The 72,089-nt window shown below is 37.9% G+C and overlaps 1 protein-coding gene and 1 long non-coding RNA gene across 3 annotated transcripts; both read right to left on the bottom strand.

Annotated features, from left to right (window-relative positions):
• Positions 1-19,767: 19,767 nt before the first annotated feature.
• Positions 19,768-20,340, bottom strand: LOC127128868 (uncharacterized). The gene is made up of 2 exons (XM_051058243.1): positions 20,050-20,340; positions 19,768-19,860 (listed from the first exon to the last, which is right to left on the bottom strand). Exons 1-2 carry the CDS (start codon positions 20,337-20,339, stop codon positions 19,842-19,844), a joined length of 309 nt encoding a protein of 102 aa, XP_050914200.1. The 5' UTR covers position 20,340; the 3' UTR covers positions 19,768-19,841.
• Positions 20,341-36,348: 16,008 nt separating this feature from the next.
• LOC127132139 (uncharacterized) lies at positions 36,349-68,379 on the bottom strand. 2 transcript variants are annotated; one of them, XR_007806623.1, is made up of 3 exons: positions 68,165-68,379; positions 36,656-37,620; positions 36,349-36,541 (listed from the first exon to the last, which is right to left on the bottom strand). It is a non-coding gene; the product is annotated as an uncharacterized LOC127132139 (long non-coding RNA). The 2 variants fall into 2 exon arrangements; XR_007806624.1 differs by having other exon boundaries at positions 36,350-36,910; positions 37,028-37,620.
• Between the last annotated feature and the right edge of the window lie 3,710 nt (positions 68,380-72,089).

Here is a 72,089-nt window from a genome sequence, read left to right as displayed (position 1 = left end):
CAATCGGGAAGTAACAAGAGTCCTGAATCTCACACTCAAGAGGAGGAACATCCATAGCAAACCCCATTTGCCTCCTAAGAAGCACCGGGTTGTAATTAATACAACCTTGAACTCTTATAAGAGGCACATTGTGAAAACTCCCGCAACTGTAAATAAGGTCTCGTCCAGCCTCATCAATGTGAGTCCAAGCTATGTCCTTGGCTCGCAAACCCATCAACTTGGTTGCCCAACTGACAGTATGGTCAAGAAGAACAAAGGCACCTCTGGAAGGCAAGTATCCCATGAACCACTTGTGTAACAGCTGAGCACAACACCTAATCAATCCCCCACGCCGCTTCTCGTTCCGATTATGGACCGAGTAATAGACATCCCCAACCAAAGTAGGAACGGGATTCCTCTGCACAAACACCCGGATGGCATTAATGTCTACAAAGTTCTTCTGATTAGGGAACAAGATGATTCCATAGACGCTCACAACAAGCAGAGCACAGACAGCCTTCCAATTACCCAAAACAGCATACTCCTTGGACTTAGCTTCCAAGAAACTTAGATGAAAACCGGGCAACTTTCCCTTCTCCTTCAAACCTCCCTTAGTCACTTCGGGGCTCAAATAAAGAGCATGAGAGATCTCCCCAACATCAGGTTCTTCCTTAGTGGCAAAGAAAGGAGCCTGGTTTCTGATCTGAATACCCAGGATGTTGGCATAGTCCTCCATTAAAGGTCCCAACAAGTAATCTGGGAAGATAAAGCACCTCAAACTAGGATCATAAAACTGAAGAAGAGTATGGATGGCGTCCCTATCCCCATCTGTAAGCCTGAAAACCATCCTCAGAATACCACCATAAGCCTCACAGAACATCCCCACATGGTCAGGCGTAATCAATGCTATCATATCTTTCAACCCACGAATCTCTGGATCAAAGAAATTGTATACAACATCAGCTTTCAAGTCGGTCCTCATATCTGGAACAAAGAAGTCTCTCAACTAGGATCTCAATCAAGAATGTCCCCTGCATATGAATAAACATGAGTTAGATGCGGATAAATGCAAAGTGTGAATGATGCGGATGCATGAATGCAATGCACTGTGCCATCCTCCAAGTCATCTGATCATCAACATGCACTGGATTCCGGTCTCTGAACTGATCACAACCATCTGAGGTACTGAGCAGCCATAAATCCAACTCGGGGATTCCGAAATAAACGGAACGGAAGGATATACCACCATCATCACTGGAAAACCACTGATCTGATAACAACATGATCATCTGTACCAACCCAGGGAATCCTGAAATAAACGGATCCCCACTGATAAATACCACGGACAGAACTCCGGCGTGTCGGAAATAAATATCCATAAATCCGACTGAACCAAAGTCACCAACAGAGAGTCACCAACAAAATCTGCATCTGTAGGAATAAAACCCTCCCCTCACAGATGAATTCTAATAAGGTCATCCTAAGGCGGATAATGGTCTCGACAATCGGACAAGATACTCAACGGGTTTGCCCTTTCGGGTGTGCCGTCGCAGCTCTCATAAAATCATCTAAACCAAAGATCCGGGAAAGAACGGTCACCGAAGTCAACAGCTCAGAAGAGAAAAACCCAACCATAGTGGAAACTCCACAAGGAAGAGCTTTTCTCAAAAGAACCTCGTCCGACTGTGGTATGTCACGTCGCAACAATCATGTTAACCCAACATGTGAGGAAATGTGAGACCACGCTAATCCTAGGTGTATACTCGGGCCTGGGTTTTAGCCCCACTCAGAACACCCACCCCAAATCATAGGAACCAACCTGTACAGAATCCAGCATAATGATAATATGATGCATGCAAACATATATGCAAACATATATGCAAATATATACACAGCATAATAATCATAAATGCAATAAATAAAGCAGCACAAGCAACCACAACTATCCTAGAGAGCGCTAGGATTGACTCGCTTAGGGAAGATGGACCAGCAAAAGGTCAACTTCATAAGTCCCCAGCAGAGTCGCCAGCTGTCGCAACGCGAAAAATAACCGGCGGAAAAAAACACAGAGCCGCCACCGTGCGTTATTTATCCCAAAGGAGGGAAAGGAAATGCTCGAAGTAAACCTGAAAAAGGGGAAAGGAACGGTCTTACGACCAGAGATGCAGGGCACGGGAGTCGGTTACGCAAGGGGAAGGTATTAGCACCCCTCACGTCCGCCGTACTCGACGGGATCCACGCTCAAAAGAATAGGAAAAGGTTGTTGAATAACTGCTCAAAGAATGCACACACTGGAATAATAAAACAGGCGGAAGAAGATGGAGGAAACGGACTCGGCAGGATGTCGCATCCTGGGCCTACGTAGTTTGTCAGAAACAAACATCAGAGTCGACGTAGTTCGGGGAAATGGGAAACGGGCTCGCTAGGATATCGCATCCTATGCCTACGTATCTCATCTGGAATGAGAATCAGAGCTACCGTAGTTCGGCTAACGCACGCCGAAACAAAACACAACACAAAGACGCTGAGAAGTCGAAAGAAACACAACAAGGAAACGGAATGCCAATAGCTGGACTTATATCCGACTCCACAAAACAAACAAGGAAACCGAATGACAATAGCTGGGCTTACATCTGACTCCAAACAAACAAGCAATCGCTAACCAGCGAACACCAAAGGTAGAAAGCAGATTGACAAACTAAAAGGGAGTCTGGAACTCGAGCCTAAAAGTTGTCAAGCAAAACACACGCAAAAAAAGAAAAGGGTGCCCGGAGAGATCTCGCACAATCTCCTGCCTACGTACCTCATCTGGTATGAGGATCAGGGCGACGTAGTTCCCCTTAACAAGGGAGAAACTCTCTCCTAACCAGAGTCCGGGGAATAACAAACTAAAAGGGAGACTGACTCAAGCCTAATAGTTGTCATGCAATCCACAATAGCCCTAGGTTGAGGTATCTAAACAGAACCTAACTCGCACAGGAAGCAAGTCAAAACGAACAGCAAAATAATCATCAATGAAAAGCAATCACACAATCAATCATCACACTCTATATGCAAACAAGAGGCTCAGACAAACGGTTAGGCTTTAGTCAAGGGGTCATATCAACCTCGACAAACAAGCCAAAACTGTAGGGGTGTGCTGAAGCTCTTAACCACTGACATTGACCGTCAGGGTGAGCAGATGAAAGGTAATGAGGGTCAGACCTCATAGCTCTTAACCCTGGCCTGGGTGAGCTCAAATCAAAGAAGGTGTGGGGGTCCAGAAAGAGGGACCCTATTCCACTTGACTGACTCTATTCAGAGGATCTTGGGTTAGGTTCAAGAGCATCAGCACATAGTGCGAGCATAATGAACGACTCAACGACTAACAGGGGACTGGCTACTAGTCCCTTCTATCTGTCAATTGCCTTTTCACTTAGGAGGACTTAACAAGTAACATGCCTCGACAAGGAGGTCTTAGGCACAAATATAAACAAACACAGTCATTGCCTCTTAAGGAGGACTTCAGCCAAACGCCTGCCAAAAAAGCGACAGGGCTTCCAGACTACATGGAGTTAGAAGGCTAAGCTACCTCAGTGGTGTACCAACCACACTCCAAAGCAAAGCAAAGCTAGCTAGCAAGAGCTAAAAGCGACTAATGTACCTGTACAAAAGTCAAACAAGTCAATATTGTATTCAGACAAACCAAAACAGACAATCAACAGTGGTATTTCAATATGTACATAATACAAGTCCTAAATGCAATCACTCAAGTGAGTTCACCACATCAAAGGGCCTACAACACAACAAAGGTTAGTGGACAAAGTAATTTACATCTCATGAAGTGAGACCAACATCAACCATTAGTATTAGATGCTTGAACCTGAAATCCAAAGCTCAATTTGTGAGTACAAACCACTAGTACCAAGACTAGGGTCAAAGGCAAAGAAAATAGTCAAAACAGCAGCCAATATTCCATATGAAGAACATTCAAACAAACAAGATCATGTCATAAAAAGGATCAAAGCCAAATCATAAGGCAAAGCCATCAAATGATCAAGATGAAGCAAAGGAAAACAATGGTGATCACAATTGACAATCCAAATGAGAAAATCCACATTAAAATAGAAAAGCATCCAATGATCATGAAATTTTTTATGTGATATCAACATGTTAAACACAAGCATCATGCAAAACATTAGGTCCAGAAGATAATAAATGACATATGATTGAAAATGAACAAATGCATCATCCAAATGTGTGACACAAATTGTCACACCATACATTCATGTGCCTAAAACAGTGATGAAATGTGGTAAAATTGCCAAACAAAAGCCAAAAGATCATGTTACATGTTATGAATGAGCATGTCAAATTTCAAAGCAATTGGATCAAATATGAGCATTTCACAAATCAATTAGCACCACATGTCACATTTACACCATGTTCAATCACACAAACACATTTAAAAATCCAGCCACAATAAAATCAGGCAAATGACATCAAAAAATAATAGACATCACAACAATCATGTGGAAAAAAGTTGCATTCAATTCGGACAAGTTTTCTATTTTTAATGAATTTTGGAAATTGATGAAATAATATGGATCATCCATGAACATGGAGGGAAATATTGAATTCAAAAAAAAGAAATAGCAAAATGCCTCAACCAGTATCGAACACAGGCCATGAAGGTTAAAAAAAACGCTTCAAAATAAACTTCACAAAACACCATAGCAGGAATCGAACACAAGACCAAGGGATTCAAGGCGCTCAAGGAAAACATGAACTGGAATTAAACAAATGCTCCCAGCCAGGATCGAACAGATGACCCAGGGGTTCAAGGCGCGCTTGGGATAAAACGCAGCTGTTTAACCTGTAAAACCCTAGCCTTCTACAGGCGGTGGCGGACGGCTGAAACAGCCGTCTTCTCCGGCCAGCCAGGCGGAGCGCCACCGTCCAATTTTGCAGAATCCAACAAAATTTACATCAATGGAAAGATCTTTCCACACACAATCCAAATATCCTATTAGCTAAACCTAATTCGCCATGAATCAAACGGATCAAAGGCGAGAAGTTTCAACACTCAAACTTTAAATTGACATAACTCATTCAATTCTCATCCAAATTCAACAATATTTATATCATAATCACCAGCAATGAAAGATCTACAATATCATGTACCTGGAAAGGCAAAATAAGACGATCGAAATTTCACCAACCTGTTATGCAGTGATCAAAAACAGTGGATTCAAGCTTCCTCCAGCTCCAGATCTCCTCTATCAACCTTGTGGTGAAGCTTTATGCACGAAATATCACTTGAAAAGGCTTGGATCTTGCTTAATTTGAACCTTCCATTGACATGTTCATGTGCTTGAATGGCTTCAAACCTTGCTCAATTTCCACGAATTATGACTGGATCTTACTCAAAACTCTTCCATGATCATGATTCTATGAAGAAAATGTGTGTTTGTGTGGAGAATTTTTGAAATCCAAGGAGAGAGAGTTTTGGAGGGAAAATGGATTCTAGATCTAGAAATTGTGATTATGAGTCAATTCTGTTATGATTTAGCTTTTATATCATGTACTAATCACCCTGAAATCACAATTAGGCTTGTGCTAATCATAATTAAGGAGATTAGAGGTGTTTTGCAAAAAATGAAAAATGAAGGTGCATGGCTTAATTCACACGTGAACAGTAGCATGCAATCATCCAATTTCACTCAAAATCATCTAATAAACACAATGGGATTGGAATTAGGCTTGTAGCTTGCACCAAATTTGAATTCCCCGTTTTCCCTCCAAAATGCATATGAATGAACACATGATCACATGAGCATTTTCCATGCAATGCAATGGATGATTTGGAAAGTATTGGTCAATACAAGAATTTTGCAAAAAGAGTGGACCAATTTGGAGTTTTGGATCAAAAGTTATGCCATGTTGAACTTCCATGCATACTTCGTGATCATTTGGCCATAACTTCTCAACCATTCATCATAAATTCAAGAAATAGGACTTTTTGGAAAGAGGAGAGAAAGATCTTCAACTTTAATGTTCAACAAAAATCCATTTGAAGCTTCTTTGATGATATAAAATCAAGTTGAATGTGGACCAAAAACTTGCCATTTTTGGAAACTTTCAATTACAGGTCACTTTCCATTTTTAGAAACTTTTGTCCTGACTTCAAAATCTTTAAGGTATGTGTTTGAAATGAAAAATGAACCTCTTTTGAACATGAATGAGGTGTCTCAACTCATCTCCCCACCTCATAGCCCTCAGCTCTTGCACAATTGACTGTATAGGTCCTCAGATGACCTTGACATGCTCTGATCAGCTTGAACCTCCACCACTTGAGGAATTTGCTCAGAAATGAACCCCTAGCTCCAATAAGCTCTTCAATATAACCATGTGATCTTCATCTCAATAGAATACCTCATCTCCTTGAGAAATCCTGACTGAAAGAATGCAATTGATTAAGGTTGACCAGAGGTCAAAACCCTAATCCAGAGGAACTTGAGCATGAGTGATGAAACCCCTGGTGATGAAATAACCATGATGATGGTGACATATCCTTGAAAACAAGATAATGCTCAAGACCATTGAAGGATCAGGAAACCCTAACTGAAGTGCACATCCTCAGATGGTTGATCACCAATTTATAGAGACCCTCAGGCTTGAAGCATGCAGCTTCTCCATCTTCTGAAAAGACTTTGGAGGAGGATCTTCATTAGTTCCACATGATATGCAATATGCAAATGCCTAATGTCCTAAAACATGAAATGCAATATGCTAAACTAGTCCCAAGAAGAGGAGGGCAAATTTTGAGGTGTTACAGGCATTACACATTGCAATGGAGTGTAAAGGGGCAGTGCTTTCGCACGTTTTGGTGGATACCGGCTCGTCGCTCAATGTGTTGCCTAAGAAGGCCCTGGCAAAGCTGGATTGCGAAGGAGTGGTGTTGAGGCCCACTGACCTGGTGGTTAGAGCATTTGATGGCTCTAAGAGGGTTGTGTTTGGGGAAGTGGAGCTCCCTGTGAAGATCGGGCCCGAGGTGTTTAAGTTTGTGTTTTATGTCATGGATATTCAGCCGTCATACAGTTGCTTGTTGGGTCGACCATGGATACACGTTGTTGGGGCAGTGACTTCGACTTTGCACCAGAAATTGAAGTATATCTGGGACGGGCAGGTCGTAACAGTTTGCGGAGAGGAGGACATTTTTGTCAGCCACCTGTCATCGTTCAAGTACGTAGAAATGGACGGTGAAATATGGGAAACACCGAGTCAGGCATTTGAAACCGTTAAGGTGGAGAATGCCATTTTTGCTGAGAAAGAGAAGAATCCGTCCATTTCTTCGTACAAACAGGCCGCTGAGGTGGTGAAGAATGGAGAAGCCCCGGGTTGGGGAAGGATGATTGACATTGCGGCGAAAGAAGACAGATTTGGGGTTGGTTATCAGCCGGGCCGAGACTCGTTTGGACAGAATAGAGGACGTCGTCAGCCATTCACGTTCACCAGTTCTGGAATGCCAGATCCAGATCACGTCTGTATGGTGGGTGAAGAGATCGACAGTGACTGCGAGCTCGACTCGTGGATAAAACCGTGCGTACCAGGGATGGAGATCCAGAACTGGAAGGCCGAAAAGATCATCACTGTCACTCTACGTGAAGAGTAATATTTCTGTTTTTCAATTCTGTCTGCATGAAAACCATACGTTTTGCCCGAAACGTAATGGTTCATTGTAAGGGCCACCTCATGTGTTTCATTTTGCAAAATTTGCATCATCAATAAATGGATATTTTTCACATTAAAAGTGGTGTTCCCTGTTTTTCACTTATTTTTGCAGTTTAAAACAAAAATAAAAATGGCAATGTTTGTTTTCATTTTCCTTTTAATTTGCTTCGCTTTGGTTCTAAAGCAATGCATGAATCAACATTTATGCAGATGCGATCATTCTCCGGATCTCATTGATAACAATCCTGTTACACCCTCATATGACTTCGACAATCCGATCTATCATGCCGAAGAAGAAGGCGAAGAAGATTGTGAACTGCCGGAGGAATTAGCCAGGTTGTTGAAACAAGAGGAGAAGGTGATTCAACCGCACGAGGAGCAAGTCGAGATTGTGAATCTGGGTATCGAGGAGGTCAGGAAAGAAGTGAAAGTTGGGGCTGCTTTGGAGGTAAATGTCAAGAGCAGAATGGTAGCACTGTTGAAAGAGTATGTTGATATCTTCGCCTGGTCTTATCAAGATATGCCAGGGTTGGATACCGATATTGTTGTGCACAGGTTACCATTGAGAGCAGATTGTCCTCCAGTGAAGCAGAAGTTGCGCAGAACTCGACCTGAGATGGCCATGAAAATCAAAGAGGAAGTGCAGAAGCAGTTGGATGCTTGTTTCCTAGCTGTCACTAATTATCCGCCTTGGGTCGTGAACATTGTGCCGGTGCCGAAGAAGGATGGAAAGGTGAGGATGTGTGTGGATTACCGGGATCTGAATAGAGCTAGCCTGAAGGATGATTTCCCATTACCTCACATCGATGTGTTGGTAGATAATACAGCTCAGTTCTTGGTGTTTTCCTTCATGGATGGCTTTTCTGGCTATAATCAAATCAAAATGTCACTAGATGATATGGAGAAAACAACGTTCATCACACCGTGGGGCACTTTTTGTTATAAGGTGATGCCATTCGGTCTCAAGAACGTCGGTGCCACGTATCAGAGGGCTATGGTGACTTTGTTTCATGATATGATTCATCATGAAATCGAATGCTATGTTGATGACATGATAGCAAAGTCCCAAACAGAAGAGGGGCATCTGGTAGATCTGGCCAAGCTGTTTGACCGGTTGAGACAATTCTGACTGAGGTTGAATCCGAATAAGTGCACTTTCGGAGTACGGTCCGGTAAGATGCTGGGGTTTATTGTGAGTGAAAGAGGAATCGAGGTTGATCCTGCTAAAGTAAAAGCAATACAAGAAATGCCTGAACCGAGAACAAAAAAAAGGTTTGTGGTTTCTTAGGTAGATTGAACTACATTTCACGGTTCATATCTCATCTAACAGCCACGTGTGAACCCATATTCAAGTTGTTGAGAAAAGATCAAATGGTCAGGTGGAATAATGATTGCCAAGCGGCATTTGAAAAGATAAAAGAATATTTGCAGGAGCCTCCGATTCTGATGCCTCTTGTGGAGGGACGACCGATAATTCTGTACTTGACGGTCCTCGAGGGGTCTATGGGGTGTGTACTGGGGCAGCATGACGAGTCTGGTCGAAAAGAGCATGCCATCTACTACCTTAGCAAAAAGTTTACCGACTGTGAAACAAGATATTCACTGCTCGAGAAAACTTACTGTGCTTTGGTATGGGCTGCTCGCCGACTAAGACAGTATATGCTGGTTCATACCACCTTGTTGATTTCCAAGATGGATCCGATCAAGTATATCTTTGAGAAGCCAGCATTGACCGGACGGGTTGCGAGATGGAAAATGATTTTGACTGAGTATGATATCCAGTATACCTCTCAAAAAGCAATAAAGGGGAGTGTATTGTCTTATTACCTCGCCCAGCAACCCATTGAGGATTATCAACCGATGAAGTTTGAATTCCCTGATGAGGACATCATGTTTCTCAAATCGAAAGATTGTGAGGAACCGATCCCGGAGGAGGGGCCAGACCCTGAATCCGAATGGATTCTGATGTTTGATGGGGCCGTTAACGTGAATGGTAGTGGAGTTGGTGCTGTTTTGGTTACGCCGAAAGGATCCCACATTCCTTTTGCTGCCCGGCTAACATTTGAGTGCACCAATAATGTGGCTGAATACGAAGCTTGTATCTTGGGGATTAAAGAGGCGATTGATTTGCGGATCAAGAACCTTGTTATATATGGAGATTCAGCTTTGGTTGTGAATCAGGTTAACGGGAAATGGTATACGCATCAATCTCATTTAATTCCATACCGGGATTATACGAGGAGGTTGTTGACGTTTTTCACCAAGGTGGAATTACACCATGTGCCAAGAGAAGAAAATCCTTTGGCGGATGCTTGGGCTACTCTGGCTGCCTTGATTAAGGTGCAGTGGTGGAATCAGTTCCCTAGTGTTGAGGTGGGACGTCTGGATAGACCGGCTTATGTGTTTGCTGTCGACACAGCGCCTGATGATTTAAAGCCATGGTATTTCGATATCAAACGGTATCTGGAGACCTAGGAGTATCCTGAGGGAACGTCTAAGAAGGACCGAAAGACTCTGAGGAGGTTGGCCATGGTGTTCTATCTGAATAAGGATGGGGTCTTGTACAAGAGAAATTTCGATTGGGTGTTGCTTAGATGTATCGATGACAAAGAGGCAAGCCAATTGATGAAAGAAGTGCACGAGGGGTCGTTCGGTACCCATGCCAGTGGGAATGCGATGGTGAAAAAGTTGTTACGGGCTGGGTATTACTGGATGACAATGGAGGCTCAGTGTTTCAACTTCATGCGGAAATGTCATAAATGCCAGATTTATGCTGACAAGGTGCACGTGCCTCCAAATCCGTTGAGTTTGATGTCGTCCCCGTGGCCGTTTGCTATGTGGGGCATTAATATGATCGGAAAGGTTGAGCCTACGGCTTCGAATGGGCACCGGTTCATATTAGTGGCTATTGATTACTTCACCAAGTGGGTGGAAGCAGCCTCTTATGCGAACGTGACGAAACAGGTCGTTGCCAGGTTCCTAAAAAGAGACATCATTTGCAGATATGGGGTTCCCGAAAGAATCATTACTGATAATGGTTCTAATCTGAATAACAAGATGATGGCAGAACTGTGCCGGGAGTTCAAGATCGAGCATCACAATTCTTCTCCTTATTGTCCGAAGATGAATGGGGCGGTCGAGGCGACCAATAAGAATATAAAGAAGATTGTGCAGAAGATGGTCGTGACCTATAAAGATTGGCACGAGATGTTGCCGTTTGCGTTACATGGGTATCGAACTTCGGTGCGTACATCTACTGGGGCAACGCCTTTCTCGCTCGTGTATGGGATGGAAGCCGTGCTACCAGTTGAGGTTCAGATTCCGTCATTGAGAGTCCTGATGGACGTGAAATTGGAAGAGGCTGAATGGGTAAGGACTCGGTACGAAGAGTTGAGCCTGATTGAGGAAAAGAGGTTGGCAGCCATTTGTCATGGGCAGCTGTACCAGCAGCGGATGAAGCGTGCTTTTGACCGAAAGGTACGACCTCGTGTGTACCAGGTGGGAGATTTGGTGCTGAAAAGGATCCTTCCTCCTCAGAACGATCGTCGGGGCAAGTGGACACCCAATTATGAAGGTCCATTCGTGGTCAAGAAGGTTTTCTCTGGCGGAGCCTTGTTGTTGACGACCATGGATGGCGAGGATTTTCCATCCCCTGTGAATGCGGACGCAGTTAAAAAATACTTCGTATAAGAGACCCGCTGGACGAAAAGAATGAAATAGTCCAGGCAAAAAGGGGCATCCCGGCGAACCGAAAAAAAAATGAAAAGGTTCGGGCAAAAATTAGGGATAAAAAAGAAAAAACTGTACACCCGGCAAGTCGAAAACCCCACAAGGGCGGCTTGGGCAAAAAAGGGTATCCCGGTGGACTGAAAACCCGAAAGGGCGGTCCAGGCAAAAGAGGGATTGAAACGAATAACTGCGTCTAGCATGATCGTTTGTGCTTTGGTTAAGACACTATGGATAATCTCCGGCAGAGATCAGTCGGAAGCGTCTTGTTCAAAAGGCAGAAAGTGCGGAGAGTCTTGAGGACATATGGGGTGTAACCGAGTTGGAACTCGATGAGATCACGGGTTCACATTGCCATTAGGATAGATTTTCCTTTTGTGCGTAATTACCTCTTTTCAGGAATTGCTTCCTGTGTATTGCTCCGTTACGAGCCACTTTTTTCAATCAATAAAATGCATATTCAGTCAAATAATTTTGTTTTTATTTTCATTACCGCTTTGATTGCAAAAACATCCGTTTATTTTGATAAGAATCTTTGCATTCTGAAGACATAGAGGTCCCTTCCAATGCATGCTTATAAGATTGAGAACTTGAAATCTTATTCGGAAGGTTGAGTGACCTAGGTGTTTTTGGCACGCCTGGGGCACGTTTTTATCTAACGATCTCTTTTGCAGGTGCTGTTGGTTATTTTCACTCACGTGCAGGGTGTGATGTGAAGCTTTTGACAAAAGATCCCCGTGGAGTCCAATCAGGGATAAGGGATTGAAGAATGGTGAAAAGACAGCGAAAGACGTGCGACGATCCTGGAGGGTTGATCAAGAAGACTCTTCAAAGTCTGAAAAGTGGAAAGTTGACACCATGGTTAGATGGTGAATACCAATGTTCGACGAGTCGACAGGTGTTCTGTGTCAGATACTTCCGTATCTCCCCAGCAAGTTCGAGGTTGGTATTTCCTCGGCAGCCAAGTCTGAAGTGTGTTGTTTCCCCTAGTAGGGTTGAGATTGTTATATCCCCAGCAGCCAGGCCTGAAGGTTGCTGTTTCCCCAGCGGAGGTGTACGTTGGTGGATTCTTCCCCAGCGAAGTCCCCAAGCGGATCAGGTTCAGTGGAGGTCATCCCTGGTGAGGGTTGTCCTTTCCCCAGCTGTAGTGTTATTCCCCAACAGGGTGGAGATTGGAGCGATAGCAAGTTCCTCAGCAGAGTTCCTCGAGCTCCCCAGTAGAGTCCCTTGAGGGGGATACTTTTTATGCATTCATCATTTAGGAAAGCATAGCATATTGCATACCTAATTGCGTAGCATTTCCATGGTTATGGAGCATTACGCTTAAAAACAACTCATGCATCAGCATTGCAAGCATAAGCTAGTCTCAAGCCGTGGTTACCGTTTGAGAATTGATTTAGCTGGTTGGTGAAGATGTTACTCAAGCCATGGTTACCGTTTGAGAATTGGTTTAGCCAGGAGGAAGATTTCTGTCGTGCGAGATGGAAGTTGGAAGATGTTACTCTGAGGAGTTTAGCATCATGACGTTGGAGCAACAATATTCCCCAGTAGTGCGATATTGGAGGAAAATTTTCTGTCGGGCAGAGATGGAAATGAAGATCAGAGAACGTTACGCGATCAGCGCGAAAAACGAGGTTCAAATGGAGAAAAGGGAGTGTTGGGCATTTTCTGGAGAGTGGGGTTCAACTGGAGATTGGAGTTGAAGATTGTATCCGGGATGAGGTCCTCAGGATGGTCTTCTGATCATGTGTCACCTTAGACTTTGGCGAGGCCAGGAGAAGTCGTTATGGGTGTCTTCGGAGGAAGAAATGCACATGTTACCTTCCTTTCGTGAAGGTGTACCCTCTGATATGTCGCCATCAGAGTGGTGTTTGGTGTTATTTACGACGTTGCCAGCGGAATTATCACAAGAGAATGGAGAACGGGGTTCAAATGGAGAAAAGGAGACACAGGGTGTTTTCTGGAGAATGGGGTTCACAGCGACGCTCGCGAGTTGTCGTCAGGCGACTGAGGTTCAAATGGAGAACGGGGTTCATTGTTTGGCAGCAAGAGTGATATGAAGTTGTCGGGGTTCAAATGCGGTGATCAGGGATTATTCGCGCGAAAGAAAATATTTGTTCGGGGTCCAAGAAAAGCAAAAAAAATCAATCAAAGAGTTTCGGGGTTCAAGAAAAACAAAAAAAGAAGTCAGAAAGTTGTGGGGTTCAAGAAAAGCAAAATAATAATAATAATCCCCAGCGAAGCGCAAATTCTTCGTCTGTTCTTGGTATTCAACCACTCTTCACTCTGATCATCTGAAAGCCGAGGTTGTTCATATCGACAGGTTCACAGTGGATTGAATATGGGCAGTTGTAACACCTCAAAATTTGCCCTCCTCTTCTTGGGACTAGTTTAGCTCATTGCATTTCATATTTTAGGACATTAGGCATTTTCATATTGCATATCATATGAGAATAAAGAAGTCATCCTCCAAAGTCTTTTCAGAAGAGGGAGATGTCACATGATTCAAGCCTGAGGGTCTATGTGAATTGATGATCAGCCATCTGAGGATTGGCACTTCAAGTAGGGTTTCCTGATCCTTCAAAGGTTGAGTATTATCTTGGTTGCAAGGATATATTACCATCATCATGGTTCTATCATCCTCAAGGGTTTCAAAGTTCATCCTCAAGTTCCTTTGGATTAGGGTTTTGACCTCTGGTCAACCCTAATCAATACTAGTCTTCCAGCCAGGGTTCCTCAAGGAGATGAAGCATTCTATTGAGATGAGGATCATATGATCATTATGTTGAGCTTACCTGAGCTAGGGGTTCATTTCTGAGCCATTTCCCCAAGTGGTTGAGGTTCAAGCTGATCAGGGCATGTCAAGGTCATCTGAGGACCAAACAAGTCAACTGTAAAGTCAACTGAGGGCTAGGAGGTGGGAAAATGAGTTTCAACACCTCATTTAGGTTCAAAAGAGGTTCATTTGTCATTTCAAACATCTATCTTGAAGAGTTTGAAGTCAGGGCAAAAGTTTCCAAAAATGGAAAGTGACCTGTAATTGAAAGTTTCCAAAAATGGCAAGTTTTTGGTTCACATTCACCTTGACTTTCCAACATCAAAGAAGCTTCAAATGAATTTTTGGTGAACATGAAAGTTGAATATCTTTCTCTCCTCTTTTCAAAAAGTCCAAGATCATGATCATTTGATGAATGGTTGAGAAGTTATGGCTAAATGATCACAAAGCATGCATGGAAGTTCAAAGTGGCATAACTTTTGATTCAAAACTCCAAATTGAGCCACTCTTTTTGCAAAATGCTTGTTTTGACCAATACTTTCCAAATCAACCATTGCCTTGCATGGAAAATGCTCATGTGATCATGTGTTCATTCATATGCATTTTGGAGGGAAAATTGACAATTTAAATTTGGTGAATCACATGTGCAAAATACCACTTCCATTGTGTTTATTAGATGATTTTGAGTGAAATTGGACCATTGCATGGCACTGTTCACGTAGGAATTGTACATGCTACCTCATTATTCATTTTTTGCAAAACACTTCATAATTCATTAATCAAGATTAGCCAAGCCTAATTGTGATTAGCATTGTGATTAGTGAACCATATAAAAGCTAAATCCTAACAGAATTTGCTCATAATCACAATTCTAGATCTAGAATTCATCTTTCCCTCCAAAATTCTCTCTCCTTGGATTTCAAAAATTCTTCACACAACCACAATATTTCTTCATAGATCCTTCATCCTCATGGAATTTGGAGCAGGAATCATTCATTATTCGTGGAAATTGAGCTGGTTTTGAAGCTATTCAAGTGCATGGACATGGTGATGGAACTTGAAGATTGAGCAAGATCCAAGTGCTTTCAACCATCAATTCTTGTTTAAAGCTTCATTAGAGACCAAAGGAGGAAGATTTGGACGTTTTGGAGGCTTGATCACGTGGATTCCATCACTGCCATTCCAAGTAAGTGGAAATTCGACCAGCTTATTTCTCCAATTTCTTGACATAATCTTGTAGATCTTACTTCCCTGGTGATTCTGATGTGTTAAGAATTAAAAATGGTTAAGTATTGATCAAGTTATGGTGATTTAAAATTTAGATCTAGAATAAGTTTCTCTTCGATTTGAGCAATTCATGGAGAGTTAAATTAAACCAAGGCCATATTTGAACTTCTGGTAGAAATCCGGTTCGATTGACATAGATTTTGTGCATTTTTGCACTTTTGCACGGCGGCGCCGCCGCCTGGTTGGTCGGAGAAGACGACCGGCGCCGTCGTCTGGTTCTTAGGGTTTCAGTCCAGCGTGGTTGCCATGTTTGCGCTTGTATGTATGTTTGGTTGGTCCTGAGGCGTTTGACTGTGCCACGCGAATGGTTGACCAGCTGACTGAGTGCGCCATGTCATTTAAGTGAAACACAGCGTTTCACTTGGAGCGCTTTTACCCATTAGAGCACGTGTTCGACATCGGCCTCGTGTGTTTTGAATTATTCTTTTGAGCGCTCTTTTTTACCTAGGGTGCAAGGGCTCGATTCCTGGCCATGGCAATTTTAAATTTATTTTTGAAGCGCTTCATTTACCTTACAGACCTGAGTTCGAATCTGGCTGAGAGCATATTGCCAATTTCATTTCAAATTCCATTTTCAACATGATTTTCATTATTTCATTTTATTTCCTTAACTTCAAAAATCCATAAAAAAAATAGCAAAATAATCCAAATTGAGTGCAACTTTTTTCACATGTTTGTTTAGATGTCTAGTATTTTTTGATACTAATTGCATGATTTTTGCCTTTCTGGATTTTTATTTGTTGATTTTTTATTGCACATTATGTTATATTGACATGTTGCATTCATTTGATTGTAATATGCTCATGATTTGTCCAATTGGCTTGAAATTTGACATGCTTGTTCCTAACATGTGACTTGATTTTCTGGCTTTGGTTTGTCATTTTTGTCATGTTCTATCACTGTTTTGGACACATGAACATGTTGGGTGACAATTTGCGTCACAATTTGTATGTTGCATTTGTACATTTTCATTCATATGCCATTTGATCTCTTCTGGAGTTGAATTTTTGTATGATGCTTGCTCATAACATGTTAAACTCTCATAAAAAAATTCATGATCATTGGATGCTTTTCTGTTTTAATGTGGATTTTCTCATTTGGATGTCCAATTGTGTGCACTTTGCTTGCCTTTGATTTATCTTGATTATTTGATGGCTTGGCCTTATGAATTAGCTTTGGTCCTTTTTAGGACATGTTCTTGTTTGATTGAATGTGCTTCATGTGAAGTATTGACTTCTGTTTTGACTATTTGGCTTGCCTTTGACCCTAGTCTTTGCACTAGTGGTTTGTACTCACCAATTGTGTTTGTGTTTCAGGTATCTAGCACTAATGGTTGGTTTGCTCATTATTTGAGATGCAAGTTGCTTTGTTTACTAACTATTGTTGTGTTGTAGGTCCATTGATGTGATGAATTCACTTGAGTGCTTGCATTTGAGACTTGCATTATGTATAATTGTTGGATGATTCCACTGTGTTGTCTGTTGGTTTTCTGAATACAATATTAACTGGTTAGCTTTTGTACAGGTACATTAGCCGCTTGCTAGCTAGCTTTTGCTTTGCTTTGGAGTGTGGTTGATACACCACTGAGATAGCTTAGCCTTATAACTCCATGTAGTCTGGAAGCCCTGTCGCTTTTTTGGCAGGCGTTTGGCTGAAGTCCTCCTTAAGAGGCAATGACTGTGTTTGTTTATGTTTGTGCCAAAGACCTCCTTGTCGAGGCATGTTACTTGTTAAGTCCTCCTAAGTGAAGAGGCAATTGACAGATAGAAGGGACTAGTAGTCAGTCCCCTGTTAGTCGTTGAGTCGTTCATTATGCTCGCACTACGTGCTGATGCTCTTGAACCTAACCCAAGATCCCTGTATAGAGTCAGTCAAGTGGAATATGGTCCCTCTTTCTGGACCCCCACACTTTCTTTGATTTAAGCTCACCCAGGCCAGGGTTAAGAGCTATGAGGTCTAACCCTCATTACCTTTCATCTGCTCACCCTGATGGTCAATGTCAGTGGTTAAGAGCTTCAGACACCCCTACAGTTTTGGCTTGTTTGTCGAGGCTGATATGACCCCTTGACTAAAGCCCAACCAGTTTGTCTGAGCCTCTTGCTTGCATATAGAGTGTGATGATTGCTTTTGATATGTTTATCTGCTTTCCACTTCTCATCTCCTTTTCTGTAGGAGTCGTACGTTTAACTTTCGAGGAAGTTAAACGTATGTAGAGATAGACTTGAGTTGACTCGCTTCCTGTGTGAGTCAAACTCTTGTTAGAGACCTTAACCTAGGGTTGGTTTGTATGACAACTATTAGGCTCGAGTCAGTCTCCCTTTTAGTTTGTTATTCCCTGGTCTCTGGTTTAAGGAGAGAGTTTCTCCCCTGTTAAGGGGAACTACGTCGCCCTGATTCTCATACCAGATGAGATACGTAGGCAGGAGATCGTGCGAGATCTCTCCGGGCACCCTTTTGTTTTTTTGCGTGTGTGTTTGACAGCTATTAGGCTCGAGTTCCAGACTCCCTATTAGTTTGCTTGTTCAACCTTTTCTTTTTTGTGTGTGTTTTGCTTGACAGCTATTAGGCTCGAGTTCCCGACTCCCTTTTAGTCTGTGTGTTCAACCTTGTTGTTTCTTTTTGACGTCTCAGCGTCTCTTCTTGTTTGTGTGACAACTATTAGGTCCGAGTTCCAGACTCCCTATTAGTCTGTCAACCTTTTTCTTCGGTGTTCGCTGGTTAGCGTGTGCTTTTGCTTGGAGTCGGATGTAAGTCCATCTATTGGCATTCGGTTTCCTTGTTTGTTTTGTTTTGTGAGGAGTCGGATATAAGTCCAGCTATTGGCATTCCGTTTCCTGTTTGTGTCGAGGAGTTAGATATAAGTCCAGCTATTGGCTTTTTGTTTCCTTGTTGTGTTTCTTTTGACGTCTCAGCGTCTCTTTTCGGTGTTTTGTTTCGGCGTGCGTTAGCCGAACTACGAGTGTTCTGATTCTTTCTCTGGATAGAGAAGATACGTAGGCATAGGATGCGATATCCTATCGAGCACGTTTCCCATTTCCCCGAACTACGTCGACTCTGATGTTTGTTTCTGACAAACTACGTAGGCCCAGGATGCGATATCCTGCCGAGTCCCCTTCTTCTATCTTCTTCCGCCTGTTTTATTATTCCAGTGTGTGCATTCTTTGAGCAGTATTTAGCAACCTTTTCCTATTCTTTTGAGCGTGGATCCCGTCGAGTACGGCGGACGTGAGGGGTGCTAATACCTTCCCCTTGCGTAACCGACTCCCGTGCCCTGCATCTCTGGTCGTAAGACCGTTTCTTTCCCCTTTTTCAGGTTTACTTCGAGTGTTTCCTTTCCCTCCTTTGGGATAAATAACGCACGGTGGCGGCTCTGTGTGTTTTTTTCCGCCGGTTGTTTTTCGTGTTGCGACACTAGGGAGTATTGAACATTGTGGGACTTCTTTTAGAGCAACACCTTTGTGAGAGACACACTAAATATTCATCCAAAACCTTAAGGTGATAGATGGGTGGGTTCTCTCACTTATAAATGCTCAAGTGTCCATATTTCCAACCAATATAGAATTATTACCCACACTACTCACACTTGCTACATTCTCCACACACATGCTCAAAACACCATATCAAGTAGACAATGACCATCAATTATGATAGCCATAAATCATTTTCAAGATTGAATCTAAATATACTGAGTGAAACTTAACACCTCATCAATTAGGTCTGGAAATATTCTACCATATTAAAATATACAAATGTACCAAATTATCGAATTTCAAATTAAATTAAGACTTTTTCCTCCTTTTTTATTCACCCTTAAAGAATTAAAAGATATAATAAATAATAAAGTGTGTAAAGCATGTGGCATAACCATCACCATACATCTCCAATAAAATAAAATGAAAGATAATTCACATAACTTAAAAGATTATTATGGTTTTTAGCTAATATAATGCATAATATAACTAGTAACATTTGAAAAAGAGTGTTTGAACAATAATTTTGAATGTAAAATAACACTGAAAATAAAAAAATAATACAAGTTGTAATATAAAATTATAATTATTTCACGAAACAAAATTGATTACACAAAATAATATTCAACATATTAAAATCAATTTTAACGCCTCTAAAAATAAAAATAAAAATATACACTACACCTACTTTAATGGTCGAAAGCTTATAAAGATTAAAATACTTTTTATCATTGCCAAAGACTAAAATAATATCCATATATCTTTATACCGATAAAACAATGGTCATCACAAATTTAACTATGGAACAAATATTGGAGATCCACATTAAGACAAAACAATTTTCATATATTTTAATATGTTGGATTCTTCACCGTGGATCAATTTTGTTTTTACATTTTTCTTCCATGCCTGAAACAAGAATAAAGAATGTTTAATATTTAATGTCCATGTATTTATAGTTGTTATATTATGAAATAAGTTAGTATGTTCCTATTTCAAAAATCATACAATTATAAAAACTATAGGAAAGTAAACTTGATTACGATACAATTGTTTTCTTTCAATAATTGGAATTTTATGAGGAATTTTTAGACTTACCTAGAATCTTTTATGGTGGTTTGAAATCTTGATGAAAATGCTTTCTTTCCAATCAACTTAGGTTCATGTTTCTCTTTTTTCTTGGCTTCTAATTTTGATATATATGTTTTATTTACATCAACATGATCTTTTATGATATGATCATTCTCCTCATGTGAATTATCATTAGATGAAGAGTTAGCCGAAGAAAGAATTACAAGTAACATGTTTAGTTCAACAAGAGATGTGTCTGGAATTTGTGAATGACACGATGCTATATTTTCTTCTTCCCCTTCATGTTTTTCTATCATATTTATCTCATTGTCTATTTCTTTCTCAGTTTCTGCCATATATGTACAAAAAAATGTCACATAAGATCAAAGTTTCATTTTGATTAAAATCTTTGTATTTATATATTAATATACACATTATTGAAATTATTTTCTTCGAGTTTATTAATAGATTAGACATGCAAATAAAGAAAAAGAAATGAAAGGGGGCAAAAAAAATTACCTAGATTAAAGATGCTCAATAAAGCTATTAGTCTAATTTGAGCTTGAATATAAATATATGCTTTCCCTTAACTCATTGTTTCTAAAAAAAAATATTCTAAAATGTGAGGTTATTAATGATGAATCTTGATAATTCTTTATCATTGGTTAACTCACAATATTATAAAAATAATAAAGGTTATAAATATATAATAAAATATAAATAATGGCTAATTTATTGTGAAGACAAATGTAATATGACCTATTTGTGTTGTTTTGTTAAATTCATCATTTCTTTCAATATGTATATATAGATTTGGACACTCTTATATTTTTAAATTTCAGATAATGAATGATGGGATAATTTAGTTATTTTTAATATAAATATCATCCATAATTATTTTATATTGAATTTGAACACACAAAAGGATTAAGATTCATATATGTGTGATTATTTTTGAAGTAATATTTCATAATATCAAGAAGAAAATCACCTAAAATATAATTGGCTTAAATCGTCTTTTTATACCTATAAGTTGATGTGTTTTTATTTTTCGTCCCTGTATCTTTTTTTTCTGAATAAAGTCTTTAAATGTTTCCTGCGAATTTTTCTTTGGATTTTCCTGTGAATTTTAACTTTAGGGAAATCAAAAGAATTTTAACATTCAGGAGTTATTTTTAGAAAAAAAAAAGATACATGGACGAAGATAAAAAATACGTAGGGATCAAAAGATTATTTAAACTAATATAATTTGTTTCATTTCCTGACAAAGTTATAGATGGTGATTAAAAAAATTATATTTAAAAGTATATAATAGTTATAAAAATATTAATCTAATTTGAAGTATGTTTAAATATTAATTTATTAATTTTTACAATCATATGTGTAAACCTTATTTTTACATTTATTTTGTATATTTATAATATAAAAAAATTAGATGTTATAGAAAAGACATTAATACTCTAAGCTATGTTGGTGCCACAACATCAAATTTAGGGCCAATGTAGTTCAATTAATACTCATTACAACTAATGACATCACTTGGTTGAATTCTAACTAATACCTTTTTGTTCTATACAATAACTTCTCATTTGAATTAATTATTTTTCCATATGTTAAATTTTCCGCTTGTGTCATTTAGTTTCTCATACTCATGTTTCTTCTTCTCACTCTTTCATATCCTTGTGCTTTATCATTTCTTCTTCTCCCTCTTTCATCTCTTATTCTTCTCATGTTTCTTCTTCTCCCTCTTTCATCTCTTTCTTCTAATCACATATCTTCTTCTCACTCTTTCATATACTTCTTCTTATCCCTCTTTCATCCCTTTCTTTTTCTCAAGTTTCTTCTTCTCATTCTTTGATATCCTTCTTCTTCTCCCTCTTTCATCTCCTTCTTCATCTCTGTTGTTTCATAATATATTTTTTAGCGTTTAATTCTCAAACATCTTATTGATTCCTCTGTGAAAAGGTATGAATTAGACTAAGTATTTTCTTCAAGGTATTTTGTTCTTTAATGAATGTGTTGCATTGAATCATATGTTATTAATCATATTTTGCAGTCTTTTTTCTTAGATTTTGCCTTCTTCTTCACACTCAATCATCTTCCTTGCAAGATTTGTGATGGCAAATATGTAATTTTATTCTTTGATTTTGTGTTTATATTAATTGGTATTTTATATGTGCGAATTTTAGGATTTCTTCTCTAGACGTACCTTACTTTTCTCCGCTCTTTCAATTTATATCCACCAGGCGTTTGATAAAACTCTGCAGTGAATCCTCGTCGATTATTTTTTCTATTATCTACTTTGTTCTTTTCATGAAAGTTTAGTGTTTGTTAGGAATATATTTGTTGTGTGTGTTTCATTTTGAATGTATTTTTAACTATGTTTTCATTTTTGTATCTTTTCAGTTTCTTTGATTTGTACAATGATGAGTTTAAAGAAATGTATGTTTATGTTGTTAGCTTTGCATATCATAAATGTTTTTAAGTTTGTGTGATTTGTATTTTTAATGGATTTTCTTCAATGAAATAATATATAAGTTACATATCTGATACATGAAAGGAGTCTCTAAGAGAGAACATGAAAGATGATGATACCGGCTTTTGAAGATTTTATCACAGTTACATTTTAGTTATGATTTGAAGGTAAGTTATTTTGATTATAATGTTTGATTTCTTTTTATATTGTTGTGATGTGTTTTAACATCCTTTGTTAGCACATGAAACTGCATTTGCATTAGGTCAAATGCAAGAACTGGAAGTTACCCCTGCATTAACCTCAGTTCTTAATGATCTTTCTTTTCATCCTATTGTTTTCCATGAGGCAGTATCGTAGTAGCCTTTTTGTTTTTTCCGTTGTTTTTTTTCTTCTCTATGTATCACTTATTTGTCCTCTTTTGTTTTTAAATTGTGTTTTTTATGGTCTTGTTTAGGCAGTTGAAGCACTGTGCATTATTGATTCAAATAGTATTTTTTCTTTATTGAAACATAATTTGGATTCTGATCTGGCTCAAGAGGGTCGAGAAATGTGTGAATTGGCTCTTAAGTGTATTCTGAATTTAAAAGATATTGTTACTATAGATGATTCGATTGTACATGGTATTTCTCCATTTAAGCATGTTGATCCTATAACATTAATCACCTGTTTTTCTTTTTTCTTTGGTTAATCAATTAAGGTTTGTTTGACTGATTTTGAAATCAAATTGTTTATTAATATTTTTGTTTTTAATATGCTAATGTTTCACATATCTTATGGTTAACATGACTATTCCAACCTAAAAAAAATCAATACTTATTATTCAAGACTAGTGAACTATGCATTGGACATTATAATTTTATATATTTTTACCGTACATAAGTAGGTTATTCCAATCTTATAATTGAGCAAATTTTTGTAGGTAAGTGAAAATAAAACTCTTGGTGATGCTCAGATTAGCTTAGTTGATAGGTTATTTTAAAATTATTATTTGTTATTTCTCAAGATTTTGAATTGAAACATAATGTTCTTATTGTGTTTATTCTTGATTATAGTTTATTTCTTAAAATTTGTATGGAACAATTTTATTAATTAATAAATATTTTAGTTTAGTTATTTAATTAAATTAATTCATATTTGACGTTGAATTAATTAGAATAACTTAATTTTATTAATTTTTACTAATTTATGTGATTAAATTATGATATTTTAAAATAAAATTATTGAACTAATTTTCAGAGTTCTAAAAGATTATTTAAAAATGATTATTAGTCAAACAAAAATAAAATAGTTTCATGTTTTTTTTAAATAAAATATCTAGAAATAACAATAGTATATTTGATAAGTGTCTCTTCCCACTTCTTCCCATCATAATAGAGAAATAATTTTGACTAGGAATTCATCAAATTTTAATGTCTCTTTTTTATTTTCATGCTTACCAAACACAATTGATGAGACACTTCTCTCCATTCTCTTTCTTCTTCAACTTCTCTCTTCTCGGTTTTTTCATACACAAATTGACCATACAATTTTCCTATTATACAATGAGTTATAGAACACACGGATTAAACAAAAGAACAAATACATATTAATTAATGAGAAATGATATTCTTATCCCACATGTTTCAACTTACATTGTATTCATAAGATTTTATTTTTTAAATTATATTTTTTTTTACTTTTCCAATTAAAATAAACACATGTCATAGCTGTATTTTAGAGGATGTAGGTATTCGATGTATTTTTTGGTGTTAGAATAAAAATCCTCTTAATTAATATACATAAATGAAAAAAGTATAGTGGAAGATAAAAATACAAAGGAATTAACATCTATTATTCATAATAAAAGCATTATAAAATTTATTATTTATTTTGGATAGAAATTAATTGATATTGCATCAGAGCCGACCCTCTGCATGAGTAACAAGTTCTATAACACAAGGTTTCAAATTTTGGAAGATTCAATTTTTTTCATTTATATTAATAAAATAAAATGTTATGATAAATATTTAATAAAAAAAATTATGATAAAAACTCAATACATAAAAAAATATGATTGATCACAAATCAATATAATTATGATTAAATATATTTTAGATTAATATATAATTATATTTTTGATATATCATTATTAATTATTATAATTGCATTTTTTTATTTAAATTTAGAACCATTTTTTAAGTTAGAATAGAACTTCCAAGTTAATTGAATCGCTCTTTGTTGCATAAATTACATTTGTATTCAATCATGTCTCATAATATATATATATATATATATATATATATATATATATATATATATATATATATATATATATATATATATATATTAAAAAAATTCTAAAAGTTCTATGACAAAGAGACAAGAAATGATTCATATATATATATATATATATATATATATATATATATATATATATATATATATATATATATATATATATTGACATACAATAGCTTAAATCTAATTTTAATATTATATATTCCTGCTTGAATTATGGCTTAAGGATGAATTTTATGAGAGCCAAAATACTTTGGATTTAACACTTTATTAATGTTTGAGTTGATGTTGCTATCGACTCTATAACAATGAGAGCTTGACATTGTTAGAAGCTAGTAATTTATGGTTTTAGTAGGAAAGATGTATTTGACAGAGTTGAATACAACATATATTTGTCGAAGTATATAAGCTTGTATTCGACAGAGTCAAATACTGCAATTAGAATAATATGTTTGGTTGTCTATATATATACATGTGACGATGTAAATCGCATAACACAACAACTTCATAATAAAATATCCTTTTTCACATTATAGTTTCTCTCTTCTTATTCTTCATTCTTCTTGAAAACCCTAATTGTTCCAACAAATTGGTACCAACGAGCGCGATTGAGATTCAGTTAATCGATGATGGAAAATGACAACGCAACATCAATGCAATTTAATGCAAATCTACCGGTTTTCAAATGTGAGAACTACGAGAGGTGAGTTGAAAAATTGAAGGCCATCTTCAAATTTCAAGATGTGGTTGAAATCATGAGTGATGGAGTACATGCATTGGAAGTAAATGTAAATGATGTTCAGAAGGTTGCGCATAAGGAACAACAAAAGAAAGATAGAAAACTCTTTTCTTGATTAATCAATGTGTGGATCATAATATGTTCGAGAAGATTAGTGAAGAAGATGCATCCAAGAAAGAGTGACACAAGTTAAAGAACTTGTATAATAGAGATGAAAAACTAAAGAGGGTGAAGTTATAGACATTGAGAAAGCGGTCTAAGATAACACAGATGAAAAAAGATCTTCTCAAGATTAATGCTACTCACCAACTAGATGAAGGCGTGTGGTGAATCAATCAATGATTTGTAGAAGATCGAGTAGGTGTTAAGATTTTTGACTGGAAGTTTTGATTACATTGTAGTGTCTATTGAAAAGTCTAAGAACCTAACTAAGATGAAGGTGGAAGAACTTCAAGCTTCATTGGAGGCTTCTGAGATGAGACTGAAGCAAATGAGCTCATAAAGGGAGAAAGTGATGGAACAAGCATTACAAGTAAGATCAATTATGAAGTCTGGAAAAGAAAAGGCAAAGCAGAGAAAAAATCTTGCTAATGATGAAAATTCAGGCAAGAATTCAAAGAATTGTAATGATTCCACCAAGAAAGACATGAACAATAAGTATGTGAGGAAGAAAGTTAACATGAAGGATGTGCAGTACTACAACTGTCAAGAATTGGGTCCTTATACTCGATATTATCGAAAAAAGAAGGAATCAAGAGCAAAAGATGATGAAGAAGTGAAATATGTACATGCTGGAGAAAGTGACTCTGATGATATGTTGCTCAAGTCAATACTCAGTCGACCGGTGAACAAACCAATATGTGGTATCTGAATTCATGATGCAGTAACCATATGACTAGTAATAAAAATAGGTTCACCAAATTAGATGAACGGGGATTAAGAAAGTGATCAGGTTTGCACAGAGTTATCAAAATGGGTTAGCCTATATGTGCCGGTCCGCCATGCCCAAAAAATCATAGGGCTTAGGCCTAAAAATTAGAGCCCGTATGTTTAGGGCTTTTTTAGCCCGACTCTAAAAAGGCCGCTACCCATTAGGGCTAGCCTGTATTGGCCGTGGATAGCCCGCTAGGTCTGCATAGCTATAATTTAAATATATAATTTAAATATATATATATATATATATATATATATATATATATATATATATAATATATATATATATATATATATATATATATATATATATATATATATATATATATATATATATATATATATATATACTTATATTATCTTACTCCAAAATAAGACATTGATTTTTCTCACCTCACTAAATTTTATCTCTATTATATTCAATCTTTCTATTTTAAATTTTATACATTAATATAATCAATATCCTTTCCTCGTATTCTATTAGTTTCTCTTATGTTAAATATTCTATTATCATTTTATACAATTTAGATATGTGTTACATTTAAAAACACATTATAGTATTTATTAAAGATAATATAGTACTTAAAAATGTATTATGTTTAAAATAATATAATTTTTAATTTCATTTATAATAAATATTATAATGTTTTTATTTTAATCTTTTATTAAAAAAATCTCGTTTAGTGTCGGGTAGCCCGAAGCCCATCTAGGGTCAGGCTCGTGTAGTAATTTTCGAGTCCATATTACAATAGAGCTTTTTTGGTCCAGCCCGAGGCCCGCCAGGGCCAAACCGTTTAGGGTCAGGTAACCCATTTTGACAACTTTAGGTTTGCAGATGGCAGGCACACCTCATTAAGTGAAAAAAGAGACATAGTTGCGGTTATAAGAGATGGTTAGAGAGCTAATGTTATTGATGTATTGTATGTACCTTCGATGACAAATGATTTGATAAACATAAGTCAATTAATTACAAAAGGGTATAACATGATGTTAGAAGAAAACCATATAAATATGTATAATGGTGAAGGAAGAATGATCCTGAAAGCACCATTGGCAGATAACAAAACCTTCAAGATTGAGATCGACATGGTTGATCATCAATGCCTTGCTTCGACTACTATAGAAGACAGTTGGTTATGACATCACAAGTATGGAAAGCTAAACTTCATATGTCTATATATGCTTAACCTAAACAAGATTGTGTATGGCTTACCTCAAGTGAAAGAACCAAGTCAGGTGTGTCAGGAGTGTCACAATTCAAATCAAGCTAGGAAAGAATTCAAACATGATATTGTAAGACCCCAATTTTGACCCCTAAGATCCCTCATGTCATCTCATAAATTTGCATTGGCATTGGGATCACACCTTGGTATCCTCCTCACCTATCATTCATTGGATTTGCATTGAGAGAGATCACCAAGCATTTGTGATTGTATCATACTTTATTTTTCTTTGTTTACTAACCAAAAATACAAAAATATGTCAAGTGTAGCTTTGTTTCTTTTGTAGGTAGTGTGTGTATCCACATATGCCTCATCAAGCTCACAACTAAGGTATGAGACCCTCAATACAAGGGATCAAGTTATAAAGGATTTACATTGGTTCAATGCATCATATATGGATCCCCATGTTCTTTATTTGTCATTTTGATCAAGAATTCATCAAGAGTTTGAAGCTTGTTTGTCAAGGAAGCCCTAATTCATCTAGGTATCTTGTGTGCCTTCCTTAGCAAGTTTCTCCAACATTTGGTCAAAGATATCAATAGATACTTCATTTTACTTCATCATAGGCATATATGATCCTTCATGAGCCTCTAAGAGTAAAGGAACTTCAAGTTTGCAAGTTGGTTCAAGGAGGTTGACCAGAAAAGTCAACTAGACAAATCTAGGGTTCCCTATACCATATCTCCTACAATATTTATCATATGAAAATGATTCTAAGATAAACGTTACTCTTTATGACATTATAAGCAACTTTCATGTTGGCATCAAGATCTAATTTTTCTTGAAAAGTCATTTTTTATGGTGAAAGATTATAGGTCATTTTGTATGTGCCCTAGATAGAAGGTCAACTTCCAAGAACTATAACTTCCTCAATTTTTATGATATGAAGATGATACAAGTTTCATGATTAATTTCAAGATATCTTACTGAACTTTTATTCTTTAAGAAAAGTCAAATTCCACTTACAAGGGCATGTGCCATGAGGAAACATTATAGGTCCATTTTGGTTCTCATCATTGAATAAGCAATTTTCCTCAACTTCTAAAATCCTTAACTTCATCATGAAAGCTCCAAATGGTGTCAAATTTGTAATCAAATCTAATATAATTGAAAGATATATAACTTTGAAGAAGAAACTAAAGTCATTTGAAACTCATAGCAAAAGTTCTTCAAGGTGGAAAAAGGGGTCATTTGACTTTTAACTTAGAAAATTTTCAAGTAAGTTTGATTCCTCCAACTTCAAGGTCAAAATTCATCCTGATACAAGCTTCAAATGGAAAAAGTACCAACATCAAAGTTGTTCCCCATGATAGTAGCTTTCAAAATAGTCCAAGATCGTTCCATTTGGATCAAAATTGAGGGACTTGCGCATAACTTCTTTGTATGGCCCAATTTGGTAACTTTTGAACTCAAATGTTACACACCTTTGCATGGCTTCATGTTATGATCTCATCATCACTTGTGCACGAATTGGAATGGATTGCATTGATCATTTGGGCCTAAACACATGTCCATGCACCCAGGCACATCAACTTGCTATTTTTGGCCAAAATTTCAAATGTGTAGAAATGAATTTCATGGCCTATATATACATGTGCATTGCCTCATATTCAAAAAAAACTTGCCTAAGCTCTGCCCAGCAATCCCGTAGCAACCATTGAAATAACACTTTGAAGATTTCATTGAAATCGAGCTTCTGGTTCAACTTATGTTTCTGAACTAGAACTTCAAGGATTCAGATCCATTTTGATCCTAATCATCTCCTACAAGCAAGAGGAAGCAAGACCAAGTGGGATTGCATCAAGATCGAGCTTCAACACTGCAACCCGAAGGTGAATTTTCCAGATTTTCAACTCCTTGATTCTCTCTTATTTCTTAAGATTTTTGCTTGATTCGTGATTCCCAATATGATTACCACTTGTACTTGCGCGTTGACTAAGGTGTATGGTGGATGATACGCGCTTGGCCATCAGATCTGTCACCTCAATTAATGAGGGAGATCTGATGACCCTTATTTATTTTTATTTAATTCATTTTCCAATTTAATTTTTTAAATAGCATTTTCTCATTTAATTCACTATAATTTCAATTTTAATCCAAAAAGTATGGGACTACCACCAAAATTTTACAAATAATTTCATCTTCCCATTTTTGAATCAAAATTATTTTTTGGATTGAGTTTGATATTTTTAGTGAATTTAATGATTTTTGACTTGTTTTTAATTGATTTTAAATACTTCTGACTTTCAAAAAATGCCAAAAAAATTAGTCAATGATCATTTGACCTTTGACCTATGATAAATCCCTTGGCCATTTCTTTGGTGATTTGAAGGGATTTGAGGTTTTTGACCTTTTAAAATGTTTTTTTCTTCATTTAAAAATTGGATTTAAATTGTTTAATTGCTTTATTATTTTGTTGAGATATTTTATTGACTTTGTGTTGACTCAACTTCTGTTTGACCTTGATCTTGGTTGAATTGGACATTAATTTGATCAATACCATTGGATTTAGGGGGTTGATGAAGTTTGAACTTCATCCCTCAAAATGAATGGATGGTATTGATCAAATGAAGTTCATCCCCTGATCAATTTGGGATCCTTTTCACTTCATCTCTTCATCTTCATCTCTCTTCTTTCCCAATCCTTTCATGGTCAATGATTTCTTATTAGATCAAATGTTAGTTGATTCATCAATGACCTTGTGTCAGATGAATCAACATGAGCTTGATTAAGATAAGTTCATCCCCTCTTATTTTTGTGTGTCGTATGCTTTAGGAGCTTGGTCTTTATACCTTATCTCTAGCATGCATTAACACCAATAGTATTATTGCCCGACCTCAGATAGTTGGGACTTCTACATAAGTCCAATCACGGTTGCTTAGCATAGCGCTAAATTTGTCCTAAAAAGCATAGCATTTTTGTAAGTGAGATTGTAAGTCTCTCATTCCTCATGGTATTGTGTGAAGATTTTGCCTCTTTTCCATTTGTGAGAGTTAGTGGCATACTTGTTGATTTATCCAAGTTGGAGCCCTTCTCATGAATGATGCCTAGGTTCATATTTTCATGCTTGTGAGTGGATGGTTGAGTGTTCTCCAAAAAATGACTTAAACATTTCTTCTTCTTATACTAACATTCACTAACATATCTCTTTGTTGACTTTATTTTTAATGTCATTTACTTTAATGCAATTTAAATTCTTGCACTTTATCATTAATTGTCATTTACATTCGTGCAATTTGTTTATGTTTCAGTCATTTTCACTTTGCTCACTTGAGCCATATTTTGTGCCTTATATTATTTTGTGCATGTGATTTTGTTTTGTTTGTGGTCTTAGGACCTTAAAATACTTAATAAAAACAAAAACGCTAAAAAAATACATTGGTGGACTGTTGGACCTCTATCTGTGACTTGATTTGGATCCTTGGACTTAGAGTAGACAACATCCCTGAGCTATGGAGGAGACTTGACCAATGCCATTAATTTGAGATTGAGATACCTTGGTCAATGCCATTCATCTGATACAAGCCTTGAGAGACTCCTTTGGTCTATCTGTTATACTCTCTCTTTGTGTCTGATTTTCTATTTTGACCTTATTGATAACATTTGATGCTTTCTCTTTGAGTATGTTTCAATGGAATTTCATCTGATACATCTAAAGGACATTGAAGACTTCTTGCTTTTGAGTGCTTGCTTGGATGTTTGGTTATCTTTACTTGATACCATTGATCTTCTTATTAATTGCTTGGATGATTATGCTTTGTTGCTTGCTTGACAATCCAAAGGAAATGGGTTTCTATCTGACACTTTTGTCTTGTGGATGCTTCCCATTGGTTAGATCTTTTTAAGTCTAAACTTTTAAATCTTGTCTAGGATAGTCCCTTCATCTCCTCCTACTTCTTTAATTTCAAAATCTCTCCCTCATTTTTAAAACTTCTTTGCTTGTGTTTTCAACTTATACTTGTTTTAATGAGTAGAAACCTTGGCCTTATGCCATTGATTTTCAAAATATTTTTTTAATCAAACTTATAAATGAATTTAATCATATTGACTTTATTCTCAAAAAGACAAAAAGAACTAGCAACCTCATCTAATCATTTGGCCACTTTGTGTCTTTTCTTTCAAACTTTGCAAAAAGAGAGCATTTAGATTCGAGTTATCTTCGGTTGAGATATAATTCCCCCATTCCATAATATTTTGATTGTAAAACTTTCCATTTATTTGGGGTTAGTGGCATATTTGTTGATTGAATCCAAGTTGGAGCCCTCCCTCTTAAATGTTGTAAAGCCCTCATTATCAGTGGATGTTTGGTTTAGTATTCTTCCATTGATAACAAAAGATCTTTAAGCTTTTGTTAAAATCAATCCACCCATCTTTGAATTTTTTACCACGAACTACGAGGTTTTGATCCCTCATTTTTATGTTGGTACGTAGGCATAAGATCGAAGGTCTTGTCAAACACAAAATTGTAAATAATGAATTCTTTTCTCATCCCCTCGTTCTATTTTTTTAGCAAATATCTTTTCCAACTGAAATACTTACACACAAAAAGGGCTTCCTAGGAGTACCTAGGACACTTTTGGTGTTAATACATTCCCTCTATGTGACCAACCCCTTTACCTGTAATCTCTGATATTTTATTAGTTTTGATTTGAAAACTTCTTATCTTTGGGTTTTGTTCGTACTTTTTCCATTTCCCTTTAGAAACAATAAAAGCGCGGTGACGACTCTTGTTTTATTGACGTTTAGCTAACCAATGGCTCAGTGGTCATGAATTTACCGCTACAGAAAGAAAGTGACGACTCTGCTAGGGAGTAGTCCTCAATGGTTTAGCCTACTTTTTGTGTGTATTTTATTTGTTGATTATTGATGTTTGTTTGTGTATATATTGTATGTGTGGTACTTTCTATTTGTTGTGCTTGGTGATCTTTGTGTGGTGAGATAAGTTCTAACCCGAACTTGAGTGCAATCTAAGATAGGAGGGTGGTATAGTCATATTGGCTTTGAAGGAGTATTTACTGAAATAGGTGACATGATATCCCCTACTCAGTGGAGACCCCTTTGGAGTTACTGATGTCACACGAGTAATGTCTACGGTGGTCTCAGAGACTTACGTCTCTCACTAATGATGATATTACTTGGTATGATTATCCATTTGATGGATTGGATATTATTGGTCATTGTGGTGAATTCTCTAATGTGCCTCTCATTGGTACACAAGGAGGAATCAACTACAACCTTGTTTTGGATCGTCGCCGACTTGGGTTCCCCTTGAAGGATAAACCTAATAACGTTCAATTAGAAGGTTTGTCATATCAAGTGGGTAAAGATCCCCTAAATTTGAATAATAGAATGGTGCGTGCTTGGCACAATGTTCATAGGAAGGGAAGAGTTGAGCTTGGACCACACAATTGTGTAGCTTCGGAAGCTTACACTAGATGGGTGAAGAAGAGAGCTTTGGAGCTTAAGATGTCATACGCCTGTGAAAGACCTACATTTATGGTTGTGGTTGAGCCATCAACTCTCCCTAACCAAGATATAGAGGAGTTGTAAGATGCACTAGCTAAGATGAAGCAAGAGAGGGACCTTTGGAAAGAGAGTTTCATGCTTTGAATCGAAAGCAAGTAGAGTTACAGCTTGAGTTGAAAGACAAGGCTGCACTCATTGAAATTCTTGAAGAGCGTGCAGTGAAGAGAAAGAGAGAGAGAGAGAGAGAGAGAGAGAGAGAGAGAGAGAGAGAATTTATTTTCCTCTAGTATTCCTCAACCTTATGGTGCTTGGAAGAAGATCGTCGATCAGCTAGTCATCGAGAAAGCTCAGATGAAGACCGCTTATGAGTCAGAGATTAGACGCATTCAAAGGAAGTAGACACCCTTTTTCAGTTCAGCTGATGCAGTTTCTAGGGATCCTTAGGATGATACTTTCCTTTTCTCTTGTATTTGTATTTTGGTTTCTGAAATTGTACTCAGTATAATCCTTCCAAATTTTATGAATAAAAAGAGATTTTATGGTCAGTTCAAAATTTTATTATTGATTATTATTATTTGAAATATTTGCAAGTAAGGCTTTGTATGTTCCTTGAAAATAATAAAATCAAAAACATTGCATGCATGCATCATTTGCATCGCAGGTTTCATGCCTTCTAGCCCTTTTTCCAGATGTCTCATTGTTCTTCATCTTTGTATCAGACAAGTTGACTCATCAATATGATACTCGCGTTAGTCACCAACGAATAATGGATCAGATGGAACAAGAGAACCGAGATCTCAAGGAAGAAGTTATCAAACTCACCACTCTGATGGAGTCATTCATTGCTGCTCATAGTCAACCGGCTCTAACTCTTGCAACTCCTCCTCAAAAGACAATCATCTCATAGATCATTTCAATGCTAGTGTTTGTGTTTCGTGGAAGTCATCTCCAAATTTTGTGCCTGAAGGTTGTGCTTTAATTGTTGCTCCTATGCCGACATCTCACCCGGTCATGTCAACTCGTCCTCCTGTGGTGCATGTTGTCATACCCCAAAATTCACCCTACCATTCATAAAGTTCATCCAGGTCACTAACCCTAGTCATATGCACGTCTTCATATCATTCATATCATCTGCATAACCATGGTCCAATACAAGAGGACAGGTATCTTGGATTCCTAGCTTTGTGCTTACATTTAGTGGAAGCTAAGGTTTCTCTGCAACTAAAGGTGGCTCAATCAATCAAACCATAAGTGGAGGTAGCTCTTGAAGCTTGTGTCTTATGCCTAACATTGATGATTCAACTTTGGCTTCTTGGCGAAGCAAAACCCTAATCTTGGGATCCTCGTTTGATCATGGTGTCCCTAAACCCTAATTCATGGACATCACCCCTTGTATGTGTCCCTAACCCCATTTTATTTGTTCACCATCATTCCATGGTGTGTATGTTCATCACTTGCTTGGTCAAGATCCAGTCAAGGCCCACTTGTTCATGTGTTGCCTTTTGTTGGATTTGAATTCATTTCATGGCCCTACATGTTCATCTCTTGCTTGTCTATGTTTCATTGGTTCAAGCCCATTTCCATGGCATCATCACCTCCACTTGATTCAATTCATCCTTAGCAACTCATATGATCATTTCTTCATGCCTAGTCCAAGTTCATGTCTTGCTTAGGCCAAGCCCATATGGCCATTTCAAAGGCCTAGTCTATGCTTTACTATTTCATATGGTCATTATATTTCAAGTCCATCTAGTGTCATTGTCATGCCATTAGTGCTTAGTCCATGAATCTTTGTTTAAGTCATATTACATGATACATCCAGGGTTTTGCTAAAGCTTTATTTCATGCTTGGTATTGGTCATCGAGGTAATTATCCATTGGTCCACGCTAAGGCCTAAGTTGATCTATGCTTTGTACCATCCATTATTATCTTTGGTTTGGTTTTGGTCAACCCATAACTCATGTCTTTAGGATCCATGCTAATGTTTCATTCAAGTCATAGCCTCGATTAAAATCCATGTTCATTCATACAATGTCAGTTCAGTCTTGGTCATTTCAATCCATTTCAAGTATTTTCATACAATGGTTCATGCACCAAATTCATCAATCCATTTCAAGAATCATATTAATTAAAAATTCAATACAAATCATTCATTCCATATCAATCCATTCATTCACAAAATTCAAAATCCAGTATAAAGCATGAGAATCTTCATTACAAAAAAATACAAAAAAAAATGGAAATGTTGACTTTGGTCAACAGTTGACTTTTTGGTCAACTTTGACCAAAGCCAACCCAATCCAAAAAAAACCTAAAATCCCAAATCCCTAATACTAAACTCTTTTCCTAATCATTCAAGGTCCACCATGATCCATAGATTTGCCATTTATACATGAGATCACAAGGTGCTAACTTGATGCCATTTTGCCTTGGTTCAACCAAACTCCATGTGCACATGACCAAGCTACCAAGGGAAATGAACCAATGGACCTACACGAGCTGAAAAAAGGAAACCATAAGCCAAGTCAGAAGCTGTTTAAAAACGGCACATGGTATGAAACAAGTCAGCACTAGTTTAAGAATAGGAGCCATGCTTGATGCGGCATTTGAATCATATCAAGGTTTACCAAAATACAGTTCAACATGCATTCAACCTACAGTCAACCTGCAATGCCTGATGTATCAGTATCCACCAACACTATACCTGCAGAACGCATACCATAATCACTTGCTACATGAACTTCCAAGTTAGAACTTGCAGAACCTTGGCCCTGCAATCATCAGGACTCGGGTATACCTTTAACATCACATACAGTCTAAAGCATCAACATCATACCATAGAAATGCATCATAATCAGCAACATATGCAACCAAAAGCAAGAAAGCAATGCAAATCATGGCACGCTGCAGTACACAATACCACACCATACGTCAAAGGAGCCAAATCCTGAACCTACCATGGAACTAAGCATAAGCACTTGCAAATAACCAAAACAATGATAAATCAACAACAACAGTGGCAGCCATACCAAGTAACCAAGCTACATACCTGAACATGACTCAGGTTCAATGCAAGGCCATGAACCAACCTACATACCTGAACATACTCTACAAAACATGTTGCAGTAAACAAGCCAGAACCACTTGCAAGATCACCATCGAGTCTGCACATAAACTTAACCAAGTCCTTTTAGCCATGTCAAATACCACTAACAACATGAAACAAGGTCATGTTATACTAAGCATACAATGCAAAACAGAAGCAGACCTCACATGCCCTGCAAACCCAAAAAAGAAAGCATTGCTTGAAATATATTTGCCTAACCTCCTGCAACATCAAGGCAGAACCACTTTGTAAACCTGTTGTAGTGCATTTGCAGCTAGCTAGAATAAGCCTAGTTCTCCTGCAACATTCAGCATAACAGGGATACTATACTCAAGGCAAAGGCCCTGCTACTAGATCATAGAAAAGCCAAGCTTGATCAAGGCATTAAGGTCCCACAACAGGAGGTTTTCACCTGCAGGTGTGCATCCAAGGTCCTTCTAATGCATTGTGAAGTAGCCTGCTACAATGCAACCAACATGCACTATCCCATCCAACAAGCAATATAACCCTGTAGAATATGCAATCTACAATGCAAGCTCAACATATTAGTTCTACAGAGCCAAGTCATAACATAAACCCTACAACAAGTAGTAAGGCATATCAACCAATTACAGACCCTTGTTGCAACTCTGCATCAGACCTGCAGTACAAGAGCCATTTCCCAAACCTGGCAAAACAATGCATGCTGCAAGACCAAAAACAAAGCCATGATCAAGCAAGGTCATAATAGTACAAACAAAGCAAGAAGTATCATTGGCACTTTATTCCCATCAGTCCATAGTACCTGCAACAAATCAGCTACAACATTAATTCCAATAGGGCTGAGCCAATAGCTAGCAGCATATGCAGACCTGCTGCAAAATGAACCTGCAGAATCAGGAAAAGCTCTACCAATATGATCCTTCAACACACACCAAGCCACGATAATTCACCAATTCACAAGTGAACATCAAACCTAACAAAACCTTCCAAATTGAACTAGCTAACCAACCTAACTGACAGAGTTTAATCATAGCTGAAGTCAGGCAAATTAAATACATTGTGATCAACAAAGTCAGTTGCAAGTTAGCAACAACTAACACAACTTGCCAGCTGGATTTTAAATGGAGGACCACAACAAGTCAGGAACTGAATAACTACCTAACAAACTAATTATATCGAATTTCACAAATTCCTTAACTGAAAACTCATAACCGAATTTCACAATCCCAATGCCCAAACCACCTATAAATGCATCTCTAATCATTCACTCAATATTTTCAGTCATTTTCACTCCAAAAAAATCCCAACCAGTTTCACATTCAGCATGACTCAACCACTCTCCAACAGGATTCACCTTCACTCTCTCTCAACTCAAAATCTCAATCCATCTTCAACCTTCATCAATCATTGCTCACCCCTCACACAACCCTCACCTTTATCCATCCCAATCATCGATTTCGTTCAATCCGTGAATAGGTCCATAACCTCACCTTCAACTCAATCCGAAGTTCATCCTCGATCCATTCACATCAACATAAAAGCAAGAAGAAAAGAAAGAGGATAAGTAGAAAAGGAATTGAAGGCAAGAGAGAAAAAGAGCTTTAACAAGAAAACACCTGAGAATCTCGTCGTCTCCAGTCATCTACTCCGGTGAAGGTAAAGCTCCATTCGCCGCATTTTAATTCGTTCCTAGTACTGTGATATAGAGGTCGAGGATGCGATTCAAAGCCACATCCCCAGGGGCTTTAGATCCTCATGGCTAGGGTTTAATTTACGGATTTCGAATTAGGGTTCTTGATGTATTAGGATAGATTAGTAACCTAGGCATAAAATCGTGAGCAATCAGTGAGAGATTCAAATAGAGGAAAGGAAGACGAAGCTATTGACGTATTGGATGTTGGTTTCTGGTGGTCACCGCCGCCGGAAGCGATTTCCGGTGCGGCGGCCCGCGGTGGTGATGAACGGACAGTTCGCCTGAACGGTGTCCCTGGCTGGCGCGCGTTCTCATCCCAATTTTCAAATCCAATTTCCCTATCCTATTTCCCCAGTCTGCACCCCCTGGCCCATTTTCAACTATTTTATCTTCTTTGTTTTTTTTTATGGATTTTTTTATTGTTGTTTTAATTTCCTTGATTATTAGTAATAATACATTTATTAGAATTTAATTAGAGTAAATTTAGATTTTTAACATGATTAGGGTTTACTTTCTTTGGTAATCCATTTGTTAACCATGGAAAATCCCTAAAAAAGATATACTTAATTACCATGTAAGTTTTGATTAGAGTTTTCCCATAATTCTTGACTTCCAATTTATGTTTAGGAGAAAAATTGATAAATGTCACGTTCATGTTCATGTCTTGCATTTTAATTCCATTTAAAGTTTCCAATTTCTTTGATTGTGATTGTTGGATCCAAATTGAAAATGACATTTCAATTTGATATGATGTGTTAGCATGTCCACTATTTTCACCATGATCATTATATCATTTCATCATTCCCACATTTCATCCATTTGTTTAGCATTTTAATACTCATTTTAATTCCATTTTATATTAACCATATTTGTTTTTTTGTGGTTGCATGTGAATGAGAGATCCACACTACCCAAGTTATTCCTTTTATTTTCATTCATTAGTTTGTATTGCTTGAAGTGCCATGCCATTTGTATGGTTTAGGCATGGCACATGACTTGTAACTTTTATTTTCTTTTAATTCCTTTATGTTGTATTGTGTGGATCCATCCCCCATTGTGGGTCAAATGTCCCCCACCCCATAGTCATATAATAGTTTAGCTTTATTGCTTCCTAGTTAGTTTACTACGCATGTTAATAACCAAGATAAAATCCAAAACGATAAACAAAGCATTTCAAAAGAAACGAAAGGTACTTGATTCAACGTCAAGTTTTTTTCCGAATAAAACTCACACCATTGCAACGTGAATGCTTGATCCAACGTCAAGCATTCTCCATCCACTCCATGATCCATTGTTCAACTCTCTACCCAAATTTTGACCGTTACAGGTGTTGTGGTTACAGGTGTTGTTATTTTCATGGAAGATGTTTGATGTGCGCACAGATTTAGGGGGAGAAGGAGTACCCTTGTGCATTTGTGTGTCTTACTAATTGCATCCATAACTAGTAATTCTGTTTGTGTTGCACATATTTAGGGGGAGGAAAAGTACCCTTGTGCATGTGTGTATTACTAGTAGCTATAGCTAGTAATTCATTTGCTTATGCTGCTGTTTAAACTGTTATTTAACTGCTGATAGTTTTTCTTATGAACAAAAAGGACAGATATATGTTTTAGCCAAAATTTGCCAAAGGGGAGTTTGTTGATTCTAAGTGTTGACAGCAGTTTTGGTAAAACAAAGAGTGTTCACAAGATGTTATATGTGATGTCTTAACATGAGATATCCTTTGTACCTGTTGGAGCTTAAGAAACATAATCATGCAGGATTGTTTCATAATGTCATACACAAGGTCATGGCATCTGATATGTGTGTACCTGCTGGAGTTCAAATGGAAGACATGATCATGCAGGATTGTTTCAAGATGTCATACACAATGTCATGGCATCTGATATGTGTGTACCTACTGGAAGTTATAAAAGGAATTATGGAATTATGCAGGATTTTTCCAGGATGTCAGACCCGATGTCATGACATCCTGTACACAGAACATTCAGTGTGAATGTCTGGTGTTTTGTGATTGCATAATTAATGGCAATCTATGTATGATTGAAGATCTGATTTGCAGGCGCATTCAATAATGGATTATAACCTGATTTACTTATTTTCCAAGGAGATCTAACCAGTTGTTATGAAAAGATTTAATTGGAAAATAGATTTAAGGTTTTCAAGATGTCCAAGCCCAGCTGAAAGCTTCTATAAAAAGGGACTTAGAAAACTTGTTTTAACACACAACCAATACTGAGCGAAATATAGAGAGAGAGCTAGGGTTTGTGTATGTTTAGTCGTGAGACTTGTAAGCCATTCAAGTCATCTTTTGATGATTGAATTGGACTGATTTGTGGTTGTAATTTGTCACTCTAAAGCTGTTAAGCAAGAGTGTGTGTCTACTTGATCAAAGCTGTGAAGCAAGATCAAGTATGTGTCTACTTGATCAAAGCTGTGAAGCAAGATCAAGTGTGTGTCTTCTTGATTGAAACTGTGAAGTAAAATCAAGAGTGTGTCATTGAAAAGTGTTTTCTTTTCTCAAGGGATTGTTGTTTAAGATCACAGGTGTGATTGTAGGGAAGTGAGTGAGTTCTCATATCTAAGAGTGCTTAGGTAGAAATTGCACGGGTAGAGATTAGGTGAGAAAGACTGTAACTTGCTGAAGTGTACAGAGAGTCTTTGAACTGATTCTATTTTAGTGAATTTCCTTCCTGGCTTGGTAGCCCCTAGACGTAGGTGAGTTTCACCGAACTGGGTTAGCAATTGCTTGTGTCTTTTGCATTACCATTCTGTATCTTTCTTCTGTTTGTGTAACTCAGATATTAGTATCATGACATTACCTTCGACATCTCATATCTGATACCAGAATTTCAAATCTGACTTTGGAGGAAACATTTGATGTCGTAATACCATGGCTTCTCGTCTTTAATCTCTTCAACAGCAAACACATGAGCTGGCCGATCAAGACACATCACAGACAAATTAGGAACTTCATTCCAATACTTCACTACAATCATTGATGCCAATGTTGCAAGAGCATCTGCCATCCGGTTTTCATCTCGAGGGATGTGATGAAACTCAACCTTTGTAAAGAAAGTTGAAATCCTCCTCGCATAATCTCTATATGGCATTAAACTGGTTTGATTTGTCTCCCACAGGTTTGATTCAGAACCAAAGCGGAATCTCTGAAGACATTTAAATACTTGAATCTGAGATTCATGGCCTCTTCAAGCTCCATAATGCAAGCTTCATATTTTGCCATGTTGTTTGTACACTTGAAAGTCAATCTAGCTGTAAATGGTAGATGTGTGCCTTGAGGAGTAATAATCACTCCCCCAATGCCATTTCCATATTGATTAACAGCTCCATCAAATACCATGCCCCAACGGGAACCAGGTTATGGCCCTTCTTCAAGCAAAGGTTTATCACAATCTTTAATTTTCAAGTACAAAATATCTTCGTAGGGAAAGTCATAGTACACTAACTGATAATCTTCAATCGGTTGGTGAGCCAAATGGCCAGTCAAGATACTACCTTTGATCGCTTTTTGAGATCGATATTCGATATCATACTCTGATAACAACATCTGCCAATGGGAAATCCTCCCAGTTAAAGCAGGCTTCTCAAATATATACTTGATTAGATCCATTTTGGATATCAACCAAGTCGTATGATTCAACATATATTGGCGCAAACGCTTAGCAGCCCAAGCCAATGCGCAACAAGTTTTCTCAAACATAGAATATCGAATCTCACAATTGGTGAACTTCTTACTGAGAAAGTAGATTGCAAATTCTTTCTTTCTAGTCTCATCTTGCTGACCAAGAACACAACCCATACTATCTTTGAGCACAGTCAAATACATGATCAACGGTCTTCCTTCAACAGGTGGAGACAAAATTGGAGGTTCAAGCAGATATTCCTTGATACTGTCAAAAGCTTTCTGGCAATCTTCGGTCCAATCACAAGACTGATCTTTCCGAAGAAGCTTAAATATAGGCGCACATGTGGCAGTCATGTGGGAAATGAATCTGGAAATATAATTCAGGCGGTCGAGAAAACCTCTGACTTGCTTCTCAGTTTTGGGCGTCGGCATCTCTTGTATTGCTTTGACCTTGGCAGGATCAACTTCAATAACCCTCTCGCTGACAATAAAGCCCAACAACTTACCAGAACGAACACCAAAAGTACACTTATTGGGATTCAAGCGGAGTTTATATTTCCTCAAATGCTGGAATAGCTTCAATAAATGCTCAACATGTTCCTCTTCATCAATTGATTTAGCAATCATGTCATCGATATAAACTTCAATCTCTCTATGCATCATATCAGGAAAAAGAGTAGTCATTGCTCTCTGGTATGTTGCACCAGCATTCTTTAGACCGAAAGGCATCACTCTATAACAGAATGTTCCCCAAGGTGTAATGAATGTGGAAAATCCATCCATAAACGAAAAGACTTTGAATTTAGCAGTATTGTCTACCAACATATCAATGTGTGGCAAAGGGAAATCATCTTTCGGACTGGCTTTATTCAAATCCCTATAGTCAACACACATGCGGACTTTTCCATCTTTCTTCGGCACTGGCACAATATTGGCCACCCACTGCGGATACTCAACGGTTACAAGGAAATCGACATCAATCTGCTTCCGCACTTCCTCTTTGATCTTCACCGCCATATCAGGATGCATTCTTCTCAACTTCTGCTTGACTGACGGGTATTCTGGCTTCAACGGTAATCTATGCTCCACAATCTCATAATCCAACCCAGGCATGTCTTGATAGGACCAAGCAAACACATCTGAATACTCTCGAAGAAGACCAATCAACCCCTTCTCGACTTCTGGACACAGTCGAGACCCAATCTTGTTTTCCTTCACATCATCCTCGGAACCCAAATTGACTAACTCGACTTGCTCTTCGAACGGTTGAATGATCTTTTCATCTTTGCTCAAGAAGACGAGATAATTCATCACTCACTTCTACATCACTTTCCTCCTCGACCTCAAACACAGGGAATTCAAAATATGGAGAAGGAGAAGGATCATTGTATTCAATGCGGTTAGGAACCAACCTGCATAATGATTTGATATTTTGATTTTAGAGAAGTGAATTTGTGACCAAATATTATGCAGATGGACAATTACATTGCTTATTTATGTTTTTTGTGATTACCATTTTCAGAATAAAGCCAAAAGCAAAAACAAACATCATAGATATGGATGAATAGAATTAATTTTATTGATGATCAATTTTGAAAATGCCCAAACAATGTTCTCTTCTCCCTTAGGCATAGGAGAAGGATTTTAAAAACATATAAAAGCAATTACTTAGATTGATGCAAAATAATAGGAATATCAAGAGCAGTCCAATTGTTGCAAGCCTTTCCATGCGTCACAAAATTGGTGCAGTCTTCTTCTTCGTCATCCTCTAACACAACAGCTAAGTGTTGTTCATTGCCATGAATGAACCCTCCGCTACGGAAGCTAAGTTGCATATATTCAGACCTTGCAGTTGATGAACCTTTCTGGAATCCTAAACCGGTTCTGCCTTTGTTGTCGGAGACCTCTACCAAGCGCCCCCACTGATCAACATTGCCTTCTTCCACAATCCTCTGAGCATATTTTAATGAGGAGATAGGTGCCCCAACCCCCTTTTCAGCAGCAATAGACAAGGCTTGGAACGGAGTTCCAACCTCATCCTCAGATTCAACGTAAGAGAAAGATGACAGGTGGCTAACCAACAGCGCCTTCTCTCCACCAACAATCACTAGCTTTCCACTCTTCACAAATTTGAGCTTCTGGTGCAAAGTTGAAGTAACAGCTCCTGCCTCATGGACCCATGGCCTTCCCAACATGCAACTGTAGGTCGGGTGGATATCCATTACTTGAAAAGTAATTTGAAAATCACTCGGACCTATCTTAACTGGAAGGTCCACTTCACCAATAACCGTCTTGCGCGAACCATCAAATGGTTTGACAATTACATTGCTATACCTCATGGGCGCTCCTTGGTAAGATAACTTTGACAGAGTTGACTTTGGAAGCACATTTAGTGACGAACCGGTGTCAACAAGAACACTTTACAAAGCATCCTCTTTGCAATTCATAGAAATGTGCAAATCCAGATTATGATTTCTGCCCTCCTCAGGGAATTCTTCATCACAGAAGCTGAGATTGTTGCAAGAAGTGATGTTAGCCACAATATGATCGAATTGATCCACTGTAACATCATGTTCTACAAAAGCTTGCTCTAGAACTTTGTGCAGTGCTTCTCTGTGCGCTTCGGAATTCATGAGCAGAGACAACACTGAGATCTTTGATGGGGTTTAGAGCAACTGCTCTACCATATTAAACTCGCTTCTTTTGATTAACCGAAGTACCTCATCATCATCATTGGGTTTCAAGTTGCTAGATTCACCAGACTTATCCTTTGAATAGCCAACTAGGTTTTCAATAGGCACTTCCACTTTCTTACTCACAATTTCTTCTTCTTTATCCTTTGGGAACACCAACTCAAACACTCGACCACTGTGGGTCACCTTAGTAACATCAGCAATGCTCACTACTGAACTAGTCATAGGTAACAGGACATCTTGACCATCTTTCATCATTGTAGCATTATACTGATACGGCACAGCTTTATCAGATGAATATGGGACTGGGCCCGCTAACCGTATTACCAACGGTGATACTGATCTTTGATTGTTGTTGTTACTAGAGTCGTACTGAATCACCAACTTCTCAAGCTGCTTGAAAACAAGCACTATGACATTAACATCGTCATCTACATGACGGGATTGAACAACTTGGATCATGCCTTCATCCATCAATCGTTGGATGTCCCTTTTCACAACTTCACAACCCCTCGGGTTAACACTACAAACAGCATAACCATCATGGTCGTGCTCATATTCACTTACCAAACAAACATCCTTATGCATCTGCACCAAGGATCTTCGAATAAACTGCACATCAAAAACTTTAAATTCTCCATGACAACCGTCCATCATATTCACAGAAGAGTTCCCATGAGCGGGCAACGGATTTGCTTTATATTCGGCGCATGGTCCTCAAAGGACACCATACCACTCTTCATCAGCTTCTGAACCTCATACTTGAGAAAATAACAATTTTCAATATCATGTCCGGGTGCTCCTTGATGAAAAGCACAACGGAGCTCAGGTTTATACCACCAAGGAAGTGGTTCTGGAATCTGTGGTGGGTTTCTTGGTTGGATCAGGTTCTTGAGAACCAAGGATGGATAAAGCTTTGCGTAAGTCATAGGAATCGGGTCAAAAGAGACCTTCTTCCTTTCAAAGTTTTGTTGTTGATGATTATTGTTGGTATTGTTGTTGTTGTAGGTGTTCGTTTGTTGTTGCGGTTGTTGTTGTTGTTGAACTGGTGTTGTTTGTTTATTAGAAAATATCGGGATAACGGTAGATACTTGATGATGATGATGTTGACAGGAAGTTGGATTCCTTCTGATCTAAGGCCTCCTCTGCCTCCCACTGCTTATTGCATTCGTCTCACTATCTTTCTTCTTACCGAAATTACTACCATACATCTTGCTTGTTGACGCCTCATCTCTTGAAAAACGTCCCACTCAGACTTCTTCCTCAAGCCTCATCCCCATGTTTACCATTTTGGTAAAGTCACTAGGGGCACTAGCAATCATTTGTTCATAATAAAATGAACTCAGAGTTTTCAAGAAGATCTTTGTCATTTCTTTTTCCTCCAAAGGAGGAGTAATCTGGGAGCCAATTCCCTCCATCTCTGCGCATACTCTTTATATGTCTCTTTGTCTTTTTGAGACGTAGACCTCAGCTGGTCTCTATCTGGCGCCATGTCCACATTATATTTATATTGCTTGACAAAAGCCTCCCCCAAGTCATTGAAAGTGTGAATGATGGCACTGTCCAATCCCATGTACCAACGAAGTGCAGCGTCGGTCAGACTATCTTGGAAGTAGTGAATAAGTAATTGATCATTGTCGATCTGAGTAGACATCTTGCGAGTATACATCACAAGATGACTGAGCGGATAAGAGTTCCCCTTATACTTTTCAAAGTCAGGCACTTTGAACTTCACCGGGATCTTCACGTTGGGCACTAAACACAACTCGGGAACACTCTTCCCAAACAAATCTTTACCTCTCAGCGTCTTCAATTCCTTGCGCACTCAAGAAACTGATCTTTCATTTCTTCCATTTTCTCGTAGACATCCAGACCCTCAGACGGCTCAGAGTGATAGATGGTGTCCTCTACGTGAGGCAAGGTGTGCACAACGGGAGGTGGCACGGACATGACCGGGCTAGATGCCAGAATGGAAGCAAAGGTAGGCACAAAGCCGTCAGGCATGAAGTTCGGCAGCATTCCCCATGGGAATCCGGCAGACATAATTGGCGCAAAGTGGGCGGCAGCAGCAGGCACGGTAGAGGTAACCACCTCTGAAATAATAGTCCTCGTAGGAGGAGTTGCAGGCGTTGGAGAAGCTTGACTCTGAGCGGCAAGAACTGACTCCATCATGGCAGTCAGGCGGGTGATTTCGTCCTTCAGCTCTCTGTTCTCTTGCTCTAGGTGCTCCATGATTCTCAGATGATTAGCTCGGGTATTGTACCGGTGAGTCAGCTTGGCTAAAGCACATAATAAATACCAATTAGACATCTGGAGAAAACCTGCTTATGCAAATGATGCATGAGATGCAATGCTTGATTATTTTTATTTTCAAGGAACTTACTATATCATTTGCAAATATATGTATTTAAATAGAAATTACAACAATTTGATATGATCGAAAATCTCTTTTTATTTATATAAATTGGAAGGATTACACTGAATACAAATTTAGAAACCAAAATAAAAATACAAGAGAAAAGGAGACTAGTCATCCTAAGGATCCCTAACAACAATATCAGAAGATATGGCCGTAGGCGCGTACTTCCTTCAAATGCGACAGATCTCGGTCTCAAAAGAAGCCTTCATCTAAGTCTTCTCGAGGACAAGCCGATCAACAATCTTCTTCCAAGCAACAGAAGGCTGAGGCATGCTAGAATATGAAACCTCCGGCTCTCTCTGTCTCTTCGTCACTCGGTCTTCAAGTAGCTCAATAAGTGCATATTTGTCCTTAGACTCCAACTGTAACTCTTCATTCTTATTGCTCAAAGCATAGAAACGCTCTTTCCACATGTCCTTCTCTTGCTTCATCTTGATGAGCGCGTCTTCCAACTCCTCTACATCTTTGTTAGGGAGAGTTAATGGCTCAACCACAACTATAGACATAGGTCTTTCACAAGGATAAGGCATCTTCAACTCCAAAGCTCTCTTCTTCACCCAAAGAGTGTAACTTCCAAAGCTACACAATTGCACAGACCAAGCTCGGATCTTCCTTTCCTATGTACATTATGCCAAGCATGCACAATCTTCTGCTTCAAATGTTGGGGATCTTTACCCTCTTGATAGAAAAGACCTTCTAACAAAGTGTTATTAGGTTTGTCTCTCAAGGGGAACCCAAGTTGATGATGAGCCAAAGCAGGGTTGTAGTCAATTCCTCCTTGTGTACCAATGAGAGGTACATTAGAGAATTCACCACAACTATCAATAATCTCCAAACTGCTTAAACACGGATCATATCAAACTATATCATCATTAGTGAGAGACATAAGTCTCTGAGACCACCTTAGACATTGTTTGTTCTCCACAAAAGCAGGTGTCTGAGGCAAGTGCAAAATAAACCACTTGTACAAAAGAGGAATGCAACAGACAATAGTTCCACCACCCTTAGAATTCCTGAGATGCAAAGAGAAATACATATCACCCAACAAAGTAGGCACGGGATTCCCAATCAAGAAAAGTCTAATGGCGTTAACATCAACAAAACCGTCAATATTAGGGAACAAGGCTAATCCATAAATGAGGAACACAAAGATAGCTTCAAAAGCGTCCACATTACCATCTTGAGCAAAAGCTGTAGCTTCCTTGATGAGGAAATCAGATGACAACCCAAATAACCCTCCTTTCTTCATCCAATGAGCCTCTATCTCAGACTTCTTTATGGGAAGAGCTTCAGAAATAATACTAGATCGAGGAATCTCCTCCAATCCACTAAAAGGCACTCTACTAGAAACATGTATACCCAAAAGATGAGAATACTCCTCCAAAGTAGGCACAAGCTGAAAATCTGAGAAAGTGAAACAACGGTAGAGAGGATCATAGAACTGCACTAGCACACTCATGGGTCCTTTAACCACATCAGTAGACAAGATGGACAAAAGCTTCCCATGACGTTGTTTGAAGTCCATGGGATCTAAGACAAAAGATGCTAGCTTACTTAACTCTTTCAAGTCGAGACATCTGAAACTGTAATTCTTAGTGTTCCTTCGTCCACAATCCATGGTCTGAAAATATTTGCAAATAATACCTCAGTTCCTTGAAATTTTTGTATGATGAATGTTATGATGCGCATGAATGCATGAAGGCATGAATGCAACAATCACAAATAAGGGATCACACACAAGGAAAACAAAGGTCAAGGGATGAATCAAGTCATTGTCAAGATCAATCATCCGTTTTGGTGGATTATGGTTTACACCTTATCGACACCCAAGTTCCATTGATATTGACAAGACTTGATTGGATCAACCAAGAATCAAGGGTTTGTTGTAAGTCACGAGCATGGAGTCTGGGTAAGAACCATACCAAAGGAGTGAACTAAGGATAAAAACATGTAAATCATGTTCTAAAAAGTTCCCAGAGTCTTAATTCCATCTATCAGATATTACAGGTTAAGATAACTGACTCATCGACCCATAATATTCTCAAGAGAAACTCGTCTGAGTGTAGTATCGCGTAACAACTGTTAGCAAGTCTACACTTGAACAGTTTCCGCACTACGTCCTAAATAGGCCAAGAGAGGGTGAATGCTCTACAGTCCTCAGCTTCTCAGACCCAAATTAGAGATAGTAGTGCCTAACCACAAATACTTGTGTGACATTTCCAAATCCAAAAGAGTCTCCACTAAGCAGATGGATCTCAAGCCAACTTGTTAAGGACTACTCCACACAAGTCGAACATGACTATACTATCCTCCTATCTTAATTACACTCAAGTTCAAGTTAGAACTTATCTCACCACTCAGAGATCACCAAGCACAACAAGCAGATTATATCACACATACATATATACAAACTTCACATATATACAAATATATACACACAAAAAGAAGGCTAAACCCACTAGAGACTACTCCCTAGCAGAGTCGCCACTTAATTTCTATAGCGGTAAATTAATGATCATCAAGCTTTTATTGTTTCCAAGGGAAAAGGGAAAAAGTACGAACAAAACCCAAAAGTAAGAAGTTTTCAAATCAAAACTAACAAAATGTCAGAGATTATAGGTAAGGGGGTTGGTTACACAGAGGGAAGGTGTTAGCACCTAAAGTGTCCTAGGTACTCCTAGGGAGCCCTTTTTGTATGCATATGTATTTGGTACAAAGTGATGTTTACAAACAAATAGAATGGGGGGATGAGAAAAAGAATTCATTAATTATATTTTTGTGTTTGGCAAGACCTTCGGTCTTGTGCCTACGTACCAACATAAAAATGAGGGATCAAAACCTCGTAGCTCGTGATACAAATTTCAAAGTGGATGAATTACTTTTAACAAAAATTAAGTTTGAAAGGCACAAAGCCCTAAAAATGGTTTGAATGAATTAGTTCTTTTTGGCTTTTTGAAATTTTAAGTCAAGTATAGTTAAGTTTATTTACAAGTTTGATTTAGAAAAGGAGTTTGAAAATGCAATGGCATAAGGCCAAAGTTTCTATCTTTTTTGTAAAAGTGGTCAAAGTTTAGAACAAAATAAATTCAATCAAAGAAGGTTTTGAAAAAGGAGGGAGATATTTTGAAATTAAAGAAATGGGGAGAAGATGAAGAGACTAATCCTATGTCCAAAATTAAAATTTAGAGTTGAAAAGATCTGACCAAGTGGGTAGCAATCCAATAGACAAGAACGTCAATAGAAACCCAGAATTCCCTTGTACTTTTTAGAATCAAGCAACACACAAGTGCACAATTATATTATCTTGAAGAGGAAGGCATCAAATAAAGATGGCCATGTCCAAGCTTATCCATTCTATGATCCTCTTTAAGGTAGCCCATGTAACAGATGAATTTCACAAGTCACAGGTTCAAAATAATAGCTTCACAATGATCATGTTGCAGATGAACTCAGAGAGATCTTGAATGATGTATCAGATGAAGTTTCAAATTGCAAGCACTTGGTTTCTCAATAAGTTGGCATTGGCCAAGTCCTTTAGCATAGGAATGTTGCCTAAATTCTAAGTCCATTTGTCTAAGATCAAGCCAACAGTCCACACAAAAGTTTTTTAGGGTTTTTGTTGTTATTATGTACATTAATGGTCAAAGACCACACAAACAAACAAAGTATACACAAACAAAATATATCACACAATATGGTCCAAATGGACAAAGTGAAAATTGCATTAACATAAACAATTAGAATGATATGAGCAATGGCAAATGTATAAAAGCTAGAATTAAATGACATTAAAGTAAAGGGCTTGAAATTAAAAGTTAGTAGTTAATAGGTTAGAAGTTAATATTGTTTGCTTTTGCTTTTCATATTTTTAGACATTCTTTGGAGAACACTCAACCCACTTATCACAAGCATGAATCCTTGAGCCAAAACATCTTCCAAAGGAAGGAAAGAAGGCCAAGTTTCCATACAATATCATGAAAGAGGGGAGACTTACAATCTCACTAACTAGAATGCTATGCCTTTTATGTCACAAATTTAGCGCTATGTTAAGCAATCGTAATTGGACTTATGTAGAAGTCACAACTATTTAAGGTCGGGCAATAGAATTTTGGTGTCAATGCATGTTAGAGACATAGTATTATGAACTATGCTCATTGAAACATACCACACACAAAAAGAATATGCAAAAGGTGTGACCTAATCTCATCCATACTCATGTTAATTTTTTAATCAACTAGCTTTAGGACTTTGAGATATCATAGGTCAAATGAGATGAATGCATAAAGAAAGGGAATGAGATGAAGTGGGAGGGGAATATATGAAAACTCAAATTGATCAAAGGAGGACTTTTACCAAATTAATATCATTCATTCATTTTAGGAAATGGAATGTACATTCCATCAATCCCCTAAATCCAATGATATTAATTTGACAAAGTTAAATCAACCTTGACCAAGGCCCAACAACAAGAGTCAAACACAAACAAGTCATCACAATTGGTCAACAAAATTATTTGGCATTTATTCAAATTAAAAATACTAAAATAATACATTTAAATTAAATATAGTTTGTCAAATTCCTAAAACCCCATCAAAACACCAAATAAATGGCCATGAGATTTATCATAGATCAAACAATTCAAAGGACCTTGGAGAAAAAATTTCAGAATTTTAAAAGACTTAAAAGTATTTTTAAATAATTAAAAACAAATGAAAAATCAATTAAATCATGAAAAATATTAATAATGATCCAAAAAATAATTTTAATTCAGAATATGAAAGAGAAAAATATTTGATATTTTTTGGTGAAACTCTCATATTTTTTGGATCAATATTAAAATTAATATGAATTAATGAAATTAAAGCAATTAAAATGAAATTCAAATAATCAGAAAAAATGTGGACCACTTGATCTCCCTCATCAATTGAGGTTGCAGATCAAGTGCCCACCAGCGCGCGTTTCATGGTGCGCCTGAGTCAAACGTCCACACGCTTGGTAATTAAAAGTAACGCACGAGATTAAAACAATTTGAAAAGGATCAATGGCTCTGAACCATGTCAACACATCACCGGCGTCCAAGGGCCGGTCATCTTCTCTGGTGACCCTGGCCGGACTGGTTCACTCATCACCATCAAAAAAATGGAAAAGGAGGACATGATCTGAAAGGAAAAATGGTGTAGATCACGAATATCACCTCAATTTTAATTAATTCCTCACATATAGAAAGATATGAAGAGTTGCATTTTGAGGTATGTCAACTGAGTTGCTTCGATTTGACCTCTAAGCAACTCAATCTTCTTGCCTACATTGGTAGGACTTCAAACAACCAAAGAATCGAGAGAATTGAGCAAGATTGAAAGAGTAACGAAGAGATAAAAATTTCTGGAAAATACCTTCAATGCAGGTCTGGATTCAACTTCTCTTCCCTTGGCTCGTGTTTGATCTCACTCAGAATGCTTGCAAAAGTAGAATAAAATGCACAAAAGGTCTTGGATCCCTGGAGTTTTGAATCTCAAAACAGTGAGATTCAAACTCAATTTCAAGATGAAATTCTCAGGATTATCCTCTCAAATGGAAGGGTTAGGGGTTTAGGATCAAAGCTGGCACAAATCTCCCTTCAATTCTGATGCTAGAGGTCTCTATTTATAGCTGCAGCTCATGATATTTACACCTTCAAATTCACTTTCCAAAATTGGAAATTGATGATGCATGGATGCATGAGTGTGTATAGGCCCATGAGATCATTGCTTTAGGTCCAAAAATGAGTGTGAGAGAGTTTGGAATCAACTTGGATTGCAAGGCAAGTGTGTGTGAAGATTTGAAGTTTGATCTTTCCCAAATGATGATACCATGTTCATTCCATGCGCAACCCTAGCAATTCTTGTCCAAAATGGATGAACTAGGACTTTTTGGAAAGGTTAGATCAAGAGGAACAACTTTCATGTTTGACACTTTTCCATTTGAAGCTTGTATCATGATGAATCTTGAGGTGGAAGTTTGGAAATTTCAACATGTTTGAATTTTTTTCTAAATGTCAAGCCATATATCTCAATATTCCACCTTGCTTAACTTTTTATGTGAGATTCAAATGAGAAACATGTCTTCATCAAAGTTGTAGCTATTTCAAATACCTTAAAAATGGTCACCAATTTCCTGTCATTTGGATTTGAAATGATAGAGTTATGCATTTTTGAAGTTTGGAAAAATCACTTGTTCAATGGTATAGGTCAAAAGTGACCTATAATGTAACCTCATATCATATGCTCATAAAAGTTGAATCAGCTATCAATCCAAACATAAAAGTTTAAGTAGACATCTTTAATTTGATTGTGCAACTTGGAAATATTTCATATCATAAAAATTGAGCAAGTTATGGCCTTGGGAAGTTGACTTTCAAATTAGGGTTTAGACAAAATGACCTATAATGTTTCAACATAGGAAATGATTTTCCAAGCAAAAATAGCTCTAGGTCTCAACATGAAAGTTGTTTTTAATGTCATTTAGAGTATGTTTTATCTTGGAATCATTTTTATATGGTGAAAATTGTAGGAGATATGGTCTAGGGAGACCCAATTTTGATTAGATGAATTCATCTGGCCAACCACCATCAACCAATTTGCTAATCTTCAATTCTCTGGACCTTATAGGCTCATGGTAGATCATATATGCATGAGATGATGAATTTTGAAGTGTCCCTTGAGAAATTTTATCAATTGGTGAGATAGCTTGTTGGAGAAGTTACTCAAGATACCCAGTCAAACTAGGGTTTCCAAGGCAAATCACCCTCAAATTCTTGAAGAAAACTTGATTAATATAACATGTAGTAATCATTGGGACTCATATATGATGCTCATAACCATTCTTGTATCAATTCATGGTTGTGCTCTTTGTCATGAGGGTCTCAAACCCTAGATATTAACTTGATAGATCAATGGAGATCATGCCCTACCTACAAAAGAGTTAGGCAAATGCAAAGACATATTTTTGGTATTTTTGTTAGTAAAAATGATAAAATACAAGTATGATATAATCACAAAGTGCTTGGTGATCTCTCCCAAAACAAACCCAATGAAAGAGGGGTAAGGATGATGCCAATGTGTGATCTAAATTCTAATGCTTATGATGAAATTGCATGAGGGATCTTAGGGTCAAAATTGGGGTCTTACAGCTGCCCCTATTTAAGGACATTATAACTGAGGAGGTGGAGGTTAAAATCTTCATGTCAACTCAGTAGAATGGGCTTAAATAACAACATATAGAAACAAATTTTGGTCCCTAAGAGACCTCATGATGCATATGTTATGAATGCAACAGTAAATTCTTTGTGTGGATGTATTTCCATAAAGTAAAAGAAATCAGAGAGACTGAAGGTTGAGATTGCCATCGCAAGTGTCGAACACTGGAAAGGCCATTTTTATGCTTTGAAGAATGAGAGTTTGGGTTGGCTCAAGGAGAAGACTAAGATGAATAGCCTTCTCGACGCCTATGCTGGATCTATCAATTTGTTGCAACATGCAGTCACTCTGTACCGAGCCAAGTATGATTGATTGGCAAGGTTCTGCAATGAATTGACCCAAGAAGTTCCTTGAAAGCTAGAGGACGCTGATGAGAAGACCACTCCCCACTCCATACTTTGATTCCTCTACCTTTGTGACCGAATGCTAAAAAGGTTCAAAGTTGAGTTAAAGAAGATGAAGGAGCGAAAAGCAAAACGCGTCATTTGATCATAAGTCCATGTTTTCTTTCCCATGTTTTGAATTACTTTACTTGATATTTTTGTAATTGTAATATCAAATTCATGAATAAAAATGCTTGATTTGAGTGAAATCGGCGTTCCAACTTTTTATGTCTATTCTATAATGCTTTACTGTCGCGTCATGAATCGTATATGGTTTCCTCGAGAATAAAAAACGAACGAACATGCATCATGCATCAATCATTTATCCATACATTTCATAATATATCCAGTTGGTCTCACCATCATTTTGGCTTTTCATTCAGTACCTCTCATCGTCAAGATGACTTCCCACTTCTACAACACCCGAGCTAAGAAAAAGATAGCTATGGAAAGGATTGAGCAAAACCAGACTGCCATGCAGGGGGAGATGGCTCAAGTGAGGGCCCAACTGAGGAAACTCATGGACATCATGAAGAATGTCGTCCATCGACAAGAAGAGAATCGCCAGGCTAACCCAGGGGCCAATGTCAACATGAACGCTACTAATCCCATCATAGGGAATGGGATCCCGATCGCCAATCAGGCCCATGTTGAAGGGATGCCTAATAATCCAAATGTTGCTCACACTTACCATGTCCCTATCCATGGGGGTTCCCAAGCGGGTACAGAAGACCATGATGGAGACTTCTTCATGCCTAGGAATGAGTCAGTGTACGAACCTTTCGGGCCACCACAGAATTAACTTGAAAGGAAACTCAAGATGATGGACGAAAGAGTCTGAGCCATTTAGGGCCCTAACACCTTTAGGCTGGAGGCTGCAGATATGTGCTTAGTCCTAGGGATCAAGATCCCAGCTAAGTTCAAAGTACCGGCCTTCGAGAAATATCAGGAAAATACCTGACGTGCATGAAGGGTCGTTTGGGACACACTCCAGCGGGCATTCAATGGCTAAAAATATCCTCGTAGTAGGATACTGCTAGTTGACCATGGAAATAGACTACTTCCGTCACGTGCAGACTTGTCACAAATGTCAAATCTATGCTGACAGGATACACGTGCCTCCGATACCTCTCAATGTCATTGCTTCTCCATGGTCGTTCGTTATGTGGGGCATCAATGTGATCGGCCGTATTGAACCGACTGCTTCGAATGGGCATAGGTTCATCCTGGGCGCCATCGACTATTTTACCAAATGGGTAGAAGCTGCGTCATACGCAAACGTCACCAAATAAGTGGTAGCTCACTTCCTGAAACGCGACATCATCTGCCGCTATGGGATTCCTAACAAGATTATCACCGATAATGGTTCGAATCTTAACAACAAGATGATGAAAGAATTGTGCAAGAGTTTCAAGGTCGAACACCATAATTCTTCACCTTATTGGCCAAAGATGAATGGTGCAGTAGAAGCAGCCAATAAGAACATAAACAAAAATTGTTCAGAAGATGGTGAAGACATACAAGGATTGGCACGAGATGTTTCCCTTCGCACTACATGGCTATCATACTTCGGTACGAACCTCGACCAGGGCAACCCCGTTCTCTCTGGTATACGGTATGGAAGCAGTCCTCCCAATTGAGGTAGAGATCCCCTCTCTAAGAGTCCTAGAAGACGTCAAACTGGACGAAGCAGAATGGATTTAGGCCAGACTCGATCAGTTGAACCTCATCAAAGAGAAACGCATGACAGCTTTATGCCACGACCAACTTTATCAGAAGCGGTTGAAGAGGGCCTTCGATAATAAAGTGTGTCCCAGGAATATCTAGGTCGGCAACCTGGTACTCAAAAAGATTCTGCTTATCCACACAGACCCTCGGGGAAAGTGGACCCCCAATTACGAAGGACCATATGTCGTGAGAAGGGTTTTCTCATGAGGAGCCTTGATTCTCTCGACTATGGATGGGGAAGATCTGGCGTTATCCATAAATGCGGACGCAGTCAAAAAATATTACGTCTGATATGTGACCCGCTAAGTTGATTACCCCAAGGGGCAACTTAGGCAAAAATGGGCATCCCGGTGGACCACAAAAAGAAAGGTCCAGGAAAAAATTAAGGATATAAAACAAAAGAATTGAAAACCCGCTAAGTTGATCCTCCCCCAAATGGGCAACTTAGGCAAAAAAAGGGTATCCCGCTAGGTCGAAAACCCGAAAGGGCGGTCTAGGCAAAAGTTATGGATGGGCAGGCAAAGACCGCGTATTGTTCAGGGTCTATGAATACATCCTCCCAAGAAGTGGAAACCCGAACAGAGGGGTCAATCCAATCACTATCGACTAGGGCAAAGTGTGAAGATTCAGAAAGTATAACGGCTATAGCATGACTGAACCTTATCCGAGATTTTCCGATTGCCAATTTATTTTCATGCAATTACCTCATTTAGGAATTGTTTCCTTATTGTAAATGCCCACTTACGAGTCCGTTTTCAATCAATAAAATCTTCATTCAGAATCTCCTTGTTTTTTCTTTTTTTGCTTGTGTGCGAAATATAACTGTTATTTCTATATAAATAATGCATTAAAAATTTCGGGGATAACAACAGTAACGCTGAAATGAGAATTCGATTTTTACGTTGATCACAAAGTGTCCGAGGGTAACCACAATCCCCTATTTGTTGCATGCATCGCACTAAGACATAAGATCACAAAGATCCTGAGACCCATGAGACTACGGCCAAAGAGATTTGGAGAATCGTCATTCGCCTTGGTAGCCCCCCTGTGTATTTATACACCAGCCGGGGTATCAGGAGGTCCATTACAGATTCTTTCTTCTGACGACAGTGGGAAGGCAAGAAGTCGGGGAGTCATGCGAGATGCAGCTCACACCCCATGAATCAGAAGACTTGTTACCCAAGCAGATATACCTCTGTTCACGGCACACCACACCCAAACTTGGGACATCATTGGATCCTCATACTATTGCATAAGCCCGTCATGTATAATCCATATCATTTCATTTCATGCATATCATCTGATATTGTAAGACCCTGATTTTGACCCTAAGATCCCTCATGGCATCATATCATTGCTCATTGCATTGCCTCAAGGATCATAGCATGTGTGGCTCCTAACCCTAGGGTTGGGAATTGTGAGAGTTGGTTTGAAACCACTAAGCATGCTTGAATTGTATATTATTTCTTTTATTATATTGTCTACTAACCATAAGCACAAAAATATGTCACTAACTTGTTTTGTTTTGAAGCTCAAGTAGTCATGTGATCCAAGGCTCCTAGGAGGCCCCTATACTCAAAGAAATGGCCAGATGAAGATGAAAGCAAGCATGAAAATGGTTCCCAAACCTCTCAATCATCATATATGTTTCCCAAGTATCTCAATTTGTCAATTTGATCAAGATAAACCAAAGGGTTTGAGGATTGCTTCCCAAGGAAACCCTAATTCAACTGTGCATTGACTGTGCCTTGCTCATGAAGCAACCTCAACCTATGATCAAATTCAATCAAGGTAAGTTCTTTAGTTCATCATTTTATGCATATATGTGCCTATTTGAGGCCTCTAAATCATTCATTCATCAAGATTTGAAGTTGGGACTTGAGAAGTTGACCAGTTAAGTCATCTAACTAAATTGAAATCCACTGAGACTTAACTTTTTATGTGTTTGTCAAATGATGATGACCCCAATATAAAAAATGTTTTTAAGAACCATATGAACAACTTTCATGTTCATCAAAAATTCATTTGAAACTTGGAAGGTCATCATTCATTTCAAAACATTATAGGTCATTTTGACTAAAACCCTAATTTTGGGTCAACTTCCCGAGGACCTAACTTCCTTATTTTTCATGATTTTGAGGTGAGATCAAGTGAATTGGAAAGTTTGAGATGTCTAATTCAAATGTTATGTTGGACAAAATTTTCATAATCATAAAAGAAACACATGTGATAATACAAAACATTATAGGTCACTTTGGATCAAAGCCATTGAATCTTGAAAAGGTCCAACTTCAAGTGCCCATAACTTTCTCATCAAAAATCCAAAATGATGCAAAATTTCCAAATTGATTTTATTGAAAATATCTACAACTTTGATATTGTAGGTTTTTCCATTTGAGTCTTGCATCATTGAAACAGAAGGGCTTGAAGTTGGTCCTTTTTGGCAAATTTTTCAAATACATGTTTTGTACATCAAACTTCATGGCCAGTTTTCACAATTTTCCAAACTCCAAATGGATTTTTGTTCAACATAGCTTTTGTTCTTTATGTCAAGACCTTTCCAACCATTACTCACATGCCTATGTTTGGATGTGTTATGTATGACTTTCGAAGAGGAGAACTTTTGTGACCATTTATGCATTTCATGATGAAACTTCATACACAAGCCAATGTAATGCAATCTGCACGTCCAAACTTGCTTCAAATCATTTCAGCTTGAAAAACCATCAGCTTTTGGGCCTCACATGCGCCTGTACAGGCCCATGCACGGAGGACCCAATTCTCATGCACACGAGTTTGTCACACTCTCCTTTGCATTTCATCTATAAATAAACACATTGCTTCATTCAATTCTCAACTTGGAGGCGCCTGAAACCCTGCTGGAATTGAATCCCAATCTCTCACCAAAGGAATTTGAATTTTCATTTCTCTTTTTCAAGTTTGATTTTCAACAACATCAGTTGATCTTCAACACTAATTCCCAAGCCTTGCACTCATACCATACCTCAAGATCAAGCTGCAATCAAGAATTGGAGTGGATCGTGTTCATCAAAGCTGCACTTCAAAGGTTTGCAGCTCAACTTTTTTTCTTCGAATCTCACTATATATTGTGCATTGCTTGTGTTGGTTTAGTTTTCTGAAGTCCTCGTGTGAGAGGCAAGCCAATGGTGGCTTTAATTTCATGATTTGATGCACTGCAGATCAAGTACCTGGATTTTCCATCTCAGATTTCTCCTTCCATAGAGATTTAGAGAACAATCTAAGGTTACAGGGGTGATGTACATCACCCCGGCTTTAATTTGGTATAAGGATCGTGTGATTTGGTTGAGGTTGTAAAACCTGCAACTGGTGGCCGGATTTAGTGAGCTCGCCGGAGAAGACGGTGGTTTCCACCACCGTCCACACGTGGAACATCCATAGCCTTCAGATCTGGCTCACAAGATCTAATCATAGCCATGCATTGTTTTAACTTTTTTAAATACATCATGTTTCGCGCTTGACTCAAGCACTTGGTGCGCGCGCGCTTCTGATCCATTGATCATGTCCACGTCATTTAATGAAATGGATCAGACGCTTCTGGATTTTCCTATTTTCTTAATTTCTGTTTTATTTTCTTTTATTTCATTTATTTTCAAAATTTCGTAACTCTTTTATTTGGAATCACAAAAATATGGGACCAATTGCAAAAAAAATCTCTTAAATTCTAGTTTCATAATCTGGTTTTTAATTATTTTTGTGATTCCATTTAATAATTTTTGTGAATTATTTTGTTTTTAATAGTTTTTAATTCATTTAAAATACTTTTTGATATTCAAAAATGCCAAAAATATTTTCTTAATACATGTGGATGATGATAAGTCTATGAAAAATATTCTCATCAATTTCTTAATTGATTTGACATTTATTTGAGATTTTAGTCCATTTGTGTTATTTTTCTTCATTTTTAATTGTTTAAAAATAGTTTCTGTTTTCAAAAAATATTGAGAAAAATTTTCAAACCTAGTTTGACCATGTTAGACTTATGATGATCCAATTGGACTTATCCAAGTTGATTTGAATTGGATTTGAAGTTTGACCTTAATTTGTTCATTTTATTTTATGCATTATTTTAATTCCAAAAAATACCAAAAATATGTTTGACATTTCTTAACTTCTAATCTTCATTTCACTTCTGTTTACCATTGGTTGATGATGATTCCATTCACATTTGACCATTATGTTTTGATTATGTCATTTGAATTTCCATTTTGTACATTTCATCTTCATCTCTTTCCTTCTTCTTTTTCTTTTGACCAATGAGTTAATGATTTGTGGTTAGCCTTGACATATGAGAGGCTTAACCTTCTTTGATCCAAATCAAATTCAACTTGATAAAAGATCAAGTGAATTAATTTATGTCCAAGATAGGTTGCTTCTTGGTCAAGCAAAGAACCTGAAATCCATACAAGGTCATCCTTCTTTTCTTTTGGCATGGCAAGTTGTAGGAGCTTGGCTTACTAGTCATGGTCTCTAACTTGTGTTTATTTGCCTATAGTTTTATTGACCGGCCTCAGATAGGTGTGACTACTACATTAGTCCACTTACGATTGCTTAACATAGCGCTAAATTGCCTTATGGCACACTAACACTAACTACTAATTACTAACTTTTAATTCAAGCATTTAATTATTGTAATTTACTTTAAGGCAATTTAATTTCTTGCTCATTTATTCATATTGTCTTTTTCCTTTGCTCATTTGAGATCATGTTTATGTTTATGTCATTTTCCTTTTGCTCACTTGAGCATATTATTGTGTAAATATACTATTGCATTGTGCTTGTTTTGTCTTTGTTTGTGTGAACCCAATGAAAAGGGAGAAAGGACTTAGAATTAGGACCTTACATATGCTTAATGGAGTTCAAGAGCAGTTAGGCCTCATGCCTTTAGAATTCTAAAATTGTTGAAGAGCAACTAGGCCTCATGCCTTTAGAATGCTTACATCTTGATGTTGACTTGAAAGGACCCCTAATTTAAACTCTCTCTTTGTCCATTTCTTATTGCATTGTGAACTTTTTGATTGTTTGTTCTTGTGTGATAGGGATCCCAAATTTGAGATAGTTAGAAGGACCATTATCATGAGCATCCAAGTTAAGAGAGATAAGCCAATTGGAAGATCCTAGGAGCTTGATTGAATATTTGATTGATTGCTTGAGTTAATTGCTAAGTCCAAAGGAAAGGAGCATCTTGGATCATCTTTATGATCTCAAGAAAGGAACTTCAAGGGTTTTATTCTCTTCTCTTATCTTTGCATGTTTAGGACTAGCCCTTCTCTTCTTCTCTCCACTCTAACCCAAGCCAAACTCATTTTGTGCAAACATTGACATTGTTTCTTCAAATTAGAAACCTAGGCCATATGCCTTTGATTTTTCAAATTCTTTTCATTAATACTTATTTTGAATTGAACCTTAAGTCAACTTTGACTTCATTTTGTGAATACTTTAATTGGTAAATCCAACTCACTTCAAATAACTTTTGTGGTTCCGACCATCTTTGTTAAAACCTTTTTCATAAACATTAGCCATAGGTTTGAGTTATCATAATGGTTGATGTAAATCTCGCCTCATCCTTAGTGATTGGACTATAAGTCTTCCATACTTATTATAAGGTGGATCCCTCACTAGTATGTTGAAGCTCTCCTCACATGGTGGATTGTAGGTTTAGGTTGAGTTTTCTCCCTTTGATAACAAAAGACCTTAAGGCTTTTGATCAAATCAATTCACCCATATTTTGAGTTTTTTACCCCGAACTACGAGGTTTGGATCCTACCTTTGTGATGGTACGTAGGCAATGGGTTTATCCATTCAAACAACAAAATTGTAAATAATTTGTATATTCTTTTCTCATCTCCCCAATCATGTTTGCACAAATACCTTCACGAATACCAACCTACCATACAACTTTGCAAAAAGTGCTCCCTTAGAGCACTAAGGATGTTTTGGGTGCTTAAAGCCTTCCCATTGTATAACCAACCCCCTTACCCAGATCTCTGACATTTTTATTAGTTTTTGATTTGATAAAACTTCTTGGTTTTTGTTCGCTTTCTGACATTTCCTTTGGATAAATAGAAGTGCGGTGGTGACTCGAATTGTATGATTTACTTTTGATTTAGTCAATAAATCTAAAGGTAACGAATACCCCGCTACATATATAATCATGAAGCTCTCTAAACGAGAAAGAAACAAGTCCAAAACTCTCTTGGCATTACTCAATAGCCCATTTCCGTCGACACTTTCCTTGAATCCAACCTTGTGGATAAACCCTCTTTTAATACCCCCGCGGCGTTCGGTCCCAGTCGGGAAAACCATTTGTAAGTCCAGTTCCGTTGGCTAAACCACACCCCAGCCGTATCAAATATACATAATATTAGACCTTCATGTGTGTCTTTGCGGTTGAATATGTTTGACCAAGCCTTCCATTCACTTCAGAGTGAGTCATATGGCTATAACCTGTTTCTTCCCTTTCCAATAAGGTTAACTTCGGAAACTTCCTTCTCTTCCTGATAAGGTTAACTTCAGGATACTTCTCTCCCCGAGAAGGTTAACTTCGGGATTCACTTCTTTTCCTTCCGATAAGGTTAACTTCGGAAACCTTCTTCTCTTTCTAATAAGCTTAACTTTAGGATTCTTCTCTTCCTGATAAGGTGAACTTCAGGATCCGTTTCTTTTCTTTCCGATAAGGTTAACTTCGAAAAACCATTCTACATTTCTTCTTTTCTTGATAAGGTGAACTTCGGGACCTGTTTCTTTTTGTTCCAATAAAGTTAACTTTGGATTGTTTCCCCAATGATGTCGCCTCTTTTTTTCCTTCCGATAAGGTTAACTTTGGAACTAGATTTCATCTCTTCTCTTCCTGATAAGGTTAACTTCAGGACCATTTTCTTCCCTCTCCGATAAGGTTAAATTCGGAATTTCGAAACCCGCTTTCATCCTTTCTCTCCCTGATAAGGTTAACTTCAGGATTCATTCCTCTTCTTCCCGATAAGGTTAACTTCGGGATCCGTTTCTTGTCCTCCTGATAAGGTTAACTTCGGGATACTTCTCTTCTCTCCCTGATAAGGTTAACTTCAGGACTCATTTCTTCTCTTCTGGTGAGGTTAAATTCGGAATTCCATTCCCGTCCCTTCTCTTCCTGATAAGGCTAACTTCAGGATACTTTTCTTCTCTTTCCGATAAGGTTAACTTCGGAAACCTGTCTGTCACTCTTCTCTGCCCGATAAGGTTAACTTCGGGATCCTTTTTTTCCCTCTTCCTGATAAGGTCAACTTCAGGGTCTATTTCTCCTCTTCCTGATAAGGTTAACTTCAGGATATTAGCCTTCTCTCCTCGACAAGGTTAACTTCGGGCCCCGCTTCTTTCCTTCCTGATAAGGTCAAGTTCAGAATTCCTTGCTTCTCTTTCCGATAAGGTTAACTTCGGAACCATCTTCCATTTCTTTTCTTCCTGATAAGGTTAACTTCAGGATGCATCTCTTCTCTGCCCAATAAGGTCAACTTCAGGAACCATTTCTTCTCCTCCCGATAGGGTTAATTTCATGACCCTTTTCTTCCCTTTCCGATAAGGTTAAATTCGGAAACTCGTATTCATTTCTTCTCTTCCTGATAAGGTTAACTTCATGATCCATTTCTTCTCTTCCTGATAAGGTTAACTTCAGGATACTTCTCTTCTCTTCCCAATAAGGTTAACTTCGGGACCCCCCCTATTTTTCTTCTCCAGTTCCAATAAGGTTAACTTTGGAATGTTTCCCCAGCGATGTCGCCCCTTCTTCTCTTCCTGATAAGGTTAACTTCAGGACCCTTTTCTTCCCTTTCCGATAAGGTTAAATTTGGAATCCCATCCACATCCCTTCTCTTCCTGATAAGGTCAACTTCAGGATTCATTTCTTCCCGTTCTGATAAGGTTAACTTTGGAAACTCATTTTCATCCCTTCTCTTCCTGATAAGGTTAACTTCAGGATTCATTCCTCTTCTTCCCGATAAGGTTAACTTCGGGATCCATTTCTTGTCCTCCTGATAAGATTAACTTCGGGATACTTCTCTTCTCCCCCCGATAAGGTTAACTTCGGGATCCATTTCTTCTCTCCCTGATAAAGTTAACTTCGGGACCCCTTTCTTCTCTTTCAGATAAGGTTAACTTCGGAGCCCCGCCCTTTTGCCTTTTTCTTCTCTCTCCGATAAGGTTAACTTCGGAACCCATCCCTCAACATAGTTGAATCGTGTTTGGCCTCCCTCCCATTTTCCTTTCCAATCAAAAACCATTTTTCAAAAAAAACTTTCACCCATTTCTCCCCGACGGAAAATTTTCTCAATGAATGCCAGAGAGTTTCAAAAAAAAATGAAATAGAGAAAAACTTGTTCATAGAAATACAGATAGCTTGTTGAAATAAAAAAGGAGAATAATCATACTGCATTAGCATCTTACATACGTCATACATCTCTAACCTTTTATAACTATCCACTTACCAGATAACACTTCAATCCCCAGCAGCTTCCTTACACAAAAGCTACTTTCTTCATCCCTATACTTCAGTGGAGAATTCCTATATGACCTATCTTCATATTTCATTTGTTCCTGGTTGGCAAATTTTTCGATATTTTAGTATTTAATCCTCTCCTACCTTGAATGTCCGGAAGCCGTTACTATCCATACATTCAGGTTTGAGAAGATTAAATAGGGGCAGTTGTCATACCCCAAAATTCACCCTACCATTCACAAAGTTCATTTAGGTCACTAACCCCAGTCATATGCACGTCTTCATATCATTCATATCATTTGCATAACCATGGTCCAATACAAGAGGACGGGTATCTTGGATTCCTAGCTTTGTGCTTGCATTTAATGGAAGTTAAGGTTTCTCTGCAACTAAAGGTGGCTCAATCAATCAAATCATAAATGGAGGCAGCTCTTGAAGCTTGTGTCTTGTGCCTAACATTGATGATTCAACTATGGCTTCTTGGCGAAGCAAAACCCTAACCTTGGGATCCTCATTTGATCATGGTGTCCCTAAACCCTAATTCATGGACATCACCCCTTGTATGTGTCCCTAACCCCATTTTATTGGTTCACCATCATTCCATGGTGTGTATGTTCATCACTTTCTTAGTCAAGATCCAGTCAAGGCCCACTTGTTCATGTGTTACCTTTTGTTGGATTGGAATTCATTTCATGGCCCTACATGTTCATCTCTTGCTTGTCTATGTTTCATTGGTTCAAGCCCATTTCCATGGCATCATCACCTCCACTTGATTCTATTCATCCTTAGCAACTCATATGATCATTTCTTCATGCCTAGTCCAAGTTCATGTCTTGCTTAGGCCAAGCCCATATGGCCATTTCAAAGGCCTAGTCTATGCTTTACTATTTCATATGGTCATTATATTTCAAGTCCATCTATTGTCATTGTCATGCCATTAGTGCTTAGTCCAGGAATCTTTGTTTAAGTCATATTGCATGATACATCCAGGGTTTTGCTAAAGCTCTATTTCATGCTTGGTATTGGCCATCCAGGTAATTATTCATTGGTCCACGCTAAGGCCTAAGTTGATTTATGCTTTGTACCATCCATTATTATCTTTGGTTTGATTTTGGTCCACCCATAACTCATGTCTTTGGGATCCATGCTAATGTTTCATTCAATTCATAGCCTTGATTATAATCCATGTTCATTCATACAATGTTAGTTCAGTCTTGGTCATTTCAATCCATTTCAAGTATTTTCATACAATGGTTCATGCACCAAATTCATCAATCCATTTCAAGAATCATATTAATTAAAAATTCAATACAAATCATTCATTCACAAAATTCAAAATCCATTATAAAGCATGAGAATCTTCATTACAAAAAAAAATACAAAAAAATGGAAATGTTGACTTTGGTGAACAGTTGACTTTTTGGTCAACTTTGACCAAAGCCAACCCAATCCTAAAAAAAACCTAAAATCCCAAATCCCTAATACTAAACTCCTTTCTTAATCATTCAAGGTCCACCATGATCCATAGATTTTCCATTTATACATGAGATCACAAGATGCTAACTTGATGCCATTTTGCCTTGGTTCAACCAAACTCCATGTGCACATGACCAAGCTACCAAGGGAAATGAACCAATGGACCTACACGAGCTACAAAAAGGAAACCACAAGCCAAGTCAGAAGCTGTTTAAAAATGGCACATGGTATGAAACAAGTCAGCACAAGTCTAAGAATAGAAGCCATGCTTGATGCGACATTTGAATCATATCAAGGCTTACCAAAATACAGTTCAGCATGCATTCAACCTACAGTCAACCTGCAATGCCTGATGTAGCAGTATCCACCAACATTATACCTGCAGAACGCATACCATAATCCCTTGCTACATGAACTTCCAAGTTAGAACTTGCAGAACCTTGGCCCTACAATCATCAGGACTCGGGTATACCTTTAACATCACATACAGTCTAAAGCATCAACGTCATACCATAGAAATGCATCATAATCAGCAACATATGTAACCAAAAGCAAGAAAGCAATGCAAATCATGGCACGCTGCAGTACACAATACTACACCATACGTCAAACGAGCCAAATCCTGAACCTACCATGGAACTAAGCATAAGCACTTGCAAATAACCAAAACAATGATAAACCAACAATAGCAGTGGCAGCCATAGCAAGTAACCAAGCTACATACCTGAACATGACTCAGGTTCAATGCAAGGCCATGAACCAACCTACATACCTGAACATACTCTACAAAACATGTTGCAGTAAACAAGCCAGAACCACTTGCAGGATCACCGTCGAGTCTGCACAGAAACTTAACCAAGTCCTTTTAGCCATGTCAAATACCACCTACACCAAGAAACAATGGCATGCTATACTAAACATACAATGCAAAATAGAAGCAGACCTCACATGCCCTGCAAAACCAAAAAAGAAAGCATTGCTTGAAATATATTTGCCTAACCTCCTGCAACATCAAGGCAGAACCACTTTGTAAACCAGTTGTAGTGCATTTGCAGCTAGCTAGAACAATCCTAGTTCTCCTGCAACATTCAGCATAATAGGGATACTATACTCAAGGCAAAGGCCCTGCTACTAGAGCATAAAAAATCCAAGCTTGACCAAGGCATTAAGGTCCCACAACAGGAGGTTTTCACCTGCAGGTGTGCATCCAAGGTCCTTCTAATGCATTGCGAAATAGCCTGCTACAATGCAACCAACATGCACTATCCCATCCAACAAGAATTGTAACCTTATAGCATATGCAATCTACAATGCAAGCTCAACATATTAGTTCTACATAGCCAAGTCATAACATAAACCCTACAACAAGTAGCAAGGCATATCAACCAATTGCAGACCCTTGTTGCAACTCTGCATCAGACCTGCAGTACAAGAGCTATTTCCCAAACCTGGCAAAATAATGCATGTTGCAAGACCAAAAACAAAGCCATGATCAAGCAAGGTCATAACAGTACAAACAAAGCAAGAAGTATCATTGGTACTATATTCCCATCTTTCCATAGTACCTGCAACAAATCAGCTGCAACATTAATTCCAATAGGGCTGAGCCAATAGCTAGCAGCATATGCAGACCTGCTGCAAAATGAACCTGCAGAACCAAGCAAAGCTTTACCAACATGATCCTGCAACACACACCAAGCCATGATAATTCACCAATTCACAAGTGAACATCAAACCTAACAAAACCTACCAAATTGAACTAGTTAACCAACCTAACTGACAGAATTTAATCATAGCTGAAGTCAGGAAAATTCAATACATTCTGATCAACAAAGTCAGTTGCAAGTTACCAACAACTAACACAACTTGCCAGCTGGATTTTAAATAGAGGACCACAACAAGTCAGGAACTGAATAACTACATAACAAACTGATTACGTCGAATTTTACAAATTCCCTAACTGAAATGTCATAACCGAATTTCACAATCATAATGCCCAAACCACCTATAAATGCATCCCCAATCATTCACTCAAGATTTTCATTCATTTTCACTCAAAAAAATCCCAATCAGTTTCACATTCAGCACGATTCAACCACACTCCAACAAGATTCACCTTCACTCTCTCTCAACTTAAAATCTCAATCCATCTTCAACCTTCATCAATCATTGCTCAACCCTCACACAATCCCTCACCTTTATCCATCCCAATCATCGATTTCGTTCAATCCGTGAATAGGTCCATAACCTCACCTTCAACTCAATCTGAAGTCCATCCTCGATCCATTCACATCAACAGAAAAGCAAGAAGAAAAGAAAGAGGAGAATTAGAAAGGGAATTAAAGGCAAGAGAGAAAAAGAGCTTTAACAAGAAAACACCTGATAATCTTGCTGTCTCCAGTCATCTACTCCGGTGAAGGTAAAGCTCCATTCTCCGCATTTTAATTCGTTCTTAGTATTATGACATAGAGGTCGAGGATGCGATTCAAAGCCACATCCCCAGGGGCTTTAGATCCTCATGGCTAGGGTTTAATTTACGGATTTCGATTTAGGGTTCTTGATGTATTAGGATGGATTAGTAACCTAGGCATAAAATCCTGAGCAGTCAGTGCGAGATTCAAACAGAGGAGAGGAAGACGAAGCTATTGACATATTGGATGTTGGTTTCTGGTGGTCACCGCCGCCGGAAGCGATTTCCGGTGCGGAGGCCCGTGGTGGTGATGAACGAACGGTTCGCCTTAACGGTGTCCCTGGCTGGCGCGTGTTCTCGTCCCAATTTTCAAATCCAATTTCCCTATCCTATTTCCCCACGTGACAAATTCTTTGGCCACTTTATGAGTTCAGGGCATTGGTCTTATTGAGTTGGGTTACATTGGGCTTAGCCATGATCCCATTTCCATCATCCTAGAATTCACTTTCTTATCCCTTAACCAAGAGAACTGAATAGTGGGCCTTGAACCATAGGCCCACTCGCCTGGAGTGCAGTCTTGCACCCTATAATCCCAGTTTGCACCCGCTGGCCCATTTTCAACTATTTTATCTTCTTTGTTTATTTTATGGATTTTTTTGTTGTTGTTTTAATTTCCTTGATTATTAGTAATAATACATTTAGTATAATTTAATTAGAGTAAATTTTGAATTTTAACATGATTAAGATTTATTTGCTTTGGTAATCCATTTGTTAACCATGGAAAATCCCTAAAAAAGATATACTTAATTACCATGTAAGTTTTGATTAGAGTTTTCCCATAATTCTTGACTTCCAATTTATGTTTAGGAGAAAAATTGATAAATGTCACGTTCATGTTCATGTCTTGCATTTTAATTCCATTTAAAGTTTCCAATTTCTTTGATTGTGATTGCTGGATCCAAATTGAAAATGACATTTCAATTTGATATGATGTGTTAGCATGTCCACTATTTTCACCATGATCGTTATATCATTTCATTATTCCCACATTTCATCCATTTGGTTAGCATTTTAATACTCATTTTAATTCCATTTTATATTAACCATATTTGCTTTTTTGTGGTTGCATGTGAATGGGAGATCCACACTACCCAAGTTATTACTTTTATTTTTATTCATTAGTTTGTATTGCTTGAAGTGCAATGCCACTTGTATGGTTTAGGCATGGGACATGATTTGTAACTTGTATTTTCCTTTCATTCCTTTATGTTGTATTGTGTGGATCCATCCCCCATTCTAGGTCAAATGTCCCCCATCCCATAGTCATGTAATAGCTTAGCTTTATTGCTTTTTAGTTAGTTTACTACGCATGTTAATAACCAAGATAAAATCCAAAATGATAAACAAAGAATTTCAAAAGAAACAAAAGGTACTTGATTCAACGTCAAGTTGTTTTCCGAATAAAACTCACACCATTGCAACGTAAATGCTTGATCCAACGTCAAGCATTTTCCATCCACTCCATGATCCATTATTCACCTCTCTTATCCATTCTCTTCTTAACCTAATTATATCTCTCACCTCCATTCTTCACTCACTATTTTTCATAATAAATTCAAACACTTGATTCAAAATCAAGTTCCTTTTTCAAAACATTTTCATAACAAATTGGAATGCAAATGGGGTGTACGTGTTTATACACAACATTCAAGTAATTGGGTTGTCGTCCGTACCTAGCCTGAGGACCCGACACTTGACTTTCCCTCTTAAAACATCTAATGACTCAAACAAGTTAGATCTAGGTGCTATGAGGAATAAAAAGAATAGTTAGGACTTCATTGTCCTTTCGATTCCTAGGTACTTTGATTGTTGACCATACTTAGTCAAAGGTTAGAGACTTGTCTCCCTCTAAGTTCCAACGATTAGACTTGCCAAACTTATTTCACAATTTAAATCTCCTTTTTAGATGAAAAAGAGTGGTTAGGATAACTTTTCCTCTCAACTCCTGAGTTATTGGACTGTTTGACTGTATCTAGCCAAGGGTCTAATTCTTGTCTCCATGCATAAAATCGACCCCAACAAATCAAATCATTTTACCTTAGGGATTTCCCTTCAAAACCTTTCAATAAGGACGTGTTACTTACGTTCTACCGTGAACGAAGCTTAAGCCTCCATGTGTGAGCAAGTAATGTTTAACTATTAGAGTGCGAACCAAGCGTATCCATTTTATCGCAAACAAGTAATTACTTTACGCTCCCATGACAGAGTATACAAGTAAGTGAACAGTAACGCGCGAACATAAATATTGTTCAGTAAAAACAACCAAACAAATATGCCATTTTTGAGCCAAACTACGAAGCTCTGAATTCCCTATTGCATGTATGGGGATACGTAGGCACGAGGGCCCAAATCCCTGAGGAGCACACTAACTTAAAACTTATTTTCTCTCCCATCTTATTCTCTCATCTCATTCCCGATAGCAAGCAACTTACAAATAATAAACATTAATACGCATTTGATACGAGCAAGTGGTTCCCATGGAGTACCATGGATGTGAGGGGCGCTAATACCTTCCCCTTGCATAATCGAATTCTGAATCCGCTCTTGGTTGCGATACCGTTCCTCTCATTTGGGGTTTTATCGCTATTTTCCCTTTCCTTTGGAATAAATAAAATCTGGTGGCGACTATGTATTCTTCGCAACGCTTCACATGTTATGCCACGTGTTGATGAAACCATTTATCATTCTGAGTCGTCTAAGGGCCATGATATGTATGAGAAAATGGATAAAATGAAAGACCAATTTTAAGAGATGAGAAAAGAATTGAAGACCCTGAGAGGTAAAGATCTGTTTGGGAAAAGTGTTGTTGAACTTTGCTTAGTGCCCAACGTGAAAAATCCTGTTAAATTCAAGGTCCCAAACTTTGAGAAGTATAAGGGGAATACTTGTCCTTTGATCCATATTGTGATGTACGCCCGCAAGATGTCGACCCAGACAGATAATGATCAATTTCTCATCCATTATTTTCAAGGCAGCTTGACAGGTTTCGTACTTCGGTGGTATATGGGTTTAGACAGTGCCAGTGTTCGTACTTTCAACAACTTAGGTGAGGCCTTTGTCAAACAGTACAAGTACAACATAGATATGGCTCCCGGTCATGATCAATTGAGGTCCATGTCTCAGAAGGATAAAGAGACGTTCAAAGAGTATGCATAGAGGTGGAGAGAGCTTGCTGCTCAAATCAGTCCCACATTGGAGGAGAAGGAGATGACGAAGATTTTTCTTAAAACTCTGAGTTCATTCTATTACGAGCGTATGATTTCTAGAACTCCCAATGACTTCACTGAAATGTTAAACATGGGGATACATTTAGAATAAGGTGTTTGAGAGGGCCATTTGTCTAAAGAAGAAGCATTTACGAGCAAGAAGTATGGAGGAAGTTTCTCTAAGAAGAAGGAGGGGGAAACTAATTCAGTATCTATGGGGAGGAAAAGGAGGTCTCATGTGAGGAAAAATTCTAGATCTCAACAACATCATCATCAAATATCCTCTATCATTCTAGTATTCACCAACAATTCTGCTATTCAATCAGTATCGGTTCAACAACAACAACAATAACAACATACTCACGACAATCACAACAACTACAACAATCAGCATAACAATTTTGAA

This window comes from Lathyrus oleraceus, chromosome 3, assembly GCF_024323335.1.
Source record: "Lathyrus oleraceus cultivar Zhongwan6 chromosome 3, CAAS_Psat_ZW6_1.0, whole genome shotgun sequence".
NCBI classification, from domain to species: domain Eukaryota; kingdom Viridiplantae; phylum Streptophyta; class Magnoliopsida; order Fabales; family Fabaceae; genus Lathyrus; species Lathyrus oleraceus.
Note: the sequence above shows the minus strand (reverse complement) of the source record. Positions and strands in the feature narration are given on the sequence as shown.

Excerpts from the sequence above, each read along its gene's own strand:
- LOC127128868 (XM_051058243.1), bottom strand. The coding sequence starts at position 20,339 with ATGATAGAAAAACATGAAGGGGAAGAAGAAAATATAGCATCGTGTCAT.